Source organism: Lactuca saligna, chromosome 7 (genome assembly GCF_052625555.1).
Source record: "Lactuca saligna cultivar CGN05327 chromosome 7, ASM5262555v1, whole genome shotgun sequence".
Taxonomy (NCBI): Eukaryota; Viridiplantae; Streptophyta; class Magnoliopsida; order Asterales; family Asteraceae; genus Lactuca; species Lactuca saligna.
Window position 1 is genome coordinate 118,563,026 of NC_136423.1, and position 72,089 is coordinate 118,635,114.

The 72,089-nt window shown below is 34.7% G+C and overlaps 2 protein-coding genes and 1 non-coding gene across 3 annotated transcripts; 2 read left to right on the forward strand and 1 right to left on the reverse strand.

The window, feature by feature from the left end:
• Positions 1–31,302: 31,302 nt before the first annotated feature.
• On the forward strand, positions 31,303–33,906 carry DPD1 (Polynucleotidyl transferase, ribonuclease H-like superfamily protein). The gene is made up of 4 exons (XM_078965297.1): positions 31,303–31,500; positions 31,975–32,576; positions 32,655–32,860; positions 33,440–33,906. Exons 2-4 carry the CDS (start codon positions 32,026–32,028, stop codon positions 33,661–33,663), a joined length of 981 nt encoding a protein of 326 aa, XP_078821423.1. The 5' UTR covers positions 31,303–31,500; positions 31,975–32,025; the 3' UTR covers positions 33,664–33,906.
• An 8,111-nt stretch (positions 33,907–42,017) lies between these two features.
• On the reverse strand, positions 42,018–45,279 carry HEME1 (Uroporphyrinogen decarboxylase). Its single transcript, XM_078964079.1, has 6 exons — positions 45,120–45,279; positions 44,871–45,022; positions 43,751–44,133; positions 42,993–43,277; positions 42,678–42,913; positions 42,018–42,346 (listed from the first exon to the last, which is right to left on the reverse strand). Exons 1-6 carry the CDS (start codon positions 45,140–45,142, stop codon positions 42,193–42,195), a joined length of 1,233 nt encoding a protein of 410 aa, XP_078820205.1. The 5' UTR covers positions 45,143–45,279; the 3' UTR covers positions 42,018–42,192.
• Positions 45,280–65,491: 20,212 nt separating this feature from the next.
• Positions 65,492–65,598, forward strand: LOC145007703 (small nucleolar RNA R71). The gene has a single exon (XR_013663075.1). It is a non-coding gene; the product is annotated as a small nucleolar RNA R71 (small nucleolar RNA).
• The last annotated feature ends 6,491 nt before the right edge of the window (positions 65,599–72,089 follow it).

A 72,089-nucleotide genomic window follows, 5' to 3' on the forward strand; every position in this document is an offset into this window, starting at 1 on the left:
ATGTTTCGAGTTGGTCAAGATTATCTGTCCTTTTAGACCTTTGGAGAGGTCTTGAGTGAGAAAAATGAGGTCCCAAGGGCTCTAGTTGTTCCATGTGTGAGGTATAAAGGTCTTAATGGATTAAGACCTTGGATTAAGAGCTCTATGGACGTCCCAAGTGATAAAGTTTGAGACTTTATGAATTCTAATCATATTTGGCCTAAGGATCTGAAGTTTGGGCTTAAGAGCTTAAACCATTAAGTCATAATGTGGAATTGTTGAGCATCAGGTTTACGCCCCGCGTAGCGGGCCAGTGCCCCGTTTCCTTTTTGTGAACAATGTTGTACGCCCCACGTACCAAGGAGGGTACGCCCAGCGTACTCCTCTTATTGGACTTTCATTTTGGGCTTTTGAGTTTGGGCCGTTGGTGGGCAGTTGGTTATTGGGCCAAGTTTGGGAATTTATGGATAGAGTATTTTGGGCCCAATTATTGTTATGGACATTGGTTCTAGGCCTATTTGGTGAGGTGGGCCCAATTTGGTAAATTGGGCCAATATTGGACTTTGTATGAGATTTGGACTTTGATCTTAGTCCGATAAGTGGATGTATGATTGGCCTAATGTTTATTTTGTTATGATGGTTAGTTCGGGTTTTGCGGTGAGTTGGTGATTCGAGAGTCTGCTTCTTTAGTTCAGAGTATCAGCATTCGCAAGGTGAGTTATCCTCACTATATCGACAGGGTCTAAGGCACCAAGGCCGACCCTTTATCGGATTGAGATTCGGATATTTGTTGTTATGTTATTTGCCTTGATATGTCTGCATCCTGGTAGCTAGGATGGTATATGTTAGAGACCTGGTTAAGGTCGGTTTCCTGATATGTAGGGTTAAGCTATGCTAGTGACCGGTTAGGTCGGTACCCTGGTTAGGGTAATGATATGTTATGTGATCTGCTTGATCGACTTGTTGACTATGAACTGTTATATGATTGTATGTTATGTGCACATGGTTGTTTGGACTGGAGTTGGGTTAAGGAGGGTCCTGCTTTGTGCTGTAGGCCAAGATACCCATGGCGGACCGGTTGTTCCGAAGGCCCAGCGAGCAGTCTAGACAGGCTGTAGGCCCCACGAGGGAGGACCAGGCGTGCCGAGGCTCGGAGAGTGGACCACGCCGACTGAAGGCCCGATGCGGGCGGACCAGTCATACTGTAGACTCAGAGAGTGGACCAGGTGGGTTGAAGGCCCGGTGCGGGCGGACCAACCACACTGCAGACTCGAAGGACATGACTAGACACGGAGGGTGGACTGAAGGCCGATACGGCGGACCAGTCACACAGTAGACCCGATATGCATGGTTGTTCTATGTTTTGTTATGTTATGTATGCTATTTATGTTATGGGCCGGAAGGCAATATGTTTTGGACTGGAAGGTCGTAGCCTAGAAGGGCGTATATGTGGTTGGTATTTTGGGGGTATCTCACTAAGCTTTCGGGCTCACAGTTGTGGTTTAAATGTTTTTTAGGTTCTTCAGGAGACCGTGGCAAGGCGAAGGCGTGATCGTACCGCTCCTCGTGTTTATGTTTATGACATGGTTCTGGGAATACTCTGATAATAAATGTATTGAAAACCTTTTTGTAATAACATTATTAAAATGGGTTGTTTTTGAAAAGTTTAAATTTTGTTGAAATTTTTGGTTGTTACATCCGGATTGCTCCCGAGCCCACAACATAAGTTTGGATTGCTCCCGGGTTTGTTGGCTTCCATACAGAGTAGTATTGCCTCAACCCGACCATATTATGTTGACATATACATAACACATAACATATATCCAACAAATAGATAATTATATATCCAATCAACAGACTACCATGCAGATCTACAAATCACTACCACATAATAACATCGTATATACCAGGATAAATAACCTTGTGGGACACTATTGGTGCCTTCGACCCACAAGTATAGTGATGAAAACTCACCTCTCAGTCTGAAAAGATAGCTGAACACAACAAAATTTCGGATACTAACTCTACAGGTCACCTGTACAACAAACAGAGACCTAGTCTCAAACTATTGCTCAAGATATCCAAAATACCACTAGGTCAAACTTGGTAAAAAATCCTTATCAAAAGTCAACTTAGTTAGTCATTATGTCATGGCTATCCTCTAGGTACAATGTGGGGAATATAGGACAAAACAGTCGAAAGGCCACCATCGGACACGCTGTGGTGACCCTTCTGATGGGTTTTGGTCATAAGACATCCTATGTGCTCATACAAACCCTAATGCTTGGATCTAGGTTTCTCTATTATACATGCTTTGAATCCAAGACTATAAACCCTAATTCTAGTATATGAAATCGATATTAACATATGAATGGGTTTAAGAACATACCTTGATTGTTATATAGCAAGAACAATCCTAAATCTCCTTGAATTGACTTTGGAATGCGTAGAGTCACAAGTGTCACTCCTCTAATGGCTTACAAACACCAAGAGCAAATGGAGAAGGTATAAAGATAGAGGAGAGAGGTTAGAATTCATCCTTAGGACTTCTTGGGAAGGGATACCCGAATTCATGTGCCAAGGGGTGTTTATATAGGTGTTCAGATAGGGTTTCAGTCATTATCCTTATCTAGATGCTTATCCACAAAGCAACCCATAAGATAATCTTTGAATCCTTATCGTAGTCGAATTCTAAGGCCTTATCACCTCAAATTCGTTCACCATATATTTAAGATAATCCTTACCTTATTTTGTAACTATCACATAATTACAAATCAGCCCCTCTAGTTTAATTAATTACACTTGATCACAAAATTAATTCCTAATTAATTATTGACCAATATTAATTAAACAAATATGGTTTCTCCTTTAATATATTATTCTTATAACATATTAATAAATCATAATATCCTCTCTCTCTTTATTTATTTCTCCAATCAAGTTGCTTTGGTGAAGGCAACCCAAAAGGACCATGCACCATCGGGTCAAGTACATGCCAAAATAGTTATGGACTTAGACACTAATCCAACAGTCTCCCACTTGGATAAGTCTAATAACTATTATGCGTATGACTTCAGATCCTGGTCTGCAATCGTAGCTTTCCAAAGCCGCTGTCAACTCTGATCTTATCAGATACGCGTGTCCTTAGATAGGGATCATATATTCCTCCATTCTAGATATCATATGAGATATGATTTCAAACCATTCTCTTTGTACTATATCTCGATTTCCGATTTATGACGACTGACTAATTGAACAAATCAAATTAGCCCTAGCCCAGCCGAGCATTTACGTTTGTCATCACTAAACCATCGAGGGGCCCAAAAGATATCGCTTTTATCCTTTGAATAAAAGGAACGTATAAACTTTGATACAATGCTTGCTTGCACTTACTCACCAAATTACACACAACAATATGTTTTATAACACCAAGTTACTAGTGCGTTTACATATTATCAATGTGCAACCGATTCGCAAGATACAACTTACACATCTCGGTTTCAAGAATATAAGATGTTATCGTCTCACTAATCACTCGTGATACAATTCATGGAGTGATCCAAGTGAGCGTGGGTTTAATCCAATGCTCAAATCATATTCATAAGCACTCATGAACGTTGCAGCAAACATTTGCTTATGTCTAATATTCTTTTAGACAATCCACACACCAATTCACGACAGTCTTCATTCATATCTACTTCCAACATATGAACGACTGTGGCCCGTTTGAATAATTCGATTATTCTTAATAAACTCAATTATTCTGGAAGTCAAAACATGCAAATGTGAAACACAAGAATAATACTAATCCCATATGGCCTCAAACCTTTGAGTATAAATAAAACGCCTATTATTATCACCATATTGATTACTCATTATTTGTCGTTTTGGGTAATCAACTTCTTACTTGAATTCCAACACTTGTCCCATGCTCCTAGCATGCACACAATGTTTACCTATGGTTCTTACTTTTGTGAAATAGACAAATTGAACATATTTCCAATCATTCTCATTTTACAACTCCAAATCCTTTTTCATAAGTGTAAGAATATCAAATTCTTTCTACTTATAGAATATGCTAGATTCTAACACTTTATGCAACGATTCTTTCGTAATGTCACTGCACCAAAGTCACAAATACTATTGCCAATGATATTACAAAGTCCTCTAATGGAGATTGTTACAAGACAATTCCTTAGATATGATGTCTCTCACTCAAAGTACATTTCTTTTAACATCCTTTTGCATAAAAGTTTCTAATCTAGACATAGATTTTCAATATTTACTTCCTAATATGAACACGCTTCCATATTTTCCTCATGACAACTCATGTTAATAGAATCTTTTCTATTTGTAATGATGTCGATATGGTCCATCCAATATGGAAACATTTCCATATTTTCCAATACTATACTTCCAAATACTCACAAGTGACCAATCCTCGTCGAACTTTGGATTGTCCTTTGATAGTTGTTTAATTATTTTAGTCAAAACCAATTCTAGTCCCTTTTCCCTCTAAATGCGCTAGACATTTGGAAAATTTTAGAATGGTCAAACATTAAAGCATTTGCAATCGATCCTATACCCGAAGCATATGGGACACGACGCATAATGTTTTATTTGCTATGTTCCAAAAATTCGAATTGTGAAGAGGAATGCCGTAATCATAATCGAAATTTTAAGAACACACAATGTACCTTTGACTAAATTTATTAACATTCAACAACCTAATCCTTTAGATTTGAAATGAAGCATAATATTCTCTCCCTTAATTATAGCAAAACAACTTTACAACCCTTACAACTTTGCAAAGAATGACTCTTGTTTTCTATAATTAATATTTCCAACTTGCAATACTTTCCTTAATAATCATACAATCATAACATTTATGCTCCCACTATCATAATGATTATTATAAAACATAACACTTATGCTCCCACTAGCTTCGACATGTATTCATAAACATCTTAACTTTCAGAAAAACAATACTTATTGAATTTCCATGTTTCTAATACTTAATGCTTTGATAATCTTTTATCAAGGCTTCTTGAACTTATACACCTTTGCCTTAGATAGTTCATATGTGTGTCTTAAACAATTAAGACTAATTGCCAAACCTCATAATTCAAATCATGGAAAGGGATACCGTAACCATAATTGAATTCGAGAATGCAATTTTACAATCACTATCTTCTTAAAATCTTTCTTAGTGAATGCATTTCCTCACAATCATTTTCATGAAGGAGGAAATCTTATGACACTTAGATTTAAAGCGGTGTATTCGTTCCTATTCCTGTGAATTTGTTAAAAACAGAGTTTACGACAAATTCAAACTCATATGGATCGAACTTTCTTAATCTTGATTTCTTGCCTTATGGTAGCACAGCTGCCCACCACGTCTTCCAAGTAGTTAAGCAGCTCACCCTTTCCTATCAATGTACCTTTCACTGATTAAGGTGCCTTGCCTTTTATGCATTCAAAATGAGAACTCAAAGAACTCACATGCATAATTAACTCAATTGGAATAGCACAGAAATAAAATAATGTCAACACGATAGGTTGTAAACCTCAACTCGTGTACTAGTGATGATCGATAAGGTTTATTTGATTTGTTCTTGAAACTTTTCAAGACTATAAAGACTCCCACTGACTCCTTGACATATACGATTCTCTTGTCAAAACATTTCTGGCAAACAAATATTCAAGAGTTAGTGTAGCTTTTATCAAAACACTTCATAAATTGGTCAAAGTTGGCCTTTGTCTTATTCAAGACATCACAGCTTTCCACATTTTATGAATGTTATAAACCTTTAATACTTTTCACTCATTGCCACAATCTTAACTTTAAGACTTGTTATTGGAACGAAGTATGATAGACTTCTTGATTTAACCATTTCTTTAATCATTGATTCCTCTTCTTAAACATACAATTGTACTAAGACTTACTTAGAGGATCAATTGAGACATGGTTCTTAATCATTAAGACCCATTATAAAGCATAAAAGCTACTCTCCCTTCTTCTTAGAATGGAGAAACTTTTATCTTTCTACCTACTTGATTCTTCTTGTTCGTTCTACTATTGATCTAAACCCTTTAATCAATTCAGAATTACACTTAATCTTGTAAGTGTAATCATATTTACTAAGCCATTAGTAAATCATGAAAAATATCTTTGTTACTCTTATGGTGAACTTGATCAATACACAACTTTGTGTACTCGATCTCCTAGTCCTTCACTTGACACTTTGTCAACGAATTTGTCTAATTTCCAAATATGAAATTTCTCATTCACCATGCAACCAAGTTGCGTGATTCCAAATTTCAGTCCAATTGAAACTTTGGGCGATGAGAAACTCTCCCTATTTGGTAAATTCTCGACATTTCCATAAATAACATAACTAAGAATCATATCCATTCGTTGTAGAAATATGCAAACATCAATTTTCATAACGATTTCATTGCACGGAAGTAAACAAATAAATAAATAAGTCAAACAAAATTTATCTTATTTATAAAAGCAGCGGAAAAACATTTGTCCTTACATTGCAAAATCTATTGAAAACTACGTAAAAGGAAAATTTCTAACAACTCTATCACAACTATCTAAGCTCAAAATCCAATCTTCAAGTCCATGCGATCGAGATCCATCTCTTGTGATTAGATTCATCTTGCTCTCTTATCAAGCTTCCCTTCTTTTCACCGATCCTGCAAAACATTCAAATGCAATCTTATCACATCATGTATTTGAATCAATGCATAGGAACTTAACGAAGTTAGATAGTGGATTTTACCTGAAGCGCAGTCATACTCTTTGACTCTCCCATCTTTGGAATTTTCAGGCTCTTGGGGCAGACTTCTATCCAACTCCCTTTCTCTTGGCAGCAAACGCAGGTCGGTTCTCCTAGAACGTCCTTGGAAGCATGGTCGGTTGACTCTCCCATCGAATACGCTCCATTGCTTCGCCAAATCATTTCTGATTCAGCAGCAATGAGCATGTACGTTAGGTCAATGAGGTTGTCGTCACGATCCATCATACAATACTTTCTTTTGAACTCATTATATGATTCAGGAAGTGACTGCAAAACCCAATTTACAGCCAACTCATTCGGGAATGACACACCCAACATAATCAATCTATTGATGTGTGATTTCATTCCTAGAATGTGGGCACACACGGATTTACCATCTTCATGTTTCATTTCCAATAGGGCCTTAGTGATATTGAACCTTTCAATTCTTTGATCTTGTGGGTTAGGGAGAACAATTGGAGGAGGAGGAGGAAGTGAAGCATGATTTCTTGTTCCTCGATCGAATCGTGGAATATCATCTTCATGTGGAATGCTTGTTCCACGGGATTTGGAAAGACCATGATTGTCGAACTTTGACATCTACAAAACGGGAGAAAACAAATTCAAGTTAGTTGATCGATTGAGTCCTTAGTAAATCACCCAAATGAGATACTAAGGCTAGGACCCAACACAATACGCTACAACCTAGAAAAGGGATGCCGTAATCTAGTTGCAGAATATTTGAAGGTAAGTGAATGACGATTCACTAATTTCCACCATGAAAAACGAAAAAGAAATTTAAGTTTTAAATCTATGAAAACTCCTAGATCCTTTGAGATTCATTGAACTTTCAATGGCATGTTTAAATCTCGATATTCCCCTCTTGTTTGTGACTGGGATGCCGAGGATCACAAAGCGGGTGTGAATAACCATGCAAACTTACATGGTGCCCTCACATGTTACAATCACCCATTCGATGTGCCGGTAAACCACACACGCTCCACCGAACTATGAAAAACATTGAGTCACCCTTTGCAACCTTTGCTTAGAACCATTTAGTGTGCCGGTAAACCACACACGCTCCACTAACGTCTTCGCAAGGTCATAAAGTGTAATTTCATGGAATTGCATCAATTCACTTTTGCCTAAGTAACTAAGATTGGGAATTAGAAAAACATTTAGTTACTTTGTATTTCATTATACTTATAATGGAAGGTTTCGTCCTATCCTACCCGTTCGGCTAACGACCCTCCACTAGTCAAGAGTGCGGTGGGTAAGAGTGGATACCCATTCAATCGCCATTTTATAGGCAATTTCCTTAAACACCCCTTATAGACCAGCTTCGTGAATGAGGCCTACTAACGGTAAGACTGACTTTTACTCATACATATATATAATGTTAGACTTTTAATGTTATATATATAATATAGGGTGCATTTCATACTTTTAAAATACTATGTGGTCAAATTTAATAATTATACCTTTAATTCAATTAAATTGCAAACCAAAACTTTTATGGATTTATTAAATATCTTTTAATTATACACCTTAATTAATTAATAAAACCATAAGGGTGTGATTTGAACTTTTCAAAACAATACTAGGGTTTTAGAATTTAACACTCCTAATTAAACCTTTTTAATCAACTTTTAAATTCCAAAACTTGAGGGAAAGTTTTGAAACATTTCAAAACAATTTAGTTTTAATCTATCTTAAAATTTTGAATTTATGACATTTAAATTAAAATTTTAAATATTAAAACTCTTGATTTAATAATTATCTTGAATTAGACTATTAATTTAATTATTAAATCATAAGGGATTATCTAAATAATGAGGATAATTACCATTTATACATTTAAGTTATCCTAATCCCTTAAATATCTATATAGATTTCGAAAATATGGATGGATAATGCAAGATCTTGAATTACCATATATAACAATTAAAGGATAATTACAAGATATGGTATAATCCAAATCCCTAAAAATTAGGACCTTATCTCAGGGAGGAGGCAAATTTTGAAAATCAAGGGATTATAACAAACCCTAGATTTCGAAATTTAAGGGTTTACGGAAAGGATTTGAAGATCTTATTCAAACTCTTGCAAATTAGGGTTTGCAATCCCTAATCTCGAAAAACCCTAGCCTCGTAGGGTTTATTGGCAATAAACCCTAATATATCAAGTTCATACAATTGAAACCAAACCAATGGCTCTGATACCACTGATGGGTTTTGGTCATAAGACATCCTATGTGCTCATACAAACCCTAATGCTTGGATCTAGGTTTCTCTGTTGTACATGCTTTGAATCCAAGACTATAAACCCTAATTCTAGTATATGAAATCGATATTAACATATGAATGGGTTTAAGAACATAACTTGATTGTTATATAGCAACAACAATCCTAAATCTCCTTGAATTGACTTTGGAATGCGTAGAGTCACAAGTGTCACTCCTCTAATGGCTTACAAACACCAAGAGCAAATGGAGAAGGTATAAAGAGAGAGGAGAGAGGTTAGAATTCGTCCTTAGGACTTCTTGGGAAGGGATACCCGAATTCATGTGCCAAGGGGTGTTTATATAGGTGTTCAGATAGAGTTTCAGTCATTATCCTTATCTAGATGCTTATCCACAAAGCAACCCATAAGATAATCTTTGAATCCTTATCGTAGTCGAATTCTAAGGCCTTATCACCTCAAATTCGTTCACCATATATTTAAGATAATCCTTACCTTATTTTGTAACTATCACATAATTACAAATCAGCCCCTCTAGTTTAATTAATTACACTTGATCACAAAATTAATTCCTAATTAATTATTGACCAATATTAATTAAACAAATATGGTTTCTCCTTTAATATATTATTCTTATAACATATTAATAAATCATAATATCCTCTCTATCTTTATTTATTTCTCCAATCAAGTTGCTTTGGTGAAGGTAACCCAAAAGGACCATGCACCATTGGGTCAAGTACATACCAAAATAGTTATGGACTTAGATACTAATTCAACACCTTCATCTTGCCGTAGGGACTGTTCAGAGAAGCTTAATCCAATAAGATCTTAATCCATAAAACCAACCATTTAATATTTCCAGAAGGCATTCTCTCATCCAATGGACCATAAAAACGTTGCTCTATAGATATGCATGTCCAATGCATGTCTTCAGCTCAAGCGAGGTTAAATTATCATGCCCCCAAACCTAAACGGTGGAAATGTTTGGGGTGGAGGATGTCATGTACAATATCAACACATGTATAATAGGAATCAAATCAAACACAACCATTACATTGATAAGGTAAAGTTTTTACATCTGTTCAATACATAGTGTGTATGGCATCAAAATGTATAGCAAAAGTATAAAAGACGCGACTCTAAAAGCTCCGCCTTCTCAAAAACCTGCGGGTGTTCCTGTCTTATCGGTTCCCTGAGAATACAAGTGTTTTTGAAAGTGTATTAACATTTAAGTTGGTGAGTTCATAAGTATGTTTGTAATTGAAAACCATCAACTTGTTCCTTGAAAATGTAAGTATGTTTCCCCTAGAAAATCCTATATTTTCTGTTGTAATTTGTTGAAATCAAAACATGTAAATGTTATGGTACTCTGTAATAGTAAAAAGGTAGTTTCAATTCACATAAAATATGAATATATGTTTTCTCTGTGTTGGAATAATCTTCTGTATTCGTACTTATGTTAAACCCCTCTGGATTCACCAGTGGTACTTGTAAAATAATGTTTTATAGCCTTATTATTTAAATGAAACTATGTGAAGTGGTTACTTATTCATACACTAATCGTGTTGTTCAATACCAAATTGTGAGTTCCCATAACCATACTAATACGACGGATGGACTGACACGACGTTCTTTAGGCGTCAAAACTGTTCATGATATTTGTCACCCAGGCCTGCCGGCCTAACTATAGCTAACAGTTAAGGTGCATGATTGTCAGTCCCATATAGATCTATACACAAACTCACGCTCTCCCTCCAGGGGACTCTGGTTATTAAGTTCAGGACTTTTGTTGGCAATTAAATAAGTACTTGAAGACGTTACCTCACAAAGCTATATCGACGGTTAAGTGTAGAATAATTGAAAATCCTTTGAAATGAATAACTATTTATATGTTCCATAAACTATAACTAATAAAGTTTACATGTTCGTTACTGTGGTAAAACCTGACTTAGTAAGATAGTACTTATGTTCCATAAACTATAACAATTATAGTTTATATGTTCATTTGTTTTGTATTTATGTATTTTGTAAATATGTTATTGGTGTTCCATAAACTATACCTATTATAGTTTAAAACTATGTTCCATTTGAATTACGATTATTCCGAAAATTTTCCTTTGCTCAGCATGTTACAAAGGATTAAAGTATTTGTATATAACACACACACACACACAGATATATATATATATATATATATATATATATATATATATATATATATATATATATGAAAATATGTTTATGTAAGAATAATGATTGCAACTGACTGAAATAGTCTAAAGTCATTTGAAATTGTTTGTAACCATTTAAAATCTTTGAATGGTTACACAAATTTAATTGTGTTGCACTTGTATTCCTCCCCCCCCCCCCCCCCCCCTAAAAACATGGAAAAATATTGAAAACGTAGGGGTATGAACTCACCTTGAATGTGCGTTTGTGTTTTAATATCGTGTCGTAGAAACGATCCTCGGACTAGAATATGCGCGAATAACGTTTTCCTAAAAATAATTAAATTCGACGTCGTATTTAAATTAATAATATATTAATTTAAATAATGAATTAAATAATAAATTAATTACGCAATGAATACTTACAAAATTAATTGGAATTATTTGGAATTGTTGCAAAGTGTTTTTGGTTGGCAAAAATCGGTTTACGGTTGGATCTTAGGGGTTTACGGTTGGATCTTGGGAATTTATGAAGATTTGAAGATCATATGAAGATATGAAGGTGGTTTGGAATGTTCTTGATGGAAATATGAAGATTTGAAGGAATCTGGACATAAACTCTTGAAGATTGAGAGAAAAAGGGGGTGTTCACGAATGGTAGTTGGGAGGATTTTGGGGGGTGTTTACAGATGGAAATGAGTGAAATGAAAGTGTTCTTTCCCAACACACACACAAACATATAAACACACACACACACACACACACATATATATATATATATATATATATATATATATATATATATATATATATGGGATGTTTACAGTTTTAGAGCTTCTAGAAGGGGTGTTTATGGTCTTGAGTCAAATGGATAGAGGGGTTCACGAATTTAGCTCAAAAGGGAAAGATTTCATGGCCTTGGTTTATACCCTTTTGGGTTTACGATTTTGGTTAATGCAAATGGGGTGTTTACGGTTGGCTTTTTCCTCAAAAAGCATGTGTTTATGGTTTGGGTATTCCCAAGACTGTAAACACATTTCACCCCTTTAAACTTTTAATTAAGTTAAGTTTAGTCCCTTTGTTTTTGAACTGGTGTAAGCTTGATTTGATTTTGTATGATTTTATGTTAAGTATTAAGCTATATTATCCTACTTCATCATGGTTTTCCCATAAACTTGTACATAAGTTAAACGATCATGCACTCAAGGCATTTAAGGTTCCTATATTTACAATATAGGTGGCGAGTTTTACTTGTACATGTTTACAGTCTAGACTTTTATTATCTCAAAACAACGAGTTGTTACATAAATAGAGTAAATAAGGGCTAAGATCTCATGTAAGAGTTCAAAGCTCTATAAAACTCCATATCCAACACTCCTAACCATAAAAGGAATCTAGGGATCCATAAAGTTGGCAACTTTATGGAATCCAAACACTCCAATGTGTCCTAATATGAATAATAAGGCATAGAAACCTAGATCCATGCATAATTGTAACACTCGGATCAGGTGCATATTATCTTCCATATTGTAAAGTAAAAAGTTTCCATTTTTGGCCTTCTCACGACACGAGGAATGCCTTCTCACATCTTGAAGAGTAATCTAAACCCGTGTATCATATTAAGGATCACGGCGTGAGCAGTCTAATGCTCACGACGTGACGACGGTTGGTGACCAAAACCCCTAAGTTTTCGGTATTTAAAGGAATGAGAGGGCTAAGGTTTCTCACCCTCGGCCTCTATCACTATCTAGACATTTAGAAACCCTAATCTCCCTCCTCCTTAAGATCCTTTGTCATTTGGGTGTATTTCTAGCTTATGGAAAGAAGAAAATAAGAAAATTGCTCTAGTGTTGGTGTGGCCAAGAATCAACATCATTATCATCATCTTTTTCTTGCTTTTGGACCTATAAGTATGAAAGGCTCTAACTTTATTGCTTATCATGGATAGATCTTGAGTTTTGTCCATTTTATTGATGTTATTGCGTGATTGACTTGAGTAGATCCATAAAGTTGGCAACTTTATGGATTCTAAGAGTCCCAAGAGCATTATAGTGTTCAGATCTAGAAGTTGGTATAGATTTGAGGCATGCATGAAAGTTTGAAGCTCATTTCTTCCCTTTTTAACTTAGAAAATGGTTGATCATGTTTGGAGCATGCAAGGCCATAAAGGAAACATTTTTATGGACCTTAGGGGCCTCTTTTAGCTTCTTGATGAAGTGGAATCAAAGACTTAATGGATTAAGGACCTAAAATCATGACCCTTAGCATCAAACAACGCTCACGATGTGAGAATCAGATTAGTCCTGTTTCTGTTAGAACCCTTAGAGCTCATGATGTGAGAATGGGTGCTCACGTCATGATTCCAGCTCGGGTGGTTTCTTTGGTTGAGTTAACCAGTTTAGGTCGAGTCGAGAGGGAAATGGATCGGGTTTGCTATCACGATGTGAACAATGCCTGGCTACAACATGAGGATAATTGACTTTGACTTTGACCAAGCTTGACTAAGTTTAACCTTAAGGGTATTTTGGGATTTTGATGAGAATTGGTCATTTGGTGGGAATAGGTGTCGGTTAGAGAGTTAAGATTCATAGTCGAGACCTCATAATCTTCTGTTCAGTTTGTGAGGTGAGTTTTTCTCATTGTGCTTGTGGGTCGAAGGCACCAAGGCCGGACCTTTGGATTTGATTTCCTATTATGTATGCTATTGTGCTGTAGTGATCTGTTAGATATGTATCCTATTATACAGGATGTTGCTATGCTTAGTGAACAGTTGATTTGTATGTTGTCTACTTGCTAATTATATGTTTATCTATTATGTATATGTGCACATATTTGGTTGGTGGTTGAGGCTTTACTACTTTGTGCGTGAGCCAATAGAGTGGGGGTATTCCAACCTGATGGTTAAGTGGGCCTGAGGGTATTCCATCCCAAGGATTACAATACTCGTTGTGTATTGGTATTCCAACTTGATGGTTGATGGTCCTGGGGTATTCTAACCCAATGGTTGATTGGACCCATAGTGTATTGGCATTCCAACCCGATGGTTGAGAGGACTGGGGTATTCCAAACCGATGGTTGATTAGACTCAACATGCCGATATTTTATATGTTATTTTTTGTGTGTTGGTACTTTGGGGGATCTCACTAAGTGTTGTCTTACAGTTTTGGGTTATGTTTAAGGTACTTCAGAGGATCGCGGGAAGGCGAAGGCATGACCGTACACATCCTCATGTTTTGACTTATGATTTTGGGAAACTATGATGTCAAAATGTTTTTGAAAACTATGTTTGTAAACAATTTGTGAATTGGGTTGGTTTTAAAAAGTATAATTGTATCATGATTTTTATGGATGTTACAAGTTGGTATCAGAGCCTTGGTTTGAGTGAATTGTAGGAACACTCGTGCGAATCCAGACTCAAAATAAGGAAAAAGATTTTAAAAAATGATTTTCAAATTGTTTTCAAAATAATCCAAGTGGATGCGATGTGTGTGATCAGCCAGAGCCAGTAAGTAGACCCCAAATTACCACACAATTATTTGATCTTGTGATATGTTATATCAACATGCTGATGGTAAGCTAGGTATCTTTAGGAATTGCATGATAGAAATGCCTGATTATATGATTCCTTATATCCTAGGGTTCTTCCTTATATGAAATTGACATCATTATTGTAGTTTCTTAGTGTATGCATCATAGTTATACATAACTAAGATTCTATAGCTTAAGAATGTTTGGTTTGGACTTATTTCCTGTCCTTGTCTGATGAAGGGCTTAGGGTAGGATCAGATATTCGACTATCTATAGGGTCCAATGTTATGTATGGTTAGCATACACGAGTGTTGCAAGGTTGGTGGAAGTTTCATGGATGTGCTGTGTGGGGTCAGCCGACCAGTTTCGGAAAGTTTAGTATCCCGCTAGGGAGTGAGAATTGAGTGTATTCGTTTTCTAGTGTGTATTTTTAGTGTTGTTGTGATGATCCTTGAGAGAGATACGGGTAGGTGTGGAATGCAGTATGTGTTGGATTTAGTGTCTAAGCCCATAATTATAATTGAGATGTACTTGACCTGATAGACGCATGGTCCTTTGGGGTTTCCTTCATCAGTGCAATTTGATAGAATGGACTTTTGAAAATAAGGTTATTTGTGATTTATTAATATATTATAAGTATAATATATTAATTTAGGAATCATATTATTTAATTAGTATTGACCAAGAATTAATTTGGAATTAATTTTATGATAAAAAAAAAAGACTAATTAAATATATGGGGATTGATTGTGTGCATAAATGATTCTTATAGTGTGGGCCAATGATCCATGGTTATTTAGGATGGGCTAAACCAATGAGATAGTCCATGGAGGTTTAACCCATGGATCCAAAGTAATATGAAAGGTCATGGTGCATAAGGGTTTGCATGGATGTAACCCTAACCCCTTATGGCCAAAATTAGTTGCACCATTGATTCTAAGAGATCATAATCGATTTTGAGCTAAGTAACTATTATCTCAAGCCACTTCTTGAATTTGGTGTTTGTGACACATTATAGGCATCACACTTAAGGTGCTCAAGCTTTCAAAGGCCAAGAACTGCACCTTACATCAAGAGGTTTTCATCTAAACTAGTTTTTATGTTCTATAGCTTCAATTGTATGCTAGTTAGGATGTATGCTTTGGAAATTTGAAAATGCATGTATAATTAGAGAAAAGATAGATCCAAAGCATCTAGGTTTTCATGTTAACCATAGGAGTGTTATAGTGCTCAAAACCCAACAGTGGTATCAGAGCCTAGCATTGTTTTCTACTATATTGATGCTATTGTATTATTTTTCAAAATTGGAAAACTGTTGTGACAGCCCTACTCGACGAGTACATGATTGGACTCGATGAGTAGGTTGAGTTTTGCCTTGAACTCAATAAGTCCATTGTTGGGCCCAACGAGTTGGTTAATCAGACAATATTTTTTTTGGGGTTTTTGGCCTGAATTAGATTAGGATCATAACCACAAGTTGTCTTGAATCACAAAATCTGTTTTTTTATATTGTAGTGATCATGCTCATCCAATTAAAAGATAATTGTCAAATTTTCAAGATTTGTATTAGTTTATGTGATAGGCTAATTTCTTGTAAGATTGTTGATGTGAGTTTTCTTGACTTATGAGTTTAACTAGGTCATAGATGTATTTTTTGATAATTTTTTGTTACTTACAAATGTTGATCTTAATGATTTTAATGACCTCCATAACTTGTCCTCAAGTTATGTAAAATGAAAAGTCTCATCCATTAAAATAACATTAAACTCATAAGTTATCAATTGCAAGATTCATCAAAAGATAGTTGTCAAAATTCTTTTGATAGTTGTTAGTTTATATGTTAAGTTCATTACTTGTATCATTTGATTTAAAACTATTTTGACTTATGAGTTAGTTTAGATCATGATTAAAAAATTGTATGATAATTTTCCTTGTTAGAATTGATCTAAATGTTCTTTAATAAGTTCCATAACTTGTCCTCAAGTTATGGAACATGAAAAGTCTTATCATAAATGTTTTAGTGAATTCCATAACTTGTCCTCAAGTTATGGAAAATCAAGAGTTTTTTTTCATAAAACCAACATTAACTTATAAGTTATGGAAACCAAGAGTTTTGAAAAGTTTCAACACTTGTCCTCAATTTTTATAATTTGTAAAGTCTCACAACTGAAACATTTAATTCCAATACTTAGAGTTTTAAAAGTTAAAATTTAACCATTATACTATTATTATATTAAAAGTTAATATATATATATATATATATATATATATATGTGTGTGTGTGTGTGTATAAGACAATTCAGTCTTACCGTTAGTAGGCCTCATTCACAAAGCCAATCTATAGGGGGGATAAGGTTAATGCCTATAAAATGGTGGTTTAATGGGTGTCTACTCTCATCTACCGCTTCCTTGACTGGTGGAGGGTCTTTATCTGAACAAGTATGATAGGACATTAATAACTCATTATAAGTATAACGATAATTATGAAGTAACTAAACTTTTATCAAATTCCCAATCTTAGTTACTTTAGAAAAAATGTGAAAATGATTCTATTCCATGAAATTGCACTTTGAACCTTGTTAATTCGTTAGTGGAACATGTGTGGTTAACCGACACACTAATCTGGTACTGACAGTGTGTGGCAAAGGGTAGCTTGATGTTAACCATAGATCAATGGAGCGCATGTTGTTAACCAACACATTGATTAGGTGATTTGTAACATTGAGTGTACCAAGCTAATTTGCATGGTTATTCACACCTTGTTTGTGATCATCGGCATCCCAGTCACAAACTTGAAGGGCACAATCGAGATTTAAACATGACATTGAAAAGTTCAATGAATCTCAAAGTATCTAGGAATTTCAATACATTTAAAACTTAATAATCTGTTTCATTTTTTACGATGAAAATTGGTAAATTGTCATTTACTACCTTTAAATATTTTACAATTGGATTACGACATCCTTCTTCGCAATTGTAAAATATTGTGTTGGTTCATAGCCTTAATATTTCATTTTGGGTGTTACATTAAGGACTTAAATCAACTAACTTGAATTTTTCCCATTATAGATGTCTAGGTCAGACAACTATGGTCTTCTCGAATCTGTAGGAAAAGTCTTTCCAGATGAAAATGATATTCCACAATATCATACTTCACTTCCTCCACCTCCAATTATTCTCCCTGGCCTACATGTTCGAAGACTTGAAAATTTCAAGGTCACTCAGGCCCTATTGGTGAGAAAACATGAAGATAGAAGATCTATGTGTGCACATGTCTTGGAGATGAAGTCACACATTGACAGGTTGGGAATGTTAGGAGTCGATGTCTCAAGGAAGTTGGTTGTTGACTTGGTTCTTCAGTTACTTCCCGAGTCATATAGTCAGTTTGTTAAAGACCACTATATGACAGACCGCGACGTGACCCTTATTGATCTTACCTATTTGCTTATTATTGCTGAATCTGCAACGATTTGGCGCACTGGTAAAGCAAATTTGATTAGAATATCTACTTCCCAAACTTCCATGGACATTGAAAATGGAAACACACAAAGTCCAGAAAGGTTTCTCTTCCCAAGGGAAAGGGAAATGCTAAGTCTGAGATTATCCCGTGTACCATTCTAGAAGAGTCTGTTTGTTTCTATTGCCAAGAAAAGGGACACTGGAAGCGAAGCTATCCTGACTGCCTGATAATTTTAATCAAATTGTATGGTTCTACTTCAAGTAAGTCCACTATCTAGCTCTATTAAGTTCCTGTTTGTAGATTCTTAATTCATGATGTGATAAGATTATATTTTGATGTTTTGTAGGATAAAAGGAAGCTTAAAGGAAAGGCATGCAATGTCTGATCGCGAAGAGATGGATTTCGATTGCAAGGTTCGATGATCGGATTTTGGATCTGTTGCTTAAGAGTTATGATAGATTGCTTAGAAATTTGTAATGACATGGTTTTAATTTTTAATGGCATTGTAAGGAAAAGTTTTTCCGCAATTATATAAATAAAGAAAAAATATTTTATCTTATTTTATATTTCCTTGCAATGACATATGTGAAAATTGATGTTTGTATTTTTTAACAATATGGATTTGATTCTTTCGTTTGTGGTAGTGTCTAAATTTACCAAATAAGGAAAGATTCTTATCACTCAAGTTTATGTTGGACAGAAACATGGGATCATGCAACTTGTATTGTATGATGAATGAGAACCTTCATCTTTGGGAAATTAGGACTAATTCCTTGTTCACATACAGAGGTGAGGTAAGTGAAGGACTAAGGGATCGGGTACACTTGGTTGTGAGCTGGTTAGGTCCACCACAAAGAAGGACAAGACTATTCGTTATGGTTTACGGAAGTTAGAAAATATGGTTATGCTTACAAGATTAAGTATAATTCTGAGTCATTGAAAAGTCTTACTGTACAGCAGAACGAATAAGAAGAATCAAAGTTGACAGAAAGATAAAAGTTTCTCCAATCTGAAAAGATGGAAGAGTACTTGAGTATCGTGTTTAATGATTAAGAAAACCATATCAGAATTTGATCCTCTAAGGACGCTTTAGTGCATTTGTTTGGCTATGAACAAGAATCATGAATTGTTGAAATTGTTAAATTAATTAAGATGAATCATACTTCGTTCCAAAACCAAATCTTAGAGTCACAATCCAAGATTGTATATTGAGTGACATATCAGCAAATGTAGAGTAAAATGTTTTCTACTCTTATACATTTGAAATTGGTAAGTTGTAATCTTTTGGATAAAACAAAGATCAACTAACACCGATTGTCAAAAGTGTTTGTATTGATAAGAAATCTCACGAACTCTTGAATATTTGTTTGTCCAGTAATGTTTCTTGATAGAGAGAAACTTATATGTCAACATGTCAGTGGGAGTATTAAAGATCTTGAAAAGTTTTAAGAACTAATCAAGAGTCAACCTATTGTTAATCACTAGCACACGACTTGAGGTTTGTACCCTATCGTGTTGACATATTCTTGTTTTTGTGATCATTCCAGTTAAGGTTGACTATGCACATGAGTTCTATGAGTTCTCAACTGTTTGCATAAGTCTAAGCACCTTGATCAATGAAAGTTCATTAATCAGTAAGGGTGAGCTGCTCAATAACTTGGAAGACATGGTAGGCCCTTGTGCTACCGAGTGGCAAGGAATTAAGATTAGATAGGTTCCGTCCATATGAGTTTGGATTTGTCGATAACCTTGTCTTAAGATTATGGTTATGACAAATTCACATTGATAGGAACACATACACCATAAAAAAATCTAAGTGTCATATGGTTTCTCTCCAATTCATGAAAATGATTGTGAGGAAATGCTTTCACTAAGTAGATTTTAAAGAGTTAGCAATTGTGATATTTGCATTCTCAAATTCGATTATGACTACGACATCCCTCTTCATAGTTCAAATTGTGAGAAATGGAAAAAGCTCTAAACATTTGAGTCTTATTTCTATAAGTTCTAAAATTGTTAATAGAAGGTGTGTGAGCTTAGATAAAGGCTTATCGAAGCATCTTGTGTCAGGAATCTAAACTTTGGTAAGAAATTCAATAAAGTATTAAGTGCTAGAAGTCCAATTGATTTCTGGATTTATGTCATAGCTAGTGGGAGCATAAATGTTATGCAAGTAACAAAATAATGTTTATGCTAGTGGGAGCATAATTATTATGGTAAGTGTTGCAAGTTAGCAATGCTAATTATAGAAAACAAAGTTTTCAATTCGCAAAGTTGCAGGTTGAAAAGTTGTTTTGCTATAATTAAGGGAGAAGAACTTATACTTCATTTCCATTCTAAAAGTTTAGATTGAGATTTTAATCAAATTTAGTCAAGGATTTATATGAATATCATTTTGAAATGCTTCAACATTGGAAATTCTATATATGGAAATATTATAGAAAAAGACTAGTCAAGTATCATGTCTTTATGTAAGACATTATGAATCGTATCCCATATGGTTTGGGTATAGGATCGACTGCATATGCTATAATATTCATGTGTTCTAATTTTCCAAATGCCTAGGGAATTAAAAGGGAAAAAGGACTAGAATTGGATATGACTAAAGTTATTAAACAACTGCTAAGAACAATCCAAGGTTCGCCAAAGATTGGTTGCTTATGGATAGTTGGAAGTATAGTAATGGATGGACCATATTGACATTATTATGAATAGACAAGATTCTAACAACAATGAGTTGTTATATGGCAAATATGGAAATGTTTCAGTAATGGGAGTTGGATATCAAGAATCTATGAGAAAGTTAGAAACTTTTATGGAAGAGGGATGTTCAAAGGAATGTGCTTTGAATATGAGACATCAGATCTATGGAATTGCCTTGTAACAATCTCCAATGGAAAGTTTTGTAATTGACAAAGTCTTTGTGACTTGTGTACATAGTTATTACAAAAGGATCACTGCATATAAGTTTAGAATCTAGCAAAGTACAATAAGTGGCAAGAACTTGGTACTCTTACACTTATCATAAGGATTTGGAATTGTGAAATGAGTATCGTTGGAAATGTTTACAATTGATCTATTTCACAAAGTAAGGACTGTATGTAAGCATAGTGTGCATGCTTATATCATAGGATCACTATTGTTTTAATTTAAGTATTAGTTGATAAATCGAAAAAATATACAATGAATAATGTGTAATAAATATTGTGATTAAATAAAAGGTGTTTTATTTATACTCAAAAGTTTTGGGGCCATATAGGATTAGTATTATTCATGTGTTTCAGTTTACATGTTTTGACTTCCTGGATAATAAGATTATTCAAACCATCCATAGTCGATCATACTTTGGAAGTAGGTAATGAGGCTAGACTGTCATGAGTTGGCTTGTAGATTGTCTAAGGCGTTAGACATAGCAAAAGTTTGCTACACCATTCGTGAGTACTCCTGAAATAAGATTTGAGTATTAGATTAACCCACACTCACCTGGATCACTTCATGGAATTTATCACGAGTGATTGTGAGACAATAATATCATACAATCTTCAAACTAAGATATATGAGTTGTTGACTATGCGTTGGTTGTGCATTGATGACACGAAAACACATCGGTAACTTGATGTTACAAAGCGTATCGTTATGCATGACTTAATGAGTAGTTAGTACAAGAATATAATGTCGAAGTTTATCTGTTCCTTTTATCCTAAGAGGATTAAAAGCGATATCTTGGGCCTATGAATGATTTTGTTTTGACTATGTGTCGGGCCCGGTCAGAACAAAATTGATGTGTTCAGTTATGTTCTATATCAGACGAATCGAAAATCAGGAAAAAACTTGCAGGACAATAAGTATGACTATGTTCCATGTATTTGTCTGCGTAGATATCTCGAGAACAGAGGAATATATGATCCCTTATCTAAAGGATGGGTAACTGGCCGGTTCAGAGTTCGATAGCGGCTTTTGAGAGCTACGATTGGTAATCGGGTTTTGGAGTTGCACTGGCAGTTATAGTTATTAGACTTATCCAAGTAGGAGACTGTTGGATTTAGTGTCTAAGCTCATAACTATAATTGGGATGTACTTGACCTGATAGTAGCATGGTCTTTTTGGGTTGCCTTCATCAGTGCAATTTGATAGGATGGACTTTTGAGAATAAGGTTATTTGTGATTTATTAATATATTATAAGTATAATATATTAATTGAGAAATCATATTATGTAGTTAGTATTGATCAAGAATTAATTTGGAATTAATTTTGTGATCAAAAGAGATTAATTAAATATATGGGGATTGATTGTGTAAATAAATGATCCTTATAGTGTGGGCTAATGATCCATGGTTATTTAGGATGGGCTAAACCAATGAGATAGTCCATGGAGGTTTAACCCATGGAGCCTAAGTAATATGAAAGGTCATGGTGCATTAGGGTTTGCATGGATGTAACCCTAGCATTTGTAACACTATAAAAGGAACCCCTCATGTAGGGATGTCAACGGGACCAAACGGGAGCGGAAATAGCTGCCCCCACTCCCGCCCCCGAAATCAGTTGTTGCCCCCGCTCCTGGTCCCGCCCCCGACTCCCCCGTTTACATAGCCCTCGGTTAGCACCATCGCCCCTGGTCCCGCCCCCGTTCCCCCGGTTTATAGGCTTAAAATTCATTTTTTTTTGCTAAACAACTACTTTGGTTTAGGCTAAAAAGCCTATTTTTAATAACTTTAAAAGTTTAAAACATAATCTTTTAGAAACTAGAAAATTAAAAAATCCAACATTACAAAACGACAATTCCCACAATCTTAAAAATATAAAATATGACAAATCCAATATTACAAATATAAAATACTTACATATCCAAAAATATATGATCAATTCACTACCTTTTCAATATCCATTAATTGGAAACGGGAAAGTGAAACCTAACCTAAACCTAAAATTAGAAAATCTATTTTGTATATGTATTTTATATTAAATATATATATTTTAAATAAATGTACAACCGGGGCCCCCGCGGGAGTACGAGACGGAAATACCAACTCTCGACCCCGCTCTTGAAAATAAGTGGGGTTTAAATTTGCCCTCGCTCCCGTTTTTTTTAAAAATTTAGTCCCATACGGGATCGGGGTCTCACGGGGGGGTTTTGACATCTCTACCCTCATTGCCAAAATTGGTTGCACCATTGATTCTAAGAGAGTCATAATCAATTTTGAGCTAAGTAACTGATTGAACCTCACTATATATATATATATATATATATATATATATATATATATATATATATATATATATATATATATATATAATCATATATGATTATGTTGTGTAATATATAATTAATCATATATGATTATACAATCATATATGCTTAAAAATAAAAACAAACATATTATTACAACTAAAAAAGAATTAATATTAAAAACTAGTTCACATACAATAAGGTATGCTACTGGTCCATAAAAGAAAGATGATTCTTTCTCTGGGTTGTAAACCTTCTTCGTCCTTACCAAACAATCGTCAATGAAATCACATGTGTCAATGTTACTTAAATCAGTATCTCTTCTGATTAAATACAATGGATTCAGATTACATTTACCTATGCTTTTAGACTCATAGAATGTATCAATAAATAGAACCAAAAAAATTGATTCTTAAGTTATCATCCATTGCACTAGTTCGAACAAGTTCATTGTTTAGCTGTTTCAATATCAATTTATCAATATTTCCATATTATCTCTTCCAGTCTAGCATACATCTCTCTTCATCATTCTCGGAAATGTAATCCATGTTTGAAAGTAATGAATCACCAGATGGTAATCCTAATATCTCATGAATAGATTTACTATCAACACTAACTTGACAATTCTCAAACTCCACCTTCAAAGTTTCAAAAATAAAATGATCAAGAACATAATAAACAATATTTAACAGTATGTCAGATCATCTTTATCCCTAACAAACTCCCAAATCCCATAGCTCTAACACTCATTCTGCTCTCTTCTTAAACCTTGAATAACACCCAACATTGAACCGGGTGAGCATCTTTTCTTCAATGAAGGGAATTATTTTATAACAAAAACTTTTTTTCTTTCTTCACAACTTTAGCTTATCTCTTTGGTTTCTTTGAAAATCCAGGACGACTCTAAAAATCAGAATCATTTTCATCAGATAGTTCCCATTTCTTACTTACGGTTTTGACCTTCTTCAAAACTAATTTCTTTCCCTTAACAGTCAGATACACTTTTGGTTGTTCAATAACTGCTTTTTTTTTACTATTATTTCTTTGATCGTGTTTGCACCACTTCCTTGGCCTTTTCTTTTTTGGAAGATGTCCGTGTCTGCCTGGAGCTTTATATTGATACATTCTTTGTAAAATTACCTTTGTTAACTATAATTTTTATTAAAAAAATACTGTTAGTAAAAAAGAAAACAAAATACATATAGTCAGTTACAAATGAAGAAACATAATCACTTATGATTGCAAAAACATACCCTTATCATTTTAACCTTAGACTTTTCCTCTAAAACATCTTCACTTTCCTTTTCATAAACATAAGCATTTACTACAAAAAAATAGCATAATTAGTTATTAATACATAACAAAAACGCATATGACTAATAAACTATGATTTTAAATCACACAATCACTAATGCTTATAAAAACATACATTTATCATTACTATTTTTTGATATTTTCTCTTTTCATTGCGGAGAATCATCTTCAGATTCAGATTGGTTTCTTACATAAATAAATCCTATTAAATCACTTATGATTAGAACTAGAAATAAACATATAACTAAAACTTAAATTATCACTCCATTGAAAAAATCACAAAATCAGTTATCATTACAACACATACCTTTAACATTTTTTTTAATTTTCTCTTTAACTTCGCCAGAAACATCTTCATATTCACGTTGGATACATAGACATACAAAATCACAAAAATATGATAATCAATTATGAATAAAAAAATAATAGAAAAAAATGCGATAACAAAATATTACATAAACCGCTTTGAACATCGATTTTTTGAACTATACCTTTGAAAATAATACCACTTCTACCGCCTTCAAGATTTTTTTTTTTTGTTTTTTGAACAATTTTCGAACATATTTTGTTTTGAAATCATTATATGTGAAAATATAAACAACTACTTAGATTAAAAACCACCACAAACACACATAATAATAAAAAAAACAAATGAACTGTATATGGAAAAATCATCAGAATCAAGTAAAAATGACAAAAAAAAAAAAAAATACTAAATCAAAACAAAAATCATCATTATCAACATAATACTACAGTTAACTAATTAAAACATACATGCATTATCAAAAAAAATGAAAAGTTAATCGTACTCTAACCTTTCATTTCGATTAATGAAGATGTGACTTCGGTTAGATTTTCTTCTGAAGACATTTACTGATTTTTCAAACATAATTTGCACAACTAACAAACAAAAACTAAGGCTCAATACGATAAAGAAAGAAAAAAAAAAAGGGTTTTTGTGAGAGTTTTTAAGTGAGATTTTGATTGAGAAAGAAAAGAAGAGTATAGGTGGTTACACTATCATAACCTCTACAAAACTTATATGCTTTTTGTAAAATTACAATACTAACCCGAAAATGGTTACCAACGACGTTAATTTGAATAGTTAACTACGTATTTACAATTATGCTACCGACGGATTTTACAAATAACGATCATAAAATCAAAGTGCTATGTAACTATTTCACAATCTCTAATTTTTTATTAATCTCAAGGGAACCAACACACACACACACACACACACACACACACACATATATATATATATATATATATATATATGGGAAAAATGAATGTATCTTTAAATTTATATAAGCTTAGGTACATAAACTCATCATATATATATATATATATATATATATATATATATATATATATATATATATATCATACGATGCTCGATTTTGTGATTTGTATTTTTTTTTTTAAAAAATTCAATTTTTTTAAGGTGTCTTCACAAGTCTTTACCGCAACCATATATATATATATATATATATATATATATATATATATATATATATATATATATATATATATGGGAAAAGTGAATTTGCCATTAAGGGTATGTAAGCTTAGGTACCCAAACTCACCATACTACGTCGTTTGATATCATATAATACATTGTAATTGTCTGATGTTCTTATAATTTAACTTCTAACTTGATTTACTTCCATGATTTTTATAAATTACACATTTATATTCCTCTTACGTAATTTTCATTTTTAACTACAATATATATATATATATATATATATATATATATATATATATATATATATATATATATATATATATAACCTAGTAGGTGTTCGGTAAAAAAATGTGATATAAAAGAAAGATAATTGTGAAATTTCGAAAATATTGAAAGTAAATCAAGTTATTGATTGAAGTTTAAGAGCATTGTAATGAATATATTAAACAAACGACGTATTATGGTGTGTTTGGATACCTAAGCTTATATACCCTTAAGGATATATTCACTTTTCCCTATATATATATATATATATATATATATATATATATATATATATATATATATATATATATATATATATATATATATATATATATAAAATACAGAAAGAGAGAGAGAGAGAGAGAGAGAGAGAGAGAGAGAGAGAGAAAGATAGATGTGAGATCCGTTGAGAACTCATATTTTCCCGAGAACTAAAGGTGGTTAACTCATTAAAGGTATGATCGTCATCTTATCAATCTCATTTAATGTTTAGTTTTTTATGTTATTGGAAATATTAATAATAATATCTAAAAATTTACATAAATAATCAAAAAAAAATTAAATAATAATTTTTTATTATTTTTTTAAATGCATATTTTTTTTTCCAAAACATGGTTTTTCAAAAAAAAAATGATTTTTTTAATTGCAGTTTTTTAAGAACATCAAATTTTTAAAAATCAGTAATTTAAAAAAACTGCAATATTTAAAAAAAAAAAAAACTTTAATCTTTTTAACAAGAAAAGTTAACGTTTTAGGTGCATATATGTATATTTTCTCAAGTGCTAATATGCATTTTTCTTATATTATAATATTGGTAAGTAAATCATAAAGAAAACACATTTTTATTTAGTAATCTATAACCACAACAGTAAAATAAGTATTTTATTCGATACAACATAAAATATAAACTCAAAAAATACTACAAAATTTCAAAGCGTTTTCATGTATTCGTATCAAGATTTTCATATTTTCTTTAATTTATCATTTTTCACCTCATCAATATTTTCCTCAAATTCTTCCAAATCTACAAGAAAATTTTAAAAAAAATGATTAATGCAAGACCACTTACAAAAATGAATATGTATATATCATGTAAGATTCACATTGGATTATATCATGTAAGATTCACATGTGACTATATAATGTGATATTCACATGTGATTGTATCTTTTAAGATTCATATGTGAAATTCATAAGAAAAGTTTAAAAAATAACGAAAAACACTCACACAAAATGTATATGTGCATATAAACGTAATGTATATGTGATTTGCTTGTGATTTACATGTGAGTTACATGTGATTCATATGTGAATTACATGTGATTTACATGTGAATCGCATGTAATTCATGTGATTCACTTGTGAATTGCATGTGATTCGTATGTGAATTACATGCGATTTATACATGTGATTCATATATGAATCACATATAATTTATGTGTTTTTCACTTGTGATTTACATGTGAATCAAATATAATTCATATGTTATTCACTTGTGATTTACATGTGAATCGCGTGTGATTCATACATGAATTACATGTGATTTATATGTGAATCACATATGATTCATATATGAATCACATATAATTTATGTGTGATTCACTAGTGATTTACATGTGAATCATATGTAATTCATATGTGATTTACATGTGATTCATATGTGAATTACATGTGAATCACATGTAATTCATGTGATCACTTGTGAATTGCATGTGATTCATAAGTGAATTACATGTGATTTATATGTGCATCACATGTGATTCATATATGATTCACTCGTGATTTACATGTGGTATACTTATAACCATCACACCATGAATTAGACAAACACCAAAATTTAAGAATAAATTCAACCTAACTTAAAAAGTATAGATATAAGTAAATTAAACAACAGTTAGGGCATGCATCTGATTTGTAGGGAGTCAAAACAACATTTTAGTGATGAGTATAGCGAGTAAAAGACTAAATTTTTTTTCTATTCTCAAATATAGAATAAAGCTAATGAAAGGCTCCTAGAAACTATATTCATTACCTTGATCTAGATTTTGGAAAAGTCATAAATTTCATTATCTGCAAAATGAGTTTTGTACAAGGAAACGAAAATTTACTCACCAGAAGGTAAAATGAGTAGTAAACATTCTTGTACTAAACAATCCTACAATGACGGCATCAGCAGGATAAAGGAATAGATTAGTAAAATGTAAGAATTGGATAGATAGATTGAAGACAAAAGTTAAAGTTGGTTTGGTTTCTTACATATGTAATGAAACTTTGACAAGTCTTTCTTTCTTACAAGTGTAGTGATCAAATTAATCATCTGTGTAGAGGTTGTTTGAAATTCTATGTGTGCTTAAAAGTACAATATATTAGTTAGTTGTAAGTAACTACTGAAAAGGTAATGTATGTAAAGAAGATAAAGAAAATCAATTACCAACCTCGTTGAACAGGTCAACTAGGTCAATGTAATACAACTTTCCATGGAAATGTTTCTTGAGAATTCTTGGAATATAGTTGCAAAGAATTATTCCATCATTTTCAACAATCATACTAACCTAGAACCAACTTTCATTATTTTAGATATCATATAATGAAATGACAAGCAAGTATTATATTAGAAAAATAAAATATTATATCATTGTTGTTTGTAAAGTTGCAACTTGGGTAATCTAAACCAACAGCGTTGACCTTTGTGGGTATGAGACTCGTCCATGATGTCATCAAGCACAAGGATGTATGCTTGAAGTTGTCAATATTTACAACAATTGACTTTAATTAGTATATATCATGCAATTGAAATGAAAGGAAAACAGCTCAACAATCATTCTCTTAATTCTCTGAAATATACTCTTGGAGAATGGCCGTACTGTTGCATAAATAATAACCAAGATATTCTTATCAATCAAAAGAGAAACATCTATGAAGGAACATATTTATACAAAATCAAAAACTAATTTATTGAATTGGAAGTATAATTTCAAAACTTTGAACTTATAAATCGAGAAGGCTAAAATAAGGTTATACATAATCTACCTAAAGACCAAATTCAAAAGATGATACTATTTGAAACATAAAGCAAAAGTAGAGAGCAAAAAGCAAACTAACAAAGACGTTAAGTCTACAGTGACATGAAATTCATATTTAGATACAAATGTAAGATATGGAATTGGAATTGGAATTCCGAAAGATCAAGGACAACAAACATAAAATCAAAATTTTTAAATGTTTTCATTTAAAGATTTAAATACTTATATAATAATACCTTTCTCTCCTGTCGATCTTGTGCAATGGGACGTACTATTTTCTCTTTCATTTCATCGTATACACCATCATAATCAAACACTAATGGATCTTCCTCTAAGTCTTTCTTATGTTGCTCCTCTACCTACAAAAGAAACATGATAAGATAAAAGGAAAAGGAAAAAAGGACAAAATGGTAATCTTGTTTTTGTGGATGACTTACATCTTTGAGAGCCTTGTTTTTGTTGGCTTGTCTAGAAATTTCCCTCTCTATGTCATCTTCATCATCTTCACCAAAACCAAGTGTTGGAGGCTAATGAGGTCTGGTAGGTTGCTTCTTTTGTTGGGAGGATTGGACTCTTATGTTTAATCCGTACTTCATTTTACTTCCTATTCCTGCAACAGAAATGATAAATCATGGAATTTTTTTTGGGTCTAAGCTCAATTAGGGCAAGCATATTTGAAACAACAGTATGAGAGATTCACAATTATAGAACACTTGAAACAATTTAAAGCTTTATCAATTGATCAATTTTGGAATTTAAAAGACTGTATTTCACAGCTGCACCAAATTATTTATGTATTTCACAGTGACATAAGCATAAACATATACAAATGAAAACATTTAAAGATGTTTTCTACTTTGTTTATTATAACATAGAACTTTAAAAACGAATAGGAAGATCATCCATCTTCTACGCCATAAAATTAGTTAAATACAAAAAGTCGATACGGATTACAACTTTCTAGTACCAAAATCGGAAAGTAAACAATACACATATTTATGGAGCGTAAGGATATGATATAAATAAGAAACAAGGTATCGTATGAGGTTGAGGAGAACCAGTGGAAGGCGATGAATGTGAAGATGGGGAATTAGAGAAAAGATTTGTCAGCTTGTCACGAGTACCTAGTTGATCCACCACCAAATGATTTAGGTTTTCGATGAACACTTCTGCAATCAAAGATGAACACGACCGACATCGATCTCTTGGATTGTGGATTATTCATCGATGATTTGGAGATGAATAACGGTGGATTGGTAGTAGTCTGCAGAGGTAGAGGTGGTCGATCAAGATAAGGACAAAGAGGGAAGAGATACGGTGAAGAAGATGACGTTAAAGAAGGGGGGAGAGAGAGAGAGAGAGAGAGAGAGAGAGAGAGAGAGAGAGAGTGTGTGTGTGTGAGACGTAAATGAGAGGTTTAATAAGAGAATTAAAATAATTCATAAAATGCCCTTGATTCATTTCAATTTCTTTACCCCTCGTGTCTTATTTTTCCTAACTATTTACAAAAATACCACAAAACATCTTAACCATCTATTATTTTGATCTAACGACCCACGTTTGATTCTCGGGTTCTCATGAAACTATAGTTCTCAAATGATATCCCCCCCCCCCCCCCCCCTCTCTCTCTCTCTCTCTATATATATATATATATATATATATATATATATATATATATATATAATTTTATTTTATTAGGAAGGTGTTAGTTTTATTATATTTAGATATCGGATACATCATTGCCCGAAATAAGTGGATCTGGGCCAAAGATCCGAAATTCTTGGGCCTTTTCTTTTTCTTTTGATATTTTTTTTTTTTTTGAGCTTTAACAGTTTCACACTCCATTCTTCTCTATGTCTTCACGGTTTCTTCTACTCCATTCCTCCTCCCCGAATTCTTCTCTCACGTCGTAATCCACCCCCAAACCACCCAATTTCATCTCCATATCCACGTTCTATTTATACATCCACAACCTAATTGCTTTTGAAAATTTGAAATCAATGCGGTTTTGCATTTGTAATCTCCTTTGCCAGGTATCATGCTCTTCCCCCATTTTTTGTTTACAAATCCGATTATTTTTTGTCAATTCGCTCTCACTTTGATGACATGAATGCGTTTTGGAATTTGGAATCATCGGCTAATCGCCGGTTCAATTGCCCTTGGTTTTGTGCATCTTGAGATTATCGTACTTTTTTTTTTTTTTTTTTATCATTTCCTTAAGATTAGTGTATATTGGGGATTGTCCACTTAAGATTGTTATTATTTTCATCGAAATTAATTTTATTTTCAGTTTTTGGCTCTCTAAAATTTATACTGCGTTACAAAAGCATCAATGAACATCAAAACTGGAATTCTCTGTAATAACTGTTCTACCCTCCAAATAGTAATCAGTAGGCTTTTTACATCGATGTTAACTTATAATCTTCATTTACATGAAGATTTAGAACTTTGTGAACGATTTAATCATGGTCTAAATATCCTTTCGGTGTTGCTTTATTTTTTTGCAGATAAAACCAAGTGATTTTTCCGATAATCTGTGTTTTAGTTCCTAGATTCAGATGAGAGCAGCAGTGTGCTTTTCACACTTTCAACTTCCTAAATGCCAAATTCATACCTTTTCTGCTTCTTGGTGGGAAAAGATCCATAATTTCAGCAAAAAAAGATCCAGTATTTATGGCCTTCAAGGGGGGAATACTAATAGTAGAAGATGGACCCAAAAATCATTATCAACAAACACAGAAGGAATTGCGAAGAACATCTTAAGCAGAAAAACAACCAATATTGGCCAACAAATAACCGATGTAACAAGTTTTACACACACCGATTTGAATACAACTAAAATAAAAATCAATGAATCTAAAAGCATTCATCTTGAACAAAAGATCTCAGAGAACAAAGATCTATCAAAGCTGGTTACCATTTTTGTCTTTGATATTGAGACAACTGGTTTTAGCAGAGAGAATGAACGCATCATTGAGATTGCAATGCAGGATCTTAGTGGTGGATTAAATAGTACATTTGAGACACTCGTAAATCCTGATAAAATTGTTACAAATCCACATATCCATGGGATTTCAACCTATATGGTCAATAGACCCGGTATCCCAAGGTAACATTCTTGAATTTTTATATAATTAATTTAATTTTATGTTAAAGAATCTTGTAGATATAAACTTTGTGTTTCCAGGATGAAAGATTTGATACCCATTTTGATAGATTATGTGGAAAGCCGTCAGAAACCCGGTGGTCAAACATTATTTATTGCTCATAATGGGAAGGCATTTGATGTCCCTTTTTTAATCAGTGAATTCAACCGTTGTTCTTTTGAAATCCCACCACATTGGGAGTTCGCGGATACAATGCCTCTTGCTCGTGAAATCATGAAAGTTGAAGGTCTGTCTTTGTCTGACTCTATTTTTTTGGCCTCACCGTGTTTGGTGTGCATTGGACTGAAATTGGGACTGATGTGACAGAACAAGTTGCACTGTGTTTTGCGTGCATTGGACTGTGTCTGATGTGAACGAGACAAAAATTAATTTTTTTTGTCCCACACAACAAGGTGGGACACAGACGCGCTCTTGTTCTCTTGTTTGTGTAAAAGACGTAAATGTCCTCATTCTCATTGTCAAAAATAGCCCTAGAAAGCTTGTCCGGTCCGGTTACACCTTGTTTAGTCATGTCCCTACGGGACAGGACTAGACACAACCGGACTGGATAAGCTTTTAAGGGGCTATTTTTGACGATGAGAATGAGGAGGGCATTTAAGTCTTTTACACAAACAAGAGAACAAGAGCGCGTCTATGTTCCACCTTGTTGTGTGGGACAAAAAAAAATCAATTTTTGTCTCGTTCACATCAGACACCGTCCAATGCATGTCAAACACAGTGCAACTTGTTCTGTATATGTAAGAAAGGTAGCGAATGATAATATAATATTTGATTGGTGTTTAATCTATATTATGACATTTTGCAGGATCAAAGCTTTCTTCAAAATCACTTCAAGCGCTTAGGGAGTATTATGGAATCCCGGTTATTGGGAAAGCTCACAGAGCCATGGCAGATGTGAATGTGTTGGCGTTGGTTTTACAGAGGATGACTTGTGACTTGAAACTAACGGTTTCTGGTCTTCTTGAAAATTATGCATTCACAGCTTCTGAATTGAGCAATAATTCAAAGAAGAAGAAGAATTCAAGATGAAGATTAAAGACCATGTTGTAGTGATTTTGTTGTCAGTTGTCATAGATTTTTATAGTAATGTTGTAACTGGGATTCTGTTTTATTTAACAATTAGAAACAGATTTGGTCGTAATTTATTCACCTTTTGGTCTTTTGAACACTATATCTCATTTTTATTGTTCCTAGCTTTTTTGTTAGGGTTTAGGTTGAAATGTGTCTTTCACCATGTACTCATATTTAGTCATGAACTTTCAAATTTGTATCTATTGGTGTCTGCGTATAGTAGGTTTCATAGGTTAACCATTTTTAGCCTAACTTTTTTACAAAACAGTTCTATGTTAATATTTTTGTTATATATATTAAAAGGTAAATAAAATTTTTTTGATGAAAAAAACAAAATTATATATAAAAACCACTTTTGTAAAACGATTGGGAAACATTTGTAAAAGAAGGTGAATACATTTGTAAACAAAACATGGGAAAACTTTGTAAAAAGGTTGGCTAAAGATGGGTAACTATAAAACCTGCTATATGATGTAATGGATACGATTTTGAAAGTTAAATAACCTTGGGTCTAAAGAAAAAAAACTAGTTACCAATTGGGTACATGGTGAATGGTTGAATAGCAAATCCCATCCTAACAAGCTATTAAGAGCTTTTAGCCTTAAAAAAAAACTTGTTCGAAAATATGAGTTTAAAACTTTTATTTTAAATAAAAAACTTTTACATATAAAATTTTCAACTTCGAACCAGTAACATACTGAGAGTATTGTTTAGGTAAAATGATGTTAAAGATAAACTCAAGATTGTAACATTATAAAACATTAATTTAAAAGCAACAACTACAGAAAAATAAATAATAATAATAATAATAATAATAATAATAATAATAAAAACAGCAGTACGAAATCTATTTTTAAACGTAATTGGTACAAAAAGGTCTTTTACCTAATGGTATCAAGGTGCGTAGGAAAGATGTCTCTCCCCAAGTGGGTGAGTGTTTACGTTTCATCATGGACAAAAGTGTGGAGTTAGGAGTATAATATGATTAGAAGATGTGTGTTTTTCGTTTTAAAAAAATAATTGGTACGTAGTAGTGTTGAGATGGTCTTGTAGACTTTTTTGTTCAAATTAGTTTTTCTTTTCAAAATAATAAATTATAACTAATATATTTTAATATTTTTAAAATTATATCTAATTGAAATCTTTGAAAAAAGTCCTATATGTGGTCTCTTTATCAATTAAGCCATGCATTTATTTTATTATTTGAACAATAAAAGACAGCAAACTTAAACTATCTACACATTTGAGATTTTTGTCGTTAAACAAGTTATAAACCTGGCATGATCTTTTTGAAAATAGAGTACAACGGTCTAGGTTCAAAAATACAATGTTTTTATATTTCTAAAGATTTTTTTTTTTTTTGTAATTTAATTTAATTTTTATTTTATTATTTTTATGTAATATTATTGTACTCTTTTGTTTGTTTTAGATAATACGAATCAAAACTATCTTACTTTAAAATTATTATATTCTAAGTGTGTGACAGACGATCTTGTTTTACTATAATCTCAATGTATTTTCACAATGAGAATGTTTTTTTATTGTAATCTTATAATATTCTTTCTGTTTACCTTAATATATTATCTTACTATATAATTAAAATATAAAAATAACAACAATAATAATACAAAAGTTACAAAAACAATTACTTTTAGGAAGAAAAAAAAATCATATGTTAAACAAAGGATGGCCTCTATCACAAAGTTACATAAAGAACAATAGATTTCATATAAACCTAGATCTGAAGACTACAAAAATATTTATTTTCAAGAATAGTATATCCTAATCAAACAAAGAGAATATAATAAAATTAAAGTAAGATAATGCGTTTTATCAAATAAATAGAATACAATAAAGTTATAAATCGATAATATCAACTATCAGATGGAGAGAAAATAAAATAAGATTATAGTAAGATAATATTCTTCGCCAGACAGAAAAATACAATAAAAATATAGTAAATAGTAAAATAAGATTAAAACAAACTATAAATAAAGCCATTTTTAGAAGAAAAAACATTACATTTTGATCATATTTTTTAAAAAGCCATAATATGTTGCTTTATATGTATGTGTCAATGTCGTTATTGTTACGAATGCATTATACACATACTTACAGTTTGTGAACCGATTGATTTTAACCATTAGAAAACTTAATGAAGGCGTGTACTTGCGATAAGAGGTGGATTGGGTATCTATATGTATTATGTAAGGAAAATAAAATTTTCAGTAAAAAGATATTAACCACTATGTATTCTTAAAGGATGGAATTATTAGAATTGGCATGCCTCATAGGTCGATAAATGGAGAAGCTATAGTTTGAAATTAATGGTGGATTTGGAAACTTAATTAATGGGATGATACTATGTCGAAATTGTACTTACAGGTATCCTAAGCAAGAACCTACTCATATTGAGGTTGAGGGTTCAAGTTCCACTATAGACATAAGTGGAATAATTTAGGAGTAGTTTAGTATATATTTGTATTTGTCATTCAAAAAATATTGATAGAAAATTAGGGATCGAACTTTGAAAAATGTAACTTTAAGGAAATGATTACATGAAATACTTTACCTTAAGTTGGAAATCTTAACTTGAGATGATAAAATAGTTGTTATTCATCAATAATTAACACATAAGGTTTTAAGCTTTGGTATGTACCATGTGCTAATCAGGGTAATTAGGTTGGTTGATGAGTACTTAAGGATGAAGTTAAGGAAGAGTACCCCAACATATACTCCTAGAATGAACTCATTTTATTACTACGCGAATACTTATGTGTTGTGCATGTTGAAATTGTATTGTTATAACTTTAACAAATATATTGTTGATATTGATTATGTCATTGATATTAAATATAAAAAATATTCTCTCCGTCCCAAATTGATAGTCCACTTTTAATTTTTAAAGTCTTTTTTCTTCAACTTTAACCTTAAATATTTTTATTTTTGTTGTATATTACTTGATAAAACTTATAATAACGAAAAAACATTTAAAATACAATCCATTCATATATTTACATCAAGTATTATCTATCAAACACAAAAATATTTAAGGTCAAAGTTTAAGAAAAAAACTTCAAAAGTCAAAAGTAAACTATCAATTTGGGACGGAGGTAGTAATAATTATCACACTAAGTTGATATATAAAATTGCAACAATTTTGAAAAATATTATTCAATAAGTTTTACTCATGACTCACACATTAATAAAATTAAATATAATTTTTGATTTAATGTTATTTGTAACTATAGTTATTATAATAATTAATTTTAAAATTACTTATTTGATCATATTTATTAATAAAACTAAATATAATTCTAGATTTAATGTTACTTTCAATTATTGTAATGAATAGTTTCAACAGGATCATAATTAATTTCAATCATGATTTTCTTTAAAAAAAGTGTTGTTTTTAATCTAATGTTATGTAGTTTATATATTTTTTTATGTTATTATTATTTTTAGTTAACTTTAAACAACTTATAATTATTAATAAATTATAGAAGATTTTTATAAAATATTATTGTTTAAAAAAATTATAGATACTACTAAAATTAGAATAGTAAGTTATTTATTGTATTAATTTGAAAAGAAGAAGAAGTTTTTGTGTTTCAAATGAATGTGATTAGAATGAAAATGTTTCTTTTATAGTATATTAGATGAATCCACGCCCGTTGCATAGGAATGAGTTTACAAAGTTAAAATAACAATCAAAGATATTTTGTTAATAATATCTTAGTCATTTGGTATTAACTACCAAAAGAACATCTTTTAACACTAAATCAAAATTGTCTTTACCTGGAACCTTATAAGGTAAACCTTATGATATAATAGGTCTATTAAGAGTTTAAGTTGAAAAGTTGTAATATGTGTAAGGGTTGAAATCGATGATGTTTAATAAAATGATTAAAATCTATGTGCTTTTAAACTTATAATATATTATTCTTTTTATATTAAAAGAAATAAGAAGAGTGTCAAGTAGTTAAAAAGGTTTATATTAATTTGGGAGAGTTAATAAGAAAATTCAAATTATTATAATAAAAATAATTTTATATTTTGAATCATATTACTCGAAAGGCCTCTTATAAGATAATATAGATATAATAGTTAGACAATCCAAATAAAATAATACGAATGATCTTTGTAGTGATTAATTTCATATCTTGATAAATGTATCATAATAAAATATAAAGATGGTATCTTAAACCGGCTAATATGTTCTAAAAACAATCAATAGTGTTAGTATATGTCTTGTGGGAATATTTTATTTTTAATGTAGTATTTAAGTAGGGCATTTGTTCAAAAATCAAACAGTACATAAATAATAATAAAATTAATTACATCATCTTTAATAAATGAATGTTTTTTTGCCACATATCAATCTTAACACTTGTCATTTTGTAGTATTTTTAACATAAATATTATCCACTTATCAATTTTTGGTTTGTTTCAATTTTTAAAATTAAAATCATATATACTTATATATGTAAAGTATTAAATATCATATATATGATATTAAATTGCAATAAATACGTTTCTTTCTATCTTATTTTAAAGTTGTATATTAAAAAAGATTTTATCTTTACATTTTAATGTTTAATTTATTTTTAAATCAACCCGTGTATTACATGGATCTAACACCTAATGTCGTAATAAATAACAATAATAAAATGTCTTATAATGGTGATAAAAATAAGACGAGGAACCCATAATCTAATTACTTGACTTGTGACAATGTTTTATTTTATATTTATTGATAATCAACTAACATAAATAAAATGTTTGTTAATTCCATGTTTAAATATCATAACTTTTCATTTAAATATCATAACTTTTCAATACAGTCAACTATAACTCAAAAAGTCATAAGTTAAGAATTCGTTAATTGCATTATTTTTTTCAAATATTACAACTCTTAAAAAGTTCTACCAAGATTATTAAAAAACTGCAACAATAAATAAAATTGGTTAAATGCATTAAAAATGGTATTAAAGACCCTCAAACTCCAACTAAAGTTTATTAAGCATTAAACTATTATAACTCAAAAAACTATTTTAGCTTATAGTATTTAGTTGATAGTAAGGAGTGTCTCTAGAGGTCGTATGTTCAAGTTTCGGTGAAGATATAGGAGTAGATTAGTTAGTTTGTCTAAAAAAAAACTTATAATAATCATTATTTGTAATCTTTTGCATTATGTTTTAATAGATGAGAAAAAAATCTTAAAGTTGGGCTTTATTTACGCAAATGTCATTTTTGATTTTTTTTACAATTTAACCAAAGACAGTCACAACACGTTTTCTCTGTTGTTTCACTACTCATCGTTCGTACTATTCAACGTGGTACTATTCATTGCTAGTGTTCATCGTTGTTACTGTACATCGTTTGTCCATTTTTGTTATTGTTCGAAGTTTTGTTTGTTTGGTTGTTGTATGTATTTATTTGTATTCATTGTTGGTATTAGTTTGTTTTTATTACATATTTCTTTTATTACAATTTTCTTTTAATTACGAAACCTAGTCGAATGTTTTGTTACACTTTTCTTTTGTCAGTTTTCTTTCAATTATGAAACCTAATCGAAAGTTTTATTACATTTTTCTTTTTGAAAGCTTCTTATTAAAAAAAATGTTTTACTTTTACAATAATGTTGCTTCATGTTAAGAGCAATTATAATGCTTTTGTCTTATCTTCTTGGTACAAACATGGTTTGTTATGGGTTTTAATGTTTTTTCTATTTAAGTTTAATGTTACGAAAAAATAAAGATGATATGCTTCGTTTGGTATTATTTAAAAAAACCCGTGTTCTTTTGCTCTTGCATCACCTTATATAGTCAATTTTGTGTGTTTTTTTTCTTATTAATTTATCAAATATATGGTTTAAAGTTTTGAAACAAAGAGATGCCTCGTTTGCATGAATCTTTGTTTTGTTATATTTAGTTGCAATTTTCGCTTCCATTTCCACCAGTATTGTTAAATTTTGATTCGAATCTTGTGTTTGTTTGGTTGTCTTCGCTTCTGTAATGGTTTGGTTTTATTGTTATTTGGCAAACTTTCAATGCTTATTGCTCAAGCATTGTGAGTTTGGGGGAGGGAAAGAGAATAAAGAGGATTTAGTACATTAGTTTAGTACGATGAATTTTAGCTCATTGGATTTTCTTTGTTGTGATGCTTCTACTAGAATCTTTGGGGTTCGTTTGTATAATGTAGAAATGCTATCGGTTTGTTTTGGCTATTTTTATGTAGATTGTTTGGTTTTGACTGTTTTCCGTGCATATTGTTTGATTTTGGATGTTTTTGTGCAGGTTGTTTAGTTTCAATGCTTCTCTTGAAGAGTGTTTGGTATTGTTGCTTAGATGAAGATTGTTTGTCGCTATTGGAATGCAGAGTGTTTGGTTGCTTGTGGATATGAATGTTTGCTAAGGCACACTCAACTTCTCGTTTTTGTTTCTTTGAAGACAAACCCTCGATCCTTGTTTTCACCACATTGTGAATTTGAGGGGGATGTTAGCATAATAAGTTATTTGGGCTCTTTTTGTATTGGGCCTTATGTTTAGCCCATTAGCTAGGTTAACACTATATATCTTTCCTATTTATAGTCTTATTTACCTTTCTTTGTATTTATAATTTTCTATTAACAATGTAACATTAACCGTTTTCTCTCTATATTATTATTAGTTCTATGTAGATTGTTATTAGTTTACACATTTCTAATCCCAATCTTCATGAAAAGCTCACAAATCCAAAATTAATGATGTTTATTGTTATGATTGATGATATGGATGATGAATATATGGTTTAGATTTGAGTTTATGCTTCCATTTCTATGTTGTAACCTTGAATTCGAAGGAATCCATGCTTTAGGAACTTTAAATCCTAACAATGGTGTATCAGACGTTAATCTATCTAAATTTGAAATTGATTATGAAATTTAGGTCATATGATTTTTATATAGATTTAAGTGTCTATGTGCAAATCCTTGAAGGAAATCAAATATAGAAGTCATGAAAGTCTTTTGAAGCTTAAATGAAGTAGGATGATGATCTCCTTTATGATGAATTAATCATGTTAATGATGTTAGTTACAATATAAATTAGGGCTTAAAACATAGATTTGGATGCTAGATAATAATCCTTGGTCATTAGAAATCAATTCGGAAGTGTTAGAAATGAATTGGATAAGTTTTGGAGCGATTTTCTAGCTTTACGGTCGTTATGTGACTGGCCTAGTGTAATTCTAACATTGTCGATTTGACATCCTATCCTAAAAAGTTAAGTACTTCAATTATTTAATTGGTAAATGTTTTGTAGTATTTTTTGCTTCCTTTGGGACATTATACGAGTGTTATGAGATATTTACTTTCATCTAAGCTACAAGTGTCTCCAAATAGTTTAGTTAGAGATTAATTAATGAATTATAATTATTATGGTTCCTTGGGTGTTCATTGTCTTATATTCATATTTTGAAATTTGAAATGAATTAGAATATTTCATAGACTGGTAAGGCGAATTACTCTCATGAATACATATCTCTACACTTATTTTGTGAATTATAACTTCTATAAAAGTATCCATACATGCCATAATTGTAATACATATGATGTGTTAAAGAGTTACAAAGAGTTTTGAAAGTAGTTTAAAGTGTTAAAAGAGTTTCAAAGAGTATGTGTGTATTTGAATTTATTTAAGGAGTTTTAAAGGGTAAAGAGCAATAGAGCATACATAATTGCTTTTAAAGAGTTTCAAAGATTAGATAGTATGCATTATGGATTTTAATGAGTTTTAAAGAAAAAAAAAGTAAGTTTTGAATTCTTTTGAAGAGTTTTGAAGAGTACGAGTATGTTTAACTGCTATAAAAAGTTTGATCATAAACATTGCATTCATGTTTAATTGTTATGTCTTGAGTGAAGTCTCAAAGATTTGAACAAAAGAGTTTTGGGCATATTGTCCCACTCAAGTGAGAGAGATGTTTGTATTGTGATTTACATGTTAGAAATGTCATGATCAAGGGAATAGGCATTGCAAACTTATTCCATGGTTTCATGTGGTGGACACATGATTCTAAAATAAGAGTAGAGACTAAAGACTAAAGAGTAGAGCCTCTAAACAGATTTAGTGAGAAATGTTAGAACTTTGTTTGTGCCTCAACTTGCCATCATGTCCCTTAATAGGAAAAGACGTTTATGAGAGTAGAGAATGGGAACAAAGGGAATAGATGCATATGCATTTCATGCTTATTGAAGTTCATCAATACAATATTAGGAGTTAATGTTTTGTAATGATTTCATCTATGTAACTTGAATAATGTTAAACCATCGATACAAGAATAGTAATTTGAATAATGTTAAACCATAGGTTTCATATAACACGATCAAATTAAACAAATAAAGACTACAAATAAATTCTGTTCCTCAACAAAAAATTACACAGCACAAATCATCATTTGCAGCTCAAATGACAATTTAACCAAAAAAAATAGATTAAAGATTTTCCCTCAAACTACAACTTTTGTTTTTTCCTCAACCGATTCGAAGTTAAAACTTCTTGCAACATCAAAAAACCGAGCAACCGCCTCCTCAGGAGTCCCAACAAGAACACCATGGCCCAGGTTTAGAATGTGACCCTTTTGCCCAGCACACTTCACAACCCTATAATTATTTTTATAGAAAAAAAAAGGTTAACTGCAAGAAATAACATCCTACTACAACATCCTATTTCCATTTCTTTCTCTTACAACATTGTACTTTCAACTTTTTTCTTATCAAGACATTCTTAACTTAAAAAAATAATAATAATAATCTACCGAATTATAGCATTGCACTTTTGACTTTCTCTATTAAGACATTATACTTTTAAAATTCTACCCAATTACAATAGAGAGAATTGTTTCGAGTAGAATTTCAAAACTACAATGTTGTTATAGAAAGAAACAAATTAACAAACATACATTGCTATATTTATTGCAATGAATCCACTCACCTATGAATTTCATCACTCAAAGCGGAAAGAGGCGAAAACAAATAAGCAGGATCAACATTTCCTTGTATACTAATATCATCACCCAATCTCCGCCTTCCATCCGCCATATCAACCGTCCAATCCAATCCAATCACATCAACACCCGTCCCTTTCATCTTTTCAAGCAATCCACCATTTCCATTGATGTAAAGCACCAATGGTATTTCTGGGCACCTTTTCTTTACAATACCCACAATCTAAAATAACAAAAAGATTCAATCTTTATTATAATAATTATAAATCTTGATGGAAAGAGGATCGAGGAGTTGACTTTGCCTCGTTGATGTATGGTTTTGACCAAAGCTCCCACATGTTTGGAGGAAGTTGTCCACCCCAAGAATCGAATATTTGTACACAGTCAGCACCCGCTTTGACTTGGTAAACAACGTATTCGGCTATGGCTTCGGTCAAATGAGAGAGAAGAGCGCGTAAAATGTGTGGGGCCGTGTGACACATGCTTTTTATATTTGTGTATGTGCGTGTAGTGCCGCCTTCTACAATATATGTTGCGATTGTCCAAGGTGCACCTACAAATCCCAAAACCGCCGCTTTCCCGCCAACCTAATTCAAAAAATTAGGGTTCAAATGTGGTCAAAGAGGTTTCGTTTGACTTTATAGTCAAACTTATTACTTTTGGATTTCGAAATTGAATTCTAAACCTCACATAAGGACCAAAATTGCAAGAGAAGACTTCTATGATCAAAATTGCAAAATTCAACTATACTCAAGGACCAAAAATGTTGTTTACTCATTATAAATATCACAAGGGTATTTTGGCCTTATAATAAGAAAATGAAGAATATAATTGAATTCCCTCCACCCTCCCCTAGAAATAGTAAAACCATCAAACATGGCATTTGAAGGATTCCGTCCAATTGGCAACCAAACACGCAATGGAATGGAATGGAATCTTGGATTCCAATTCCGTCAGATTCCGGAAACCAAACACGCCCTTAGCATAACTTCAAAATCTACACGTTGACTCAAACAAAAAAACGAATAAAGATAACCTCAAAAGTCAAAGCATATAATACCTCTTGCTTCAAAATCTTGAGGGATTCGCCAACAAAGCTTACTTTATCCAAATTTATGGGATGTAACGCTTTTAACCCTTCTTCAGAACGAATTGGGGTTTGAATAACGGGTCCCCTCACTTCTTCTATGTCAAAAGGAACACCAAATGCGGGTAGAGGGGTAAGAATGTCCGAGAAAATAATGACTCCATCTGGATGAAAAGCTTCCCATGGTTGCAATGAAATTTCCACAATGAGATCGGTTGTTTCCGATCTCTCTCTAAAAGACGGGTGTTTCTCCGCCAGTTTCCGATACACCGCCATGTACCTTCCCGCCTGACGCATCATCCATGCCGGTGGCCGGCTCACCGGAAGTCCTCTTGCCGCCTTGACCAAAAGTGGCTCTAAATTGACATTTTTTAGGTAAGGGCACAATTGGAAATAGAAATATGGAGAGTAAATTAAGGATTATGTTGCAAAGGAATCTTTAATATTTCGCCCATTCTAAATGGGCAAAAATGTAATTTTCACATATTCTTCCAACCTGTTCTTCATCTTCCTATTGTCATCAAAATTAAATCGTAATAAACATCAAAACTTGGAATTTTTTTCATTCTTCTCCAATAAAGATCAAAATAGGCTTCTAATTTGTGATTTATCATCAATTATCATCTTCATTATTCGATAGAAATTTTGATTCTCAATTGTACATTAATCTACACTGAATAAAAAAGAAGTCAAAATTACAAAGAAAAACCATAAATTTGGTTTATGACTTTAGAAAACAAACTTGTAATCTCCCCAACTCCATAGTGAATCCAACATCAAAGAGAGTGGGTGTTTTTGCAGAATTTCTGGGATTAGGGTTTTTACAGATCGCATTAATCCCCATCTCGTTAAATAGGAGTATGGTCAAATTCACTACTAACAAAATCACATTGATAACGAGTTGATTATGATCACAAAAAACTACAACCCAGTGGCTTAATGTGTTAATTAGCTAATATTCATCTCTTAAATGCTGCACAATTCTATCTTAATCTTTAATCTCGGCAATGAAGAAATGTGATTAATGCTCTGTTAACACCTTGCATTCATAATTTAGCATCAATAGCAATAAATTAAGGAGAAAGAACAATACCAGAAGAAGCAGAGGCATAGGGACGAATCATCCTCAACCGATTAAACCTGTTGGTGGGCGACACAAGAACTCCATTTGGGGTGCTCGAATTAGACCTTAATGGTACAAGAAAACTGGATGATTTCCATCCAAGGCTGCAACACCCGCACCCGCTGCAATTACATTATACATTCAGTAAAATCACAAATTTTGAAATCGAATTACACACAAAGGTGTTGAAATGTGCGTGTGAGTGGGTGAGAGGTGTACCTTGTGATAGAAGAAAATCCCATCTGGGAGAAGCAAGAATTTGAGTCTCTATGAATCAGAGATGATTACGATGGAGCGATGGAGTTCGAGTGATGTAATTTTTGGGTCTGTCCGATTGTTCCATGGGAGGAAGGGAGTGTGATTAGTGGCGTGTTCTTATCTAAAGAGGATATCGGACATCTTTTTCGTTTCATGTTTAAAGTTACTTACAGTAACACCCCTTCAAATTTAAGTAAATATAAAAATCCCCCATTATTAGAAAAAATATTACTTTCAAAAACACTTTTCTAATGTTTCTAAAGATCTGTGGCATACTTTTAGGATTTTTGATTAAGTTTGAAGCCTCACTTTTATTCACATAAACAAGTTATACGAGGCTCGGCTCGGCTCGGCTCGGGTTCGGGCTCGGGCTCGTTTAAGTTATACGAGGCTCGAGCTCGAGCTCGGCTCAATTCGAGCTTTCTTGTACTGAGCTCGGTTCGAGCTCGTAAAGAATTATACAAGCTCGGCTCGGGCTCGGGCTCGGGTTCGGCTCGTTTTCGTCTGACGTGCCTAAATAAGCCTAAGCTCGGCTCAAGCTCGCTAAGAAGCTCGTTTAATAATACCTAAATCCCTAATTTCTCAAATATGTTTTTATTTTAATATATGAAAATAATAATAAATTATATTATATTATATAAAGGCTCGTTTAGCCTAACCGAGCTTAGTGACATAGGCTTGAGCTCGAGCTCGTTTAACAAACGAGCTTAATATTAAGCTCGAGTTCGACTCGGGCTCGTTTAAAATCGATTTCGAGTTGAGCTTTTGACGAGCCGATCCCGAGTAGCTCACGAGTAGCTTGACTCGTTTGCACCCTACAAGTGATGCTTAATTACGATTTATAAGATTATTTATTGTTACTATTCTAAATATTTAAAATGTTTTTTATATTAATGTTAATTCATTCATTACCAAATTCATAAGAAAGATTTACATAGACGTTATGGGTAAACGGGCAACAAGCTGTGCCACAACCCTTTTTTGGATGGCAAAACTAATTCTTTTAAAAACATCTATAGATCTAGGAGTCATAACATTACTATGTATGACCCGTTAGACTCTATTGAGTAGCTCCACAGCTTTTGGTGCAAGAAAACCGAAAGTATCAAATGCAAAGGGTATAAAAGTAAGTTGATTTTTCATGCACGCTTTCTCATGTTTTGCCACTTTGCTTGATGCAGCTTTTAAAGCAGTTTGCCCCATGGTGAAAACTCCACTCCCTAAGCCTACAAGAGGGGAAACCCTTGTTAGATCCACACATGCATGTTTTTCTCCAGCTCATCCAAACACTAAAACATCACCCGGTCTAAGTGTTGATCTTCCTTCCAATAAGTCAGTCAGAAAGTTCACAGAGGCCTCTTTCTTGGAAGAAATCACAACGCGCCTAAATATGTCGAAAAGAACATCCCTAACCAGATCATGTCGGTACTTGAAACCTGGGAGCTCTTTACAATGAACTGCATGCTCCCCAAAGGAGTCCAAGCATGCCTTGCGACAAACAAGGCAAGTCTCGTCAGCTGGAAATAAAGGGATCATAAGGTGATACTTTAGGATGACACGATACTCCATTGGTGACATATGATGGCCAAGACCGTTAGTAGGAATAGTAATAAGAAAATCCTGAGCATGTGGGGCCCTTAGACATTCAAAAATTACTTTCTGACTAATCGTCATGTCGAAGTGAACTTCCATGTTTTGGATAATTTTACTAAAAAGGGAACTAGCCTATGAATGTTGGGCTTTTGGAGGGGCGGTGTCCTTATTAGTGAAACCACTGAATTCAAAGCTCAGAATCGTATCACGAAGACAGGCCAAAGCACAAACATAATCTGAATCCATACCACATATATCGTTATTTCGTAAGATGTGGTTTTAATGACAAATGTTCTTTTCAAAGTGTTCGTTTATACATTGTTAAGTTTGTTTTTTTATGACCAAATATAACACTCATTTATATCATAAAAGTCAATGACACGAAAAAACGTGTCTTATTAGAACTTTTCTTTTCAAATATGAAATCAAACTAGAAAAGTTATAATTCATTTTTATTACACTTGCCATTTCTGTAAACATGGTTATATATATATATATATATATATATATATATATATATATATATATATATATACTATCTTATAAAAGAAATCTTACTATTTCTAAAAATAGATTGAATATAATAATATTATTTTTTTTAAATGTTCAAATCATTAAGTTAATAGTACAAGTAGTCATCAATAAAATAATATTAAATTTTAACATGTGTTTTGAATCCTTATATATCTCAACAAATTCTATTTCATTCCCTGAATTTCGGATAATTCAAAATTTGAAACCATCAGAAAATACATGTTGATTCAAATATCCCTCCTGCAGATGGCTCTTTCTTAACAGGTTTTTATTCTAATTCTTACTTGTAATTGATTTCATCATTTTTAACTTTTTGTATTTTTATCTTATAAATATGTTGGGTGAAGGCTTTATTATATTAGGTTTGTTCCTAAAAAGGTTTTTACTATGTTTCTTTAATGTGTTGGCTTTGCAGGTTCAAAGAACTCAACCAAAAGGGCTAGTTAGAGCATTGTATTATCATTAGTTTGTATATTTTGGCATCTTACTTTTTCAATAAAGAACGGTTAAACACAAGATTTGACATGATTAAGGTAGTTTGTATATTTTTAATCTTGTTTAGTCTAAAAATGAAACCTTTTTCATCATTGGTCCTTATAATATCAACTTTCATCACATGGACTTCCTGATTACGGTGATTATTGTCCTTATTATAAGGTTCTATATAGATTTTGTTCTATATTTTAAGGTTTCGAGAACCTAAATCAATATGAATCCTTGAATTACATACCATCGTTGAAAATGTTTTAATTTGTGACCAAACTTGGTTTAAAATCACAATGAACAAATTGACACTTGAGTATTTTGGTCTTCTCAAAGGCCTATTTATCGACTTTTGAATCACAACACCTAATATTCTAAAGGTTTATTTTTATAAACTATTATTTATATATTTTATCATTTTACTTAGTATGACATTAAATTAATAAAAGAATTAAGGAAAATGAAAAAAAAAAAAAAAAAAAAAAGATGACGATAAACAGTACAAGTGGTTTGGGTATGTATAAATGGAAGTAATAACCATTTAGGGGGTGTTTGGCGAAAAAGCTTATTGCTTATTAGTTTATTAGCTTATAAGTTAATAAGTAAGTATAGGGTAACTTATGAAAAAATGACGTATTAGAGGTTCCCCACCGGAATAAGTTATTTTAATCCATACACTTTTTTAACTTATAGTAATGTGGAACCTAATAAGTTGTTTTAAAAAAGCTTAGCCAAACACCCCCTTAATATGGTATAGTAATGCTCTTGAAAAATAGATGTCATTTAATATTCATTTCTCGAAGTGAACGCAAAATGATTTTAACTCTAAAGAGATCAAATTATTTGCTGTACGCCGCTTTGCGCGGGTAGACGGCTAGTGTGTGTGTGTGTATATATATATATATATATATATATATATATATATATATATATATATATATATATATATATATTGCAATGTTGTTTTCCTAGAATATTTAAAGAAAAAAAACATTTATGTTATTGAGGTGACAATCATTTACATAAACGAGACTAATAATGGCATGAAAAATATGTTGGGATTTCAAGATCAGGTTTAATCGTAATTACCTGGATAGTTTACAAATTATGATCTTGAAAATTATGTGTACCTATGCCTAATGTTAACAAAATAGTTCAAATCTCAGGCACAAAATAGGAAGAAGGAACTGGTAACGACGTATTGTGAATTATCCCCAAAGTTCTAAATAACGTAAAGCGTGATTTGTCGGTAATATCAGACCTTAAGCTTTTCCGAGCCTTAACGAGTCACATCATTTGTAAAGCGTGATTTAAGGCGACAATTTTGTATATAATTCATATTTTTATATGTATTTTCAACTATTATTTAGGTTTACACACATATATGAGTCAAGGCGGCGTTTTGGTAAAACTTGATGGCACATACAAGTCTTGGAACCATGGCGCGCCATGGCAGAGCCATGTCGAGCTTTTTAGAACATTAATTATACCAAATCAAACAAGGGTCTTAAGCCCCTAGTTACGACGACAATATAACCAATATTTTTTGTGAAAATCGATTGTGTTGGACAGAAAAGGAATGTGTTTAGCAAAAATAGAAATAACAATGTATTTTATGTTTTTACCACATACATACACGACCATACACATATGATAAAGTCACACATACAAAGAAGACACAGTGCATGAAAGATCACAAGCAATGACGAGTTTATGCATGTGTAAGGTGGGTCACATGACCCACCTAATTCTATAAATAATAATAGAAATTATATACCAAGATATTGAGGAACCATCTAAATGTTATTGAATGACCTACCTTATAAAGAAAATGAAAGAAGCGAGAGAAAAAGATTTTGGATCGGTAAAAAAAGAACTCAATTATTGAAATAGAGGCGAAGCAATGGAACGACAATTCGAATTATTTAGGAAGAATAGGTTTTTTTACAACTTAAGTTTCCAATTCAATTTTGGATAATGGACTCTTTTATTACATTATCATATTATTATTTTTTATTTTATTTTCTGAGTTATAATAAAAATAAACATACATCTTATTTATTAACTTTTTCTATATTGGGAGAACCCGCGAACAAATCATTTCTCATTTGATCGTCAATCTATATCCATTTTCTTAGCTTCTTTTTTATTTTTGTTTACTTTTAAATAGATTTTCATTTCATTTTTTTCTTTAAATGAAAAACCTTTACTCACACATTTTTTTATTACTGACTATTAGATGTGTAAATAATAATTAACAGACTGACTTTATTTTAAATTTATGTTGATTTTAGAAATTTTTTTTTTAAGGTTTATAGGTTTGGGTTCGGTCATCTCATAATTAGTTTTTATACATGTTGAATTGGTTATTTTTCTGGTTGAACCCGATTTTTTTCTTGAACCGACCCTAGTTAGTGAACCACTTGGGTTTCTATTTTAGACTCGCCATTTATGACAAATAGGCTTGGAATATGCTATTTACCACATGGAGAATGTTCTCTGATGACTTGTTCATCACATCTTTATAAATCATGTTTTATTCATTTGTTAGGTGTGTTTAGACATGTAGTTTACAAAGAGTTGTGAAATGAGAGTTAATTTAATGTGGTTCCTTTTTTGTATATTCTTCACAATAATCGAATGCAATTTTAATTTCTATATGTCAAATACAATTTTTCATGTCCTAACACATAGTCACATGCAAACACACACCACGACTATATATACATACACAGTTGGGATGCAAACTCAATCCCACATCGGTAAAAAGCTTTGGGTTGGCATGGTTCTTTTCAAGAGTCATGTCAGTGTATGATTTTAACTCTTTAGATTCATAGAACGATGTCAGGCTGCGAGTCAATTGTTACTGATGGAGGGACACTAAGTTGTGAGTCAATTTGTAACGACCATAAAATTCGAGCCAAATTAAAACATTTTAATTCATTCAAAAACGTTAAGTTCATAGATTCGTTTTCAAAATAGTTTAAACATCAAAGTATTTCCCCAGAACCATATCACATAAATCATAAAACATGAGGAGCGATACGATCATGCCTTCGCCTTGCCACGGTCTCCTGAAGTACCTAAAACCAAACACTAAACTGTAAGTCCGAAAGCTTAGTGAGTTACCCCCAAAATACCAACCAAACATAACATACTCATAACATATCACAAACAGATGAACCATGCACATCGGGTCTACCGTGGGACTGGTCCGCCGCATCGGGCCTTCAGTCCACCTGGCCCACCCTCCGAGCCTAGCCATGTATATTGAGTCTACAGTGTGATTGGTCCGCCCTCACCGGGTCTTCAATCCACCTCGTCCACTCTTTTAGTCTACAGTATGACTGGTCCGCCCGCACTAGGCCTTCAGTCAGCCTAGTCCACTCTCCGAGCCTCAACACGTCTGGTCCGCCCTCTTAGGGCCTTCAGCCTATTTGGACCGCTCCCCGGGCCTTCGGAATATCCGGTCCGCCCTGGGTATGTTGTCCTACAGCACAAAGCAGGACCCGCCTCAACCCAACCCCTGTTAAACAACCATATACACATAAAATAATTAATCATATAACAAATCCTTAACCAGACAAACAGTCTAACATATCACATAGCATATCAACATTTTAACCAGGATTTCAACCTAACCAGTCACTAGCATAACATTACCCTATATACCGGGTACCGACCCTAACCATGTCACTAACATAACACTATCCTAAATACCAGGATGCAGATCTAGCAAAGCAATAACTTAACAAATAATGCCCAGATTTCCATCCGATAAAGGGTCGGCCTTGGTGTCGTAGACCCTATCAATATAGTGAGGATAACTCACTTCACAACTGTTGACTAAAAGATAAGACCAAGCTGCTCCGACCACCGACACGATCTTCACCATAAAACACTACCAAAGAACCAATTCCATAAATACCAATATTACCAAAATACCCTTGGAAGTCAAACTGGTCAACTATTGGTCAACGTCAAAGTCAAAGTCAACCTTCCTGGTTGACTCTACTCGTCGAGTCACGTCGTCAACTCGCCGAGTTCCCTTACCCAGAAAACTCTCATAACACACTTAACTCGTCGAGTCGCCCCAAGACTCGTCGAGTCCCCCCAAGACTCGTCGAGTCCAACGATCTTTGAGTCCCATCCTGCCCAACTCACTGAGTCGCCAACCTACTCACTAATCCAAGGCTTAACCAAAAGAGGTTGGGGTTCTGCGATCTGACTCACCGAGTCCAAGAACAGACTCGCCGAGTCCAAGGCAATCTTCAACAGACTCGCCGACTTGTCCTTCCAACTCGTCGAGTTCCTGCCCATCATCATACAACTCGTCGAGTCCACCCATGTGACTCACCGAGTCGCTTCAGTTCTTAATCCATACAGTGGATTTTCGAGCCATGCAGGGGCTCCAAATTGTAGATCTACTCTTCTAAGGCCCACCCTTCACGTAAAGTTGCAAACTTTACCTGAAACCAAGGAGATATAGGCTTAAAACACCCTAGGGCTAGGGTTTATGACAAACGTGCCTCACCAACACACCAAAGGCTGATACTTTACAGGTTTTTGGACCAAAACAAGCCTAGATCTAAAGTAGCAACCTCAGATCTGGGCTTCTAACTCGAAATGGCTCCTTAACATGCCAAAATGGCCCCAAAACATCATCCAAGGTAAGATCTAGAAGCAACAAAGGAAAAGTGACAGATTGTTACCTTCAACTGATGCTCACAACCACAAAGTTGAATCCTCCAGCTCCTTAATGGTCGAAACCTTCAAATCTTCCTCTTGCAAAAGCCCCAAGCTCACTTTCTTCCTCCTCTTACTCAAATTAGGGTTTGGAATCACTTATAGAAGCTTTTGGCCAACAAGGAAGCTGAGGAGAGGACATAAGGTCCTTTAAATAAGGTGCAAACCCTGAGATTAGGGTTTTTCTCATTCCAGCGTCAACTCGTCGAGTCCAACTTCCGACTCGGCGAGTTGGTCACTTAATTCACGACTCAAACCCGCTCCGACTCGTCGAGTCCCTTCTTCGAAATTACACAATAAACCCTTAATCCATACTTCTGAAATTCGGGATGTTACACAATTGTTGATGACAAAGCGATGCTATGTTGTGATTCATTTGTCAATGACGGAACGTTGTCAAGTTGTGAGTCGATTATTGATAATGGAATAACACTATGCTAAGAGTCGGGTGGAACGACACAAGGTCATGAGCCATTGCTTGTATGCATTGTATGTGTATTGAAGTATGTGGTATCTTAGGGAACTCATTAAGCTTTATGCTTATAATTGTTGATTAAATGTTTTTTGATAATTTTGCTGATAGACGGAAATCCCCAACGTAACTGTACTGTAACGACCAAAAATTTCAACAAATTTTCAACTTTTCAAAACATCCCAATTTCTTAAAGTTTTTACAAAAAGGTTTTCAATACATTTATTATCAGAGTATTCCCAGAACCATAATATAAAACATAAACACGAGGAGCGGTACGATCACGCCTTTGCCTTGCCACGGTCTCCTAAAGAACCTGAAAAACATTAAATCACAACTGTAAGCCCGAAAGCTTAGTGAGATACCCCCAAAATACCAACCACATATACCATACACACATAACATGCTATATGATAACAAATCACAGAACAACCATGCATATCGGGTCTACTATGTGACTGGTCCGCCGTATCGGGCCTTCAGTCCACCTGGTCCACCCTCCGAGTCTAGTCATGTCCCTTGAGTCTGCAGTGTGGTTGGTTCACCCGCACTAGGCCTTCAACCCACCTGGTCCACTCTCTGAGTCTACAGTATGACTGGTCCGCCCGCATCGGGCCTTCAGTCGTCCCGGTCCACTCTCCGAGCCTCGGCACATCTGGTCCGTCCTCGTGGGGCCTACAACCTATCCGAACCGCTCGCTGGGCCTTCGGAATAACCGGTCCGCCCTGGGTATGTTGGCCTACAGCACAAAGCAGGTCCCGCCTCAACCCAACCCCAGTCAAACAACCATGTGCACATAAACATAAAATCATATAACAATTCACATCCAATCAAACCAATCTAGCAGATCACGTATCATAACATACTCTAAACAGAATACCGACCTAACAGGTCTCTAGAATATACCATCATAATACCCGGATGCAAACATAGCAAGGCAACAACATAACAACGATACCCGGATTACAATCCGATAAAGGGCCGACCTTGGTGCCTTAGACCCTATTGATATAGTGAGGATAACTCACCTCGCAATTGTCGAAACTCTGAACTTGAAAAGCGGACTCCCAAATCACCGACTCACCGAAAATCCCGAACTAGCCAACATAGCAACAATAACCATTACTCCCAACACTATATCCTTCCAAGGGTAAATGGACCAATTTACTCTTAAATCAATCTCGTCCATAACTAAGGCCCACAATCAAATATGAAAGGTTCATCACTAGATAAGCTCTCAAGCCCACTAATGGCCCAAAAACCAAAAGTCCGAAGCAAGGCCCAATATTGACCCAATTTACTAAATTGGGCCTACCTCACCAAATGGGTCTAGGCCCATGGTCCAGAATAATTAATGAGTTCACAATACTCCTTCCATAATGTCCAGTCACAGTCCATAAATCCAACAGCCCAATCTCTAAGGCCCAAAAAGAAAACCCAATAGAGGGAGTACGCTTGGCGTACCCTCTTTGGTACGCTAGGCGTACAACGTTGATTCGCAAATGGGGATCGGAGCACTGACTCGCTACGCGGGGTGTACTTCTAGGTTATGCGGGGCGTAACCTCGTTGCTCAACAAATCCATGCAACTGCTTAATAGCTTAAGCTCTTAAGCCCAAACTTCAGATCCTTAGGCCAAATATGATTAGGATTCATAAAGTCTCAAACTTTATCGCGTGGGATGTCCATAAATCTCTTAATCCAAGGTCTTAATCCATTAAGACCTACTTATATCACACATAGAACAACCTCAACCCTTGGGACCTCATTTTTCTCACTCAAGACCTCTCCTAAGGTCTGAAAGGACAGATAATCTCGACCAACTCAAAACATACAACAAGATGAGGACTTTTGGGACAACAATGGTGTCAAAGCTTCACAACACCTAGATCTACACAATATAAATGCCAAGCAAAAAGCTTTATACCTCATATAGGCTCCAAAGGATGATGTCTTTCCAGATCTAAAAGCTCCAGCCATTCCTCTCCTTCTTTGACAACTTCTCCTTTCTTCCTTTATGCTTTCCTTTGCTAATCCAAGCTTTCCAAGACCAAACACACCCAACAAAGGAGGTGGGATGGCTATCTAGAGTTTCTGAGGTTAAGAGAGTTATTATGGAGGCTAAGGAGGAAACCTTTATGTTCCTTATATAGTGGTTGCCCTTAAAATTAGGGGTTTGGGATTCTGAGAGTACGTTGGGCGTACCTCTAGTACGCTGGGCGTACTCGACCATGCACCCGTGTTTCTTTCCCTCACTACGCTGGGTGTACGTCCAGGTTACGCTGGGCATACCCAGCCAAACACAAGCACGCATGCTTGGCATGCATGGGACCCTTTTACTAATTTCCCCTTAGGAACCATTGCTGCCCACTTCTTAATTTACAACCCCTCCTCCATCATAACACGTTCTTGCCAAACTCTAACTCCACATCAAGGGCCGAAACCGCCTTACTCTTGCTCTCGGGAACCCAAAATTAAATATTTCACGAACGGGGCATTACAATTCTCCCCCACTTAAATTAGGCTTCGTCCTCGAAGCCTACGGCAACTCTACTCCAGAACTACCCCCGCAATGCACCACCTGGCATTCACCGGACCAGGTTCCTCAAGACACAACCATCGAAACCCGAAACCCAACTTTCCTTTTCTTGCTGACAGGATGATACGTGCTTCAGCCTCAGAGCAAATCCCACGAGTTCTCCACCGCAATCTCATACCCACACTGAACTGGCTCTAGAATCCTCGGGTTGGGAAAACTCGATACACTGATGACACCTCCAAACATCTTCCAGGATGAATTTCCACCACATAAATCAAAATCAAACTGGAAATCCGAGATTCCATCCCTGCATTCCTTCCGAGCCTCAGCAACCATCCAACCCAGATGTGATTCTAATCATAACTCTGCACTACTGCTTTCACTTCCGTGAACTTACACTCCCTCTCGGAGCTACATTCCCCTCCTTTCCCTTACCAAGGAAACCCACTTGGCTGCCTTGACACTTCCACAAGTGCCATAGTGCTCACTCAAAACTACACCGTTTTGTTATAGCATAACCGCTATCCTATGCACCACACATACTCTGGATCCGCTCGCGAAGACTCTCAAGTCCATGCTCAACCTCCCACCATGATCAATACCTGGGGCCAGACCTTTTAACACTAACATATCGCGACATACTCAATCCATTTCCTCGCACCGATCTAACGACACATGCATAGTCTTCAGCATGACTGGACCGCCTTACCAGGCCTTCAGCTAAACTAGACCACTCTCAGAACCTTCAGCAGACCTGGACCGCCCTCCAGGGCCTTCAACCTGGCTGGACCATTCTCCGAGCCTTTGGCCTGACTGGTACGCCTACCAGCCTTCAGTCTATCCGGACCGCTCAACTAGCAATCAACATTCCGAGTTACTCCTTCGGGAAACTCCTCCCATGCATACTGTTCTAGCCCTCTAGGGGTCCCGAACTCTACCACCATCCCACATACTCAGTCCCGGCCCGATCCCAGACCTTCCACAATCAATCACCCTTGGTCTGTATCCTGCCTCGTACGCCTGCCACTTACTCATACCGGCCTATGCTTTTGGCTGACTGAAACACTGCTGAGTCCCACGCAGCTAAACAACCACTCATGCTTACCGATCTTCCGGAGAATTCTCCAATTCTCCCCTACTTAGAGCACTGACTATCAACCACCGATCGCCATCACCGAACTCCCTCAACAACCCTTCACGACACAAACACTTACACGCGAACTGATTCCTACTAAAATGAGCAACCTTCACAAATCGCATATCAACACTGATCCTCCCGGGCTCGAAAGAAACTCGATCTTCAACTAACCACTCCTCAGACTGCAGATGCCACCTGATATTCAGACCAACACTAGATTCCCACTAATAACCCTCATGAATGATAACCAACGAAATTCCCAACACTAAACCCATAACCATGCCATAACCCTCAGAAATCAATGAATACAATACCGAAAACCACACAACGAGACTAGTAGATAAAAAAAATACTCCACAATAATCATAAAATCTCAAGACATCAAGAAAGAAACATACCCACAGCTGCATCCGGCACTGCCCTGACTGTAACGCCCGCAGATCCGGGCAGTCAATTTAGAGGCAATAGGGGTCGAAAACGACTTTTCTACAAAAAGATTATTTAGAATAAATAATCTTAACCAAGTTGTAGAATATGTCACAAGGTTTCCGTACATATAAAGGACGCCGAAATCCGAGTTATAACGAAGAAGTTATGACCCGTCGAAGTTTCGCGTCGGAACTAGCACGACGTCGGGAAGCGTAAATAGTAAATTTGTGATAGAGAGAGATTTAGCCTTAGCGCTCTAAACGAAAGTCGTAGAATATGTTAAACTAAGAACATCGATAAAAAGAACGCCCAAATCTGACTTCGTATGAAGAAGTTATGATTTTTCGAAGTTTCGGATTAGCGGTGTACAACCCGAAATTCGAATTTTAGATCGATTGATTTTTAGCCGACACAACCTAAACAAGAATCGAAGATCTCGTTATTAGTAGCATAACGATAAAAATACAGATGAAAATGGACATCGGATAAAGAAGTTATGAGATTTTAACGGACCAATCCTGTCCCGGCCTGTTAAAAATATAACTTTAAAAATAAAGTCAAAATTAACCGACGGAGTCTAAATGAAAGTTGTAAAGTACGTCTCCACCTACTCGTGGATATAAAGAACGTCAAAAACGGAGTTCGTATGAACGAGTTACAAATTATAATAGCATATTTACGTATTAAAATAAAGTATAAATCATGTATACGTACACATATATATACATATGTATATATCATTAGAAAGGTATCGACGATGCGGTCATTATAAGACTAATGTTGAGTTCTTTCGACATTAGTTTACTACAAATATCATTAAATCCATTTAAAATAGTATTATAGAGGGGTGTTTAGTTGTTTATATAACTAAAAGGTCATTAAGTAATTATGGAGGGTAGTTTTTGAAAATTCAATTAGTATAAATAAGAACCTTGGGCTCTCATATTTCTTGCACCATTCTCTTGATTCAAGAGTCTTTCTCTCCTTATCCCCCGAGCATTTCGGTCCCTCGTGACTCGACTTCTCTTTCTGTAGTTTTAGTATAGTAAGGTGAGCACTGAAGCGTTACACGAATCTTTCTTAGAAAGATCCAGCGACGAAGTTCTGCCCCTGCAGAGCCCGACTCCTAGCTAAAATCCCCTTGAAAGTAAGTTAGTCTTACCCTATTTTAAATATAGTTTATATTTAAAATTAGTATTGTTATTATAAATTTATAATAAATATTTGAGCTATTATAAGTGTCCTTATAATATCTTTTAACTACTCGCGGTACGGGGAATCTGGTTTAAAGGGCCGCATAGGGTTGTTGAATTTTAGAAGTGTTATACGCCAAAATGGTCCTGCCCTCCGATGTTTTATGTCTGGCCCCTGTCTGTACATAGTAGTTGGAAAGTATTGTTTAAACGATTATATAATAATAATAATAATAATAATAATAATAATAATAATAATAATAATAATAATAATAATAATAATAAGACTAATAATTAGTCACGGTAATATTAGACTAAAATCTAGTGATGATAATACTAGGTTTCGTTTAAAGGAAATTATTTTAAAGTAAACGAAGCGCTGTCCGAGTACCGAGTCACTACCTTCTCAGGTGAGTGCATAGTCCCTTTCATCTTACACATAGATATGAAGTATTTTAATATAAATTACGTGTTATGTCTGCATATTGTCTGAATACTTGCTGTCTATGCTGAGTGAAAGATTTTATACATGTTTTAAATGATTTAAACCATATATGTATTTTATATCTACGAAAATGTTGGGGTAAAACATGGGTAGATATAATAGATGAAATATGAGTTGGATGATGAGTTGAGAGGTGATATAGACTATAAGGTGTGGGTGAGAGGTGTAAGATGTGAGAAGCCTTTTTCCCAAACGATGTCCCCGTCATTCAGCAGAGTATGGATGACAACCACGGACTATCCTAGATAGTCCAGTGGAACACTATCAGGCTCGCAGCCTGTAGGTGTTGTGAACGATGTGTTCACCCGGTGTACTCTAAACCTTGGTGATCATGCAGACTTGATACCTAGACCCTGGCGATCATGCAGACTTGGTGCCAAAACCTTGGCGACTATGCAGACTTAGTGCCTATTGTATAAATTCTGGCGACTATGCAGACTTAGTGCCTAAATCCCGGTGACGATGGACTTCGTGCCGATTCCTTAGGATGATCCTTAGGAATGTATGAACGAGGAATAGTTGATTCTTAGGGTAGATCCTTAAGAATAAAGCAGATAATAGGGATGGGTAATTGGGTTGATTGTTTGATTGTTTGAAAATAATAATTATATTATTGTGGGTTGAAAACCCTATGTACTCACCAGGTTTCCCAACCTGACCCACTCAGTTTATTTATATCACAGGTGTTGATATGAAGTCACATTACACTGAGAGATTTAAAGAGATGTAGATCACTAGTGTAAATAAATGTAAGTTCTGTTTATGATTATGTTTCTGTATTAATGATGACATCCCAAATGTTTTAAAATGAACAAAATACGTTTCTTCGAAAATGTTTTAAAAACGTATTTATCATGTTTTTCTAGGAACAAATTCCACAACATTTTTATTAAAAGAAGTACTCTGATTTTTATAAAACATAAACAAAAATCGGTCTTTTCTGGCCGTGAAAATGGGGATGTCACACTGACCTCCTCCGTTGTAAGCTGAAAAGCACGACCCTGAGCCCTTGGGGGCTCAGCTCCACCCTGACCTCCACCCGTGATGCTCAATGTGGCCGGTGTTGGAGCCTGCACCGGTCCCGCAGCAAGCTGTGGACAGTTGACCCTCAAGTGCCCAACCTGATGACAATGATAACAGATCCTCAAATCCCGACCCGGGACTGCCTGCCGACAATCCCTCGCATAGTGCCCCTGCCTTCCGCACTTGCGGCATGCACCACCGGACCTGCAAATTCCGGGGTGACCCTTCCCACACTTCCCACATGTGTGGCTGCTCTGATCTCCCAATCTAGAATCGACGGTCTTAGACCGTTTCGGCGTCGGTTGCGACTGCACCGGAGCCTGCCTCTGCTCTCGCAACTGCAACTCAATCTCCAACTCACACCGCCTAGCGGCCTCCTGCAACTCTAGCAAGGTCTCGCACCTCTGCGTAGACACAAACTGCCCGATATCCTTCTTAAGCATACTCAGATATCGGGACATCTGAGCCTGCTCCGAAGCAAACTCGGGGCAAAACATCACCCTCTCAGTGAACATCCTGGTGATCTCCGTCACCGACTCCGAATCCTGGTTCAGCTCAAGGAACTCCTGAGCCAATCTCTCCCTCTCAACCCGTGGAACATAACGAGTGCTGAACATCTCTCGGAACTGATCCCATGAAACCGCAGCCCTCTGTGCATCCGAATATGACCCCGTGGTCAATCTCCACCAATCCTTCACCCGAAGCCTCAACAGGTTCAGAGCACACCTCACCCTTTGATTAGCAGGGCATGAACACATGAAGAAACACCCTTCCACGTCTGATAACCATCTCATAGCGACAATCGGGTCCTGAACACCATCAAAGGTAGGGGGCTTCGTATTATCGAAGTCCCGATACTGGAAACCTCTACCATCTCCTCCCCCTACCGCTGCTACAACTGCTGTAGCCGCCGCGACAGCCGTCTCTGTGAGAGCCGCATAGCGCTCATCAAAATACTCAACCATGGCGGTCTTGATCGACCCAAACAGTTCTGGCAACTCGGCCCGGAACAATGCAGCAACCTCATCATGCAGGATCTCACGAATCCTAGCATCCAACTCGCTTGTTCTCATCTGACCAATAACCTTGGGCGGTACCGACCCGCCCTGACCTCCCTCTCCTGCTCCTGATCCTGACCCGGATCCGCTCCCAGCATGCCTTGTGACCACCATTCTGAAAAACATCACAAAATCTTAGATACTACCCACTAACCCGGGAACCAACTCCCAACTCAACCCTAGAGGTCATGGTTTCCCTGATACGCGTATGGGTCCTGTGCTTTCAGTAGTACGGGCCCATACTACCTTCCACACCTACCCATATTTGTATTAAGTACTACCACAACACCCTAGTGACAAACATACGTAGCAAGCGCTCAATCCTCGCTCCTAGAGGAACACTGGAAATCTCATACAGAAAGAAACCCTAGGCTAGCAGGCATCATAACACAGGCAACATTATCATGAAATCCTAAAGATCCCTAGCCTAGTACTAGCATGTTATTCTATCAAAGCTCAAAAACAAATATCATATATGGTATTTTGGGGTTACTTACTAGCTCCGGCTGATCGTACCTCCGCGCCCTCCTTTTACTTAATTTGAAAACCATTTTAAATTCTCTTTTAAAAACTCTCCCTGATTTGAGACTGGATTCACACGAATGTTCCTCCAATTCACTCAAACCAAGGCTCTGATACCAACTTGTAACGACCAAAAATTTCAACAAATTTTCAACTTTTCAAAACATCCCAATTTCTTAAAGCTTTTACAAAAAGGATTTCAATACATTTATTATCAGAGTATTCCCAGAAACATAATATAAAACATAAATAGGAGGAGCGGTACGATCACACCTTTGCCTTGCCACGGTCTCCTGAAGAACCTGAAAAACATTAAACCACAACTGTAAGCCTGAAAGCTTAGTGAGATACCCCCAAAATACCAACCACATATACCATACACACATAACATGCTATATCATAACAAATCACAGAACAACCATGCATATCGGATCTACTGTGTGACTGGTCCGCCGTATCGGGCCTTCAGTCCACGTGGTCCACCCTTCGAGTCTAGTCATGTCCCTTGAGTCTGCAGTGTGGTTGGTCCGCCCGCACCAGGCCTTTAACCCACCTGGTCCACTCTCTGAGTCTACAGTATGACTGGTCCGCCTGCATCGGGCCTTCAGTCGACCTAGTCCACTCTTCGAGCCTCAGCACGTCTGGTCCGCCCTCGTAGGGCCTACAACCTATCCGGACCGCTCGCTGGGCCTTCAGAATAACCGGTCCGCCCTAGGTATGTTGGCCTACAGCACAAAGCAGGTCCCGCCTCAACCCAACCCCAGTGAAACAACCATGTACACATAAACATAAAATCATATAACAATTCACATCCAATCAAACCAATCTAGCAGATCACGTATCATAACATACTCTAAACAGAATACCAACCTAACAGGTGTTTAGCATATACCATCCTAATACCCGGATGCAAACATAGCAAGGCAACAACATAACAACGATACTCGGATTACAATCCGATAAAGGGCCGGCCTTGGTGCCTTAGACCCTGTTGATATAGTAAGGATAACTCACATCGCAATTGTCAAAACTCTGAACTTGAAAAGCGGACTCCCAAATCACCGACTCACCGAAAATCCCGAACTAGCCAACATAGCAAAAATAACCATTAGTCCCAACACTATATCCTTCCAAGGGTAAATAGACCAATTTACCCTTAAATCAATCTCGTCCATAAATAACGCCCACAATCAAATATGAAGGGCTCATCACACCCAAATGTGAATAAATACCCTCGGTAATCTGGGTATGGTAAATGGCATGACCCCGTAGATTATCCAAATATGTTCCCACCCGAATCTGAAAAGGATCGGTGGGCACTCCCTGCACATACTGCGAAGCAGCACGCTCTCGCTCGACCTCGCCTCTAGCCCGCACATTTCGACGCCTCGACCTAACTGGTGGTTGCTGTCCCGGCTGCCCCTCCTCTTCCTTGTCATCTATTGGTGGTATCATAAAACGACCCCCGATATTCACCACTACTCGCATCACACCCAAGACTTGAATGGTCAAGTCGGTATCCGGGAATCAAGTAAGATTCCTCACAAAGTCATGGGTCAAAATCTGATATGACCTAGCCAGGCGAGTAACCAAATGCCCCCCAGTAATCGGGCTCCCAAGCCTAGAATTGGCCGCTTTCTTCCCCATAAACCTTGCCAACATATAAGCCAAATCACAGCAAACCCCCGGGGTAATAAGAGTCCATAAATAAAATAGATTTTGGATGGGGACCTTGTCACCATGATGCTTGTGATTGATTGAAAACGTGATGAGGCGGTGAAAAAATCGGAAAACAGGATTCCGAATTTGTGACTCACTCGAGTCACGAGTGTTGTATTCATGGTTAGAAATGCCCCGCCAAAACTACACATCCAAGGTACCCGGAGTAAAATTCCGCACACATCCAAGCAAGAAAGGGATAAAAAACGGAGATTGCGTCTCCACTTCCGTATAGAGCCCCATACGCCAAGCAAATTCCCGAAGGCTACACTCACGATATACACCACCCAAACGAAAAACAAGTGCTTTATTGTAGGTGGCATCAAGGGTGCGTTCTTCGAAACATACGGTAGAGAAAAATTCTACCGATAATTCCCGGTACACGGGTTCTTGAATGGTGAATAAATTCCTCCACCCGTGACAAGTAAACGAAAATTGATCTCCAACATAAGTCTTTGACCAATAACGTCCCAGCTCCGCTACCATGCCCACTCCACCTAGCCATCCCCAATCAATAATCGGGGCTATTGCAAACTCCCTATTATATAACCATCCAAGCCGATTCTCATAGGTTGTAAGCAACGGTCGGGGAATGTTTTGAGGAAACTGGTATAAAGGATGTATGCTTGCGACATCTATCGGGTCTTCTTCCTGCGGAACAGCTCGTCGTGGTCCCATTTCTGCAATCAGAACAAACCAAAACAGCAAACAACCAACACATTAAACAGTTTAAATAATTTGACAGAAGTCATGATGTGGCCAGGCTGCGCCACGTCGTGGTTCGCGTCGTTCACAGCGTGTTGCTCGATCTAATTGCATGCGATTTCTACTAAAATCAATGGTTGGGGTTTGTTCCTATGACCATTAAAGGTATACTTAATCTAAAATCAACCATTAGATTCAACCAATTTCGTGAATCATACAAACCCTAACCATGAAAACTTGAAATTAGAAGAATTACTACAAAATAATAAAGAAATCACGTACCAAATAGATTAATTGGCAAGATCTTGCAAGGAAATTAGAAGTAGAATACGAAATTAGCTGTGGGGTTACAATGTTTCCGTTCGTGCGGCAGCCTCACAAGTGGGAATGAGAATTATCAGTCAAAGGGTTTTAAACAACTGGTCCCCCTGATTTTTAACGGCCACGACGTGGCGGGTGATGCCCACGTCGTGGACCTTAAATTGTTTTTTATCAGTCGCGCATTCCCTTTTTCCCACGACGTGGCTGGGCTGTGCCCACGTCGTGGAGACTGCCAGATGCAAAAGTCTCAATAATGTTTATCATATTAATTAATTATTTTGCATATCAATCATTATTTAAAGTTCCCTACAGCTAATTTTCTACTAGTTACCGGTTTTTTTTAGATGATGAATCGATGTCTTTCCTACTTAAAAAGAAAGAAAATTTTAAAAAGAAAATGCAAACCAAACTCGGGTTGCCTCCCGAGAAGCGCTTCTTTTTCTTGGAGTCTTGAGCTGGACTCCGTGCCTTCTACGTTGAATCTTCGGAAGAGTCCTCCACCAAGATCTTTTGTTCCTTGAACCGCCTTTTGTAAGCTTGAACTCTCCTTTTATACGCCTTCTTTGAATTCTCCTTTTTAGCTTTTCCCTTTTCTTCAAGCTTGCGTTTTGTGCCCGTGGTTTCCTCCTTGTACTTTATGTCATTCTCTTCTGCTTTCACCACCGGCTCTGTTACTCTTGAAGTGACCTCCTCTTCATCACTTGTTATTTCCTCATCCTCTTTGCTTACCCAAGAAGGCGGGCTCTTGTAGGCTATGACTTCAATCCAATATGGAACAGATGCCTTTGGTTTTGTCATTTTGACTTGATGAACTACTTTTATCTCTTCTTCCATAAGCTTTTCCAGTTCTTCTGGTTCATTCTCTTCATTAATTGTGAACACCTCTTCTTTATTTTCTTGAAAGTCATCCTTTATCCCAAAGACTTCTTGTTCATCTCCAACCCTCAAAGTTAGCTTCGACTCGCGGATATCAACAAGGGCACCAGCAGTGTTGAGCAATGGCCGTCCTAGGATTATCGGAACATCTGGATCTTCCTTCATGTCCATGACTACAAAGTCTATTGGAAAAATAAATTTTCCAATTCTCACCAAAATATCCTCCACTATGCCTCGGGGTTGTGTCACCGAACGGTTCGCCATGACAGCTGCAATTTCTTCAGTTTGGGCTCCTCCACCGCCTTTGCTTCCATCCTGCCTCGGGTTATGGTATTCGCGGGAGTGTTTCGCGAATTCTTCAATTAGCTCCTTGACCTCCCTTGGATTTTTCCTTGTCAACGGTCCTTGAGAATCAAGGAGTTGTCTTGTCATCACATTGACCCCATCATAAAAGATTGACATCTCTTGCTGCATATTTAGGTCATGTTGCGGGCAGTTTCTGAGTAAGCCCTTGTACCGCTCCCACGCTTCGTACAGTGACTCCCCCAGCTGTTGCTCAAAGTTGGCTATTGCCTTCTTGAGTTTGGCTATCTTGGATGGCGGGCAAAACTGGTCTAGGAATTGCTCATGCATTTGAGCCCAAGTGGTGATTGTACCCGGTAGGAGTGCTTTTAACCATTCCTTAGCAGTTCCTTTGAAAGTAACGGGCAGCATCCTAAGCAGGACGGTGTTCCTGTTGACATTTGGTACATTGAAGTAATCTGCAATGTCATTGACTTCATCTAGATGCTTAAAAGCATCCTCATGGTCTTTCCCGAAAAATGGGATGTCCTTCAGCGCAGTCAATATGTGTCCCTTCAGCTCGAATGTGGCATTGGCAGGTATTGCGGGTTGGACTAATCCGGGACCCACATCTTCTCGGATCCGCTTCTTGTAAGCTCCCATGGACATTTCTTCAATATTTGCCATCTCGTTCCTTGGCTCGTTCTCGGGTTTACTCGTGTGTTCTTCAAATTCTGGCTCGGTGTCGCTTTCGTACTCGGTTTGCATGGGTGAATGATCCAAATGCTCAAGATTGCTCTCGTGCTTCGTTGAGGAACTTGACTCTCCTGTCTTCTTTCCTGACTTCCTAGAGAAGGCTGACTTCAATTCTTGCAAGGGCGTCTTTTTCTTGTGAATTGCAGACTCGAGATCTTCTAGTGGTGGCACCAATGGTGTGTTTGAGCCTCTGGTCATTAACTCCTGCAACTTGCTAAACTAAAACGTAAAACTTGACTAAAATAAGAAAAACTAAAAATGAACTCTCAGATTTCACGTCGTGAGTATACTAAATCTCACGTCGTGAACTCTGCGACAAACAAAACAATAATTAAACTAAGATAAGCTAGCAAAATAAATAACCAATTAAGCTTTCTGTAGATTTTATTCCTAAATAAAAAAAAAACGATTAATCTAATGCAACTAAATAAACTAATAATCTGCACCGTTCCCCGGCAACGGCGCCAAAAACTTGATGTGCACAAAAATACCCACTAATTTTAATATTTATAACCTAACAAACTAAGACTAACTATGCACTTATAGGCAGTGTACCTAGTCAGATTACAGTATAGCTTAGGTAAGTCGGGTGTCGATCACAGGGAACGGTGTTACTAATTAACCTAATTACTAATAAATTAACCTAATTTATTAACAAATTTAATAAGGGGGTTTTATCTGATTTTGCAAGATCAAATGAACTTAATCAAATTAATAAAAAACACACTCTTGCTTAGTTGAATCCACTTCTTCCTTATGGCTAGCTAATGATTATGGGTTATTAAGTTGGGTTTTAGTTATATTAGTAATTTAGTTCTATCTTACCAATAAGTAACTAATTCATGTTAAACCATGTATGTTCACACATAATTAAACACAGAACTAATTATGAATGTAAATATGCTATGTGAGATTTGTTGTATAAACCCAATTATGGTCACAATTCACGTTCTCTAGCACAGCTAAGATTTATTTAGCCTAATTACTAACTAAGATTGGTCAATCCTAGCTCTAACAATTTAATGTTCACTAAATTATTAGGTAAACAAGTTCATGTAGTTTCATAGTCACTAAGCTACACAGAACATGCAATCTAGCAATTAGATAAGCAAATAATAACATGCTAGGTTATACAAATCAAACACAAACAACTCTTACCAACTCAAATTAATCCATAAACATATAACTATTCATAAGTTCAAAGCTTCATCTAGCTAAGCAAAAGTAGCTAGATTTAGCTGCTCATCATAGTAATTAAACTAGCACAGCTAAAACTAATGAAAATCATGTTTATAATCAACTAAATATAAAACTTTACTTCTTTTGGTTTTGAAATCCCTCTTCCAGGACCTTTCTTCTCTTCTGAAACGTCTCCTGGAACTCCTTTTCTTCTGCCAAAAGTCCCTTTATTCGTAATAATAGGAGAACTTATATAATCCTCAAAAACCTGCGTCACGTCGTGGCCATATGCGCCACGTCGTGGGTTTCAAGTAAAACGTATCCTTCAAGGAAATCCTCCGCGTTGCGATGTTTATCTACTGGAACACCCGTGCCACGTCGTGAGCTGCACCGCCACGTCGTGAATTAAGCTCTTATTATGAAATTATTATTTTCTTGTCTTCCAAGCCTCCCATGTTCCCCATTTTGTCACCTCTGGTCCCTCTCTTCGAAAATCCTTTGTATTGACTGAAAATAACAATTTAAACTCATAAATATCACTATTCTGCACATATTATCAATTTATTAATAAAAATGTACTTAAATACTGCCTAAAAATAAGTATAAATATGGCAATATCAGGCCGCATAGGGTTGTTGGATTTTAGAAGTGTTATACGCCAAAATGGTCCTGCCCTCCGGTGTTTTATGTCTGGCCCCTGTCTGTACATAGTAGTTGGAAAGTATTGTTTAAACGATTATATAATAATAATAATTATTATTATTATAATAATAATAATAATAATAATAATAATAATAATAATAAGACTAATAATTAGTCACGGTAATATTAGACTAAAATCTAGTGATGATAATACTAGGTTTCGTCAAAGGAAATTATTTTAAAGTAAACGAAGCGCTGTCCGAGTACCGAGTCACCACCTTCTCAGGTGAGTGCATAGTCCCTTTCATCTTACACATAGATATGAAATATTTTAATATAAATTACGTGCTATGTCTGCATATTGTCTGAATACTTGCTGTCTATGCTGAGTGAAAGATTTTATACATGTTTTAAATGATTTAAACCATATATGTATTTTATATCTACGAAAATGTTGGGGTAAAACATGGGTAGATATAATAGATGAAATATGAGTTGGATGATGAGTTGAGAGGTGATATAGACTATAAGGTGTGGGTGAGAGGTGTACGATGTGAGAAGCCTTTTTCCCAAACGATGTCCCCGTCATTCAGCAGAGTATGGATGACAACCACGGACTATCCTAGATAGTCCAGTGGAACACTATCAGGCTCGCAACCTGTAGGTGTTGTGAACGATGTGTTCACCCGGTGTACTCTAAACCTTGGTGATCATGCAGACTTGATACCTAGACCCTGGCGATCATGCAGACTTGGTGCCAAAACATTGGCGACTATGCAGACTTAGTGCCTATTGTATAAATTCTGGCGACTATGCAGACTTAGTGCCTAAACCCCGGTGATGATGGACTTCGTGTCGATTCCTTAGGATGATCCTTAGGAATGTATGAACGAGGAATAGTTGATTCTTAGGGTAGATCCTTAAGAATAAAGCAGATAATAGGGATGGGTAATTGGGTTGATTGTTTGATTGTTTGAAAATAATAATTATATTATTGTGGGTTGAAAACCCAATGTACTCACCAGGTTTCCCAACCTGACCCACTCAGTTTATTTATATCACAGGTGTTGATATGAAGTCACATTACACTGAGAGATTTAAAGAGATGTAGATCACTAGTGTAAATAAATGTAAGTTCTGTTTATGATTATGTTTCTGTATTAACGATGACATCCCAAATGTTTTAAAATGAACAAAATACGTTTCTTCGAAAATGTTTTAAAAACGTATTTATCATGTTTTTCTGGGAACAAATTCCGCAACATTTTTCTTAAAAGAAGTACTCTGATTTTTATAAAACATAAACAAAAATCGGTCTTTTCTGGCCGTGAAAATGGGAATGTCACACTCACTACGCTGGGCGTACGTCCAGCTTACGCTGGGCGTACCCAACCAAACACAAGCACGCATGCTTGGCATGCATGGGACCTTTTTACTAATTTCCTCTTAGGAACCATTGTTGCCCACTTCTTAATTTACAACCCCTCCTCCATCATAAGTCGTTCTTGCCAAACTCTAATTCCACATCAAGGGCCGAAACGCCCTTACTCTTGCTCTTGGGAACCCAAAATTAAATATTTCACGAGCGGGGCGTTACATGTACTGCACTCACATCGATAATCATTTCATGATTTAGTTCCCGTTGTTTTTGTGGTTATTTTGGTACATTTATGTGATATGGTTTAGTGATGTTAAAACAAATTTACCTTGGACTTTATGAAAAATGGTTTTTGAGATTTTACTTATCTTATACTATATTATAAAACATGCTAGTCGTATCTTGAATTTTAAGAGGTATAAGTTACAATTTTTTTTTTTATACAAATTAGTTATGCATAAATAATCCATTAATACTTGTCAAAAGTTTGAAGACTTAAAATTAAGAAAAGTAATTAAGAAATTCAATTTGAGCAAAATGAAAATATTAAATTAATGTATAAAAATGAATTTACATTTTTTAAACTGGACATCAATATTAATTAATTTACATCAATAGTAAAAACATACAGAATAAATATAAGATATAAATATAAATATTTTAATTAAAAATGACAAGTTTTTATTATATAATAATAATAATTATTTTCCCGTAAGAAACTATTTGCTTAAAAAGTTATTTATCGTCACTGTTTTGTGCGGTCACACATCTAGTGTTTTTAAAAAGAATTTGAGTTGAAATTTAGAATGGTACAATTGGTCCCTCATTCTTATAGTTTAATTATGTTGTAGTAATCTCGATGCAAATATATCTAAGGCTTTATAATGGTTCCATTGCTTTGATTATTGTTTTGAAAGCCATCAAGATCCAACATGTTTTATGTTTACAAGATCGTGATCATAAGATAAGATCGGGATATAAAGAAGTGACAAAACGAAATAAACTCCAAATTTGCAAACAAGTTGTGTTTGTGTGTTTGTAACTTTTGTTAATTAAGGCATTGATGGGGAACCAACAAAGCTTGTTAAGCAACGATCATAGTTCTTATAAATACAAACCTCAACAATTAGGACCAAAACATTTTAAACATAACATGGAACATAATCATTGTCACCATATACAACTAAAGACAAATAATCATAGAGGAATTAATTTGTGTGTCGCGATGCTTCACCTGATTTGAGATGAATACATGAAGTTGTGATGCTTTATTGCGTTTAGGGTTTTTAGCACTATAACACAAGACGAATTTACACATTTAGTCATTTAAGTATTTTTGTGTCTAATAGACCATTAAATTTGAATTTTAATTATACCATTATATAACCTGATACAGGAACAACCGGTTACTTGAATGACTAAATGTATAAATTCACCAAATTTTGTTGAGTTAAAGTACCAAAAACAAACCCACATATGTGAAGCCACATCAATATATCATCCGTAAACTGGATACAATTTCCTTCAAACCCTTAATTAGTCGGTATTTCCTAACTGTTAGGATGAATTGAGCACAAAAAATACTTACTAAATGTGTATATTCGTCAAACATTATTACGCAACAATGCCAAAAACCCTTATGTTTATGCAATTTGCAATGTGATTTCGAGTGACTAAATAATAATAAATAAATAAATAAATAAATAAATAAATAAATAAAAAGTAGATATACGGAATCAAGTGAAACAAAACTTACAATCCTGGTTTAATCCTAGGGAATATGACTTATCAAGGTAATTAACTTTTCGGTATGTTCACATTTGGGTAACTATCTTTTTTTTGTACATATGTAGGTAACAAACTTTTTGAAAGTGTTCACATATGACCATTATGACCTGCTATAGCAGGTTAAATCCTAGATGTGAACTTTTTTAACAAGTTTATTACCTAGATGTGTACAAAAAAAATAGTTACCTATGAACAAAATGAAAATTAAAAATTAAATTACATGAATGGTCCCTGTGGTTTTGGGGGGATTTGTGGTTTTTATCCCTAATTTATTTTTTTAATTTAAATGGTCCCTACTATTTATTTTTATTGCGCGTTTGGTCCCCATCTTACCTAAAAATACTATTGTGCCCTTATTAGTTTATTTTTTTAATTAATTTTCTTATCTATGTGTTTATTTTATACATATTTAAAAAAAATTAATAGACCACACATATTTGTATCTCCTCGGATGATCTCTACTGTTTATTTTTAATTAATTTTTTTTTTTTTAACTTGGATGATCTTTACTGTTTATTTTTGTTACGCGTTTGGTCTCTGTCTTATCTAAAAATACTATTTTTCCCTTATTAATATTTTAAATTAATTTTCTTATTTATGTATTTATTTTTTATAAAAAAAATTAATATACCCCACATATATGTATCTTATCACCGTAAACCTGAAACCACATTTGAGAAATTTAATTTGAGTCTTTTCATTCACCATCTCATCTCTGATTCTCCCCATCTTCTATTTATTTTCCATCTTTAGTAACATCAACGTCTTCACCATCCTTTTTTTTGGTACTTCAACTCTGGAAAACCAACACCATAACCTACTGTCTCTTCATATTTAGTGGGTTGTGGTGTTGTTTCGACAGATTTAAAGGACCGAAAAAAGAAGTGATGATGAAGATGTCGATATCACTAAAGATGAAAAATAAATAGAAGTTGAGAATGATGAAAGATGGGATGGTAAGGAGATACAGATATGTGAAATCTACTAATTTTTCTTAAACATATAAAGCATAAGTATATAAACAAGAAAATTAATTAAAAAAAATTAATAA

Coding starts and splice junctions, on each gene's coding strand:
- DPD1 (XM_078965297.1), top strand. CDS start 32,026: ATGAGAGCAGCAGTGTGCTTTTCACACTTTCAACTTCCTAAATGCCAA. Junction 32,577..32,654: donor AATAGACCCGGTATCCCAAG/GTAACATTCTTG, acceptor TTGTGTTTCCAG/GATGAAAGATTTGATACCCA. Junction 32,861..33,439: donor TGAAATCATGAAAGTTGAAG/GTCTGTCTTTGT, acceptor GACATTTTGCAG/GATCAAAGCTTTCTTCAAAA.
- HEME1 (XM_078964079.1), bottom strand. CDS start 45,142: ATGGGATTTTCTTCTATCACAAG. Junction 45,023..45,119: donor GGATTTTCTTCTATCACAAG/GTACACCTCTCA, acceptor ATGTAATTGCAG/CGGGTGCGGGTGTTGCAGCC. Junction 42,347..42,677: donor TTGAGTGATGAAATTCATAG/GTGAGTGGATTC, acceptor AAATAATTATAG/GGTTGTGAAGTGTGCTGGGC.